At 34.5% G+C, this 72,089-nt stretch overlaps 3 protein-coding genes and 1 long non-coding RNA gene across 13 annotated transcripts; 2 read left to right on the plus strand and 2 right to left on the minus strand.

The window, feature by feature from the left end:
* Positions 1-3,663: 3,663 nt before the first annotated feature.
* Positions 3,664-7,326, minus strand: LOC139847678 (uncharacterized). Of its 10 annotated transcripts, none has more exons than XR_011759611.1 (7): positions 6,990-7,326; positions 6,806-6,859; positions 6,241-6,344; positions 5,912-6,013; positions 5,635-5,713; positions 5,199-5,544; positions 4,349-4,741 (listed from the first exon to the last, which is right to left on the minus strand). It is a non-coding gene; the product is annotated as an uncharacterized lncRNA (long non-coding RNA). The 10 variants fall into 10 exon arrangements; XR_011759612.1 differs by having other exon boundaries at positions 6,806-6,862; XR_011759614.1 differs by adding an exon at positions 3,664-4,236 and having other exon boundaries at positions 4,650-4,741; positions 6,241-7,326.
* A 13,928-nt stretch (positions 7,327-21,254) lies between these two features.
* On the plus strand, positions 21,255-23,855 carry LOC139848304 (F-box protein SKIP23-like). The gene is made up of 2 exons (XM_071838037.1): positions 21,255-21,314; positions 22,557-23,855. Exon 2 carries the CDS (start codon positions 22,585-22,587, stop codon positions 23,710-23,712), a length of 1,128 nt encoding a protein of 375 aa, XP_071694138.1. The 5' UTR covers positions 21,255-21,314; positions 22,557-22,584; the 3' UTR covers positions 23,713-23,855.
* A 6,747-nt stretch (positions 23,856-30,602) lies between these two features.
* LOC139850191 (secreted RxLR effector protein 78-like) lies at positions 30,603-30,992 on the minus strand. Its single transcript, XM_071839777.1, has one exon. The coding sequence runs from the start codon at positions 30,990-30,992 to the stop codon at positions 30,603-30,605; it is 390 nt and encodes a 129-aa protein (XP_071695878.1).
* A 476-nt stretch (positions 30,993-31,468) lies between these two features.
* LOC139850192 (putative F-box protein At5g60060) lies at positions 31,469-32,269 on the plus strand. The gene has a single exon (XM_071839779.1). The coding sequence runs from the start codon at positions 31,469-31,471 to the stop codon at positions 32,267-32,269; it is 801 nt and encodes a 266-aa protein (XP_071695880.1).
* Positions 32,270-72,089: the final 39,820 nt, after the last annotated feature.

The raw sequence follows: 72,089 nt of genomic DNA on the forward strand, positions 1-72,089 counted from the left end.
GGTCACCATTTTGAGTTTGGAAGTATGATAATGGAGTTTAAGTGGATATATGGTGTTAGATATGTGTTGATGAGTGTTGATGATGGAGTATAAGTAGGCAGATCGGACAATCGTCCCTAAAGACCTTTCAGGATGACATATCGTCCGGGAATAAAAAACGAGCGAAACTTTCCATTTTTTGGAGCCAATTTTCGCCAGGCAAGTCTGAACATAATTTATTATTATCTTTCCAGACGACAGTGGGTCATCCGAAAAAATCCGGTCAACATTTCAAAAAAAAAGCGGACTGAAAAATGAGATTTTTTGTCGAGTAGTGGCTTTTTGCGGACGACATTTGTCGTCCGGAAAAGTGATGTCTGGAAAAATCATTCTTCTAGTAGTGAAAATTAGTTGTGTGTTCATAACTAGGATGTTTGTGGTTTGGATTAAGTGATGTTAGCTTGATAAGAATATATAGTGTGTTTGTGATATTATAAAAATATATAGTGTGCTTGTGTTCATATATTATGTATTCGAAATGAACTTGATCTATTAATGATAAAATAGTTTGTGTCTTGATTGCTTCTATTTTATTTTTCTCTTGTGACCGTTGAAAATAAATTCGCTAAAAAAAAAAAAAAAAATTGGTTGCACCCTAAAGAGTCAAACACATGTTGTCGAGACTTTTGTGATCCCGTCAATTAACAAAAGTAATAAAATTAGCAATATACATTTTAAAATGGCTTATTAGGTTTTAAATAAATAATAAAATATTAAATAATTGATACACAAATTGATTGTTGATATCAATTGAAATCCATGTTTTCATGTGACCGACTTATGTAGTTTCATACGGAGTATATAATAATAAAACTTGGGCCAAACATTGTTTCTATGTAAAATAAATTGGGCCCCCAATAAGAAGTAATGGGTCAATCACAACTTATAAGTTTTACACTATGTGGGCTATTTTAGTGTGGACTTCATGAGATTTCATTGGGGTCACGGGCCCACCCTAGTATAGGTGTAGCTCCGCCCCTATAAGCAATCTAAGCTTTATGCCTTTTCATGTTCGTCCAATCCCTCAAACAAGTAGGCTCACAAGTCTTGCCGAAACAAGGGATCTGAATGAATCAGAATTTGAACCTGATCCGATGGACGTGGGAGTAGACTTCACAAACCCAGAATCCAAAGCATATACGCTATCGCCAGGGCTCCAAGTCTTCATCTTCATAATACTATATAGGTTAACTAGATTTTAAACCCGTGTTGAATTCAATTCGATTTTTATAAGTATGCAAATAATGTATACACTAACTACGACGCATATCTAAGATAAAGAATATTTATTGAGATTGAGAATAAAAATTATAACAGATAGATCTAGTATGCATATCATGCATTTATATGGATAAAATTATAAAGGTCTATACTTGTAAACCCTGCTCACAATATCTCATTTAATAGATAAGGTTAAAGTCACAAATTAGCTATATACTTTCTCAAATGTTCCGATGTCGCCCATATATCCATTTGCGTTCCACTGTCGTCTACAAACTTTCAAAAAATGTACCGATGTCACCCATTATACTTTTTTACCTGTAACGAAAACAATTGATGACATGGCTTTTAAGTAGTCATGATACGTCGGTGATACATCGGAACAGAAACTGAAAGTATATGGGCGACATCGGTTAACTAATGAAAGTATGTGGGCGACACCTGAACATAAAAAATGGAAAAAAAAGTTAAATAATTAACTTTACGGGTTCATCAGGTAACTGGTAACGAAATGTTGACATTGGTACATTTTTTTAAAGGTTGTAGACGACAATGGGACGCAAATGGGTATATGGGCGATATCGGGAAATTTGAGAAATTATATAGCCAATTTGTGGCTTTAACCCTCGTAGATCATACTGAGTACTAAAATGGTTAATTAAGGTCTTAGTATTAAGATTATTATGGACAGAAAAGGGCATCTTCTAAAAAGGATGTGACTGAAGAGGGCATCTTTTATGATAAACTATCGGATTGCAATTCTGTTAATGAGAATGTTGTTGTCTTTAACCGCTTTATGTTATAGTTAAGTTTCTCATGTTCCACAGAGCCGGTCCTCGTAGTTTTATTGTCCGGTGCGAGATGACAATATGATGCTCTTAATAAGATTTATAAACTTACTACATGGAGTGTTTGAAACCATAAGTTTATATTGCTCATTCTCATATTAATATCTTAATAAATACTTCGTACAGTATAGTGTAACACTTTGAAGAGACAAACTACATTTAAAAATTATAATGATAATGATAATTCATATTATAAGTCAAATCTGAGATTGATATATTTACAAATTAATTCTAATATCAAAACTAAGTTCTTTCCTAGTCGGAATAGTGTGACTTGATACTAGAAAAAGATTAGATTTCAAAAATATAATTTAATTTTTTATTAAATTATTACATATACTGTAGAATTTATTCAAGAGAGCATAATAATCATAACTTATTATATCAATAAAGTGAAATACTACTCCATAATCAAGAGTTATCTAAATAAAAACTACTACATATAATTCTTGTATTTAACAGATGCTGGAAACATCAAATTTGTATAGAAAAATTGTGTAGCTCGTTTAAAATAATAAAGAATCAAAATATAAGAGAAAAAAGAAATATGAAGATAAATAATTTTTAATGAGTTAAATATATGAAGTTTTGAAAGACGCTAGATGTTCCCCATCATTTCACAATTACCAATTAACTAGGTAGGAGGTCCGTGCGTTGCGGCGAATTTTGCAAAGTTTTTTGGGTGGGTATTTTGATGATGTTTTTGGTAGATATTTTACATATTTGAAACACTACATACATAGGTAAGTATAGGATTATTATACATATATTTTCACATATGATTCCTACATCGGTTGGTACATGACGTTGGCCTAAAGCTAGGTACATTTCGTTACAGACTATATTACAATGAAATGTCAGAGGTATATCAAAAGATCACCGAACGTTACATAGGAGATGGCATTTGAATAATATTGGTGCTTAGTCTTTCCTTTGTTTGTTGGGAACATTGTCTTCGTCACCTGCAATTACAAATATTATCATTAAAATTTTACAAAAAACATGGAATATAATAAACTCTTATTTGAATATTAAAAATTATTAAATTTGCACCCCCAATAAATAACATATAACATAATATAAAAAATAGGAATACAATGAAATTAAATTGCTTCAGGACATTTGATCGAGCACATTCAGTGCATTGTCTTCAATATAATGCATTGAAACATTACTCCTGAATGTGAACAGCGGCGCTACAATGAAAGGTTCATCAGATCGAAGATATTTCATGCAACATTCAGTTATAATTTGATTCTAAAACCGGGTTGACAATGTTTCACCGCTATATTCATCCTGATATAATTCCTCCAGATTCATAACAAATATGCTAAACATCCGTAATTGTAATCGTAATAGTTAAAAAGGGCAGCCGATGGTCCAAAGATACATGGATGCAGACTTGTTTAATTATTAGGGCTTATGAGTAATTGAGCCATTGCAGTAAAAGGGATTTGAAGCATTGTCAAGTGGGATACTAATAAAAATTAACAACCATTACCTAACATTAACTGCTTTGTTCAAATCATCATCATCCTTTTCAATCAAGCTACAAATTAAAAATTTACATTTCAATTTACAAACAATCACCCACAACCATAACAACCAAATCCACCACATCAGGTAAAAACCATAGCAAACAAATACGTGTAAAAATAGGGAAAAAAAGACGATACAAAGAACAAATCAATAACCAGAAATACATACCAACAAATATTCAGAGCTGTTAGAACATTAACGACGATGATTTCAGTTTTATCAGGTCGAACCCTAATTTGTGCCGGCAGAAACAAACGATTATAAACCTAAATCGACCTTTTAATAGTCTTTGGCGACCAAAATATCAAGGGAAAATGCTTCGATCGTTGTTCATCGATATTCGGGCTGAGCTGATGAATATGATGATGATATAGGAACTTTTTTCTTCTCAACAGCTTCCTCTCAACAATTTGATGTAAATAGTTGAAGTGATGAAGATGGGAGTGGATGAAGTTGAAGATGGTTTCAGCATTTTGATTTGGGAGTTGAGGGAAGAAGCTTCTGGAGAAATTGGGGCATAATGGAAGACATGTAATCTCAATCAAAAAGCTCCTCCATCATGAAAAAATGCAATCATATCCTTAATAATCTAAGTTCAATGTTCACATAGAATGTCAATGCAATCTGACAAAATACTAAACATCACAATTCAGTAATTAAATCAGACCAAAAAATAAAAATTTTCCAATTAAATAACAAATTACATGAAACAGATCATTAAAAATATTTCAAATATAAAAATAAATCGTAAGGATCCAACAATCAGTTGATTGTTAAGAAGCAGAAAATCTACATATGTATGTTTTCTTTCGGTACGGGTATTTGACCCAACACAAAAAAATATGAGACTCGATGTCAAAAAAATTGAAGCAACAAACCAAAGGTACTGTGTAAAACTACCCAATTTGGTACATGAATCATTTGCATCAATCTTAACCCCTTTTTGCACTAAACTTGTTGAAACACTCGACCATAGAGTAAAAAAATCAGAAGTGCTATCACCTGTGGGTAAATCATTCCTTCACTCTTGTTGAACGCCTTTTCAGCAATTCAATAAACGGGTCTTTCATTGTACCATCTTAAACACATGACATCTGTAATAAAAATATGAAATTCATGATTAAAAACTTAATCTTATTACTTTATTATAGAAGATTCGGATAAAAAGTATATGTAGACGAAATAATAAAACATACAGTTTTATTAGATATGTTACCATTGCCAATAAAGTTAAAATATGCATCCAAAAAAGTTTGTAGCTTTAAAAGTAAAGAAGCCAGCACTTCAATGACAAATATTCCAGCTCCAAGTTAGAATAAGACACTAAATTTAATATTTATAACAGAGAAGATTAGTTTGTTGCTTTGAAATCGGCCCTATAAAGCACTCATGCTTCACTGCTCAAAACAATCGACTTCTAATTATGACAGTGACCAATTTTTTATACTATTATACTACCAGCTTAAACTTACCATGTATGATAAAAGTTGTAATATCACATTAGAAACATCAAAAAATAATTAAATTAGTAATTGGGTATGTTACTATTACCTCTTGTGCCTGGATTTTCTTTTGATGCTTTTCCGGCTGCATTTTCTCCTTATGTTTGTTTCTGTGGTGGTGTAGGGAAGTAGCGGTGGAACACGAATTTTGGTTGCACGTATGTGCTTTTGCTGAAGTTGGACTGGATTATATGGCGTGTGTCTTCAAGCTGCTTAAGTTGAGGGGGTAACTCCTTGGATTTGTCGTAACCCATTGTTGTCACTGGGGTTTCGTGTTTCGCAGCTGACTCAATTTATCGGCAGCTGGTGAAAAGGAAGTGAACCTTGCTGTGGCAGAGTCGTCGGAGAAATTTGCCGTGTTGTCGTTCTAAAGAGTCAGTTGGATAGCCGTGTCGCTGTGGGAAAAGCAGATGATGGTTGGTTATTTGATTTAACTGTGGTTGGGTTCATAATATAGTGTAGTTTTGACCATTGAATATACTTACTTAAGGTTGATGATAACGATAGATCTTCGTAACTTTTGTTCTTTGTTAGCACCGACACTCTCTTGCACATCTCCAACGTCTTAAATACATCCATTATAGTCTTTTTTTTAGTATGTGGGATTATACCACAAAACTTGAAGTCAATACATATAATAGAGTGAAGGACATTATGTTAAGTGAGTGTGCAACGTACAACAATGGCTTATGCAACAATGGATTATGCAACAATTTCTTATAACTGACATATAAAAAGGAAGAAAAAAGAATGTGAGCTCACCGTTGATACCGCCAACTACGGAGAGCACCATGTCTTTGTCTTTTGCTCCATCATGATACACATGCCTTGTTGAGTAACCAAAACCACAAATCATGTCTACACCTAATTGAGCAACATAATAAAGTAGAACTAAATAACGTCTTCAGAATAACAAAATGTAACGCCCAAAACATAAAACGCATGATGAACGCCAATACTGAAACGATTGAGGCTAATTATCTAGCTCAAACTGTAAAAAACAAAAACCTAAAGTAGAACAGAATCTACATAAAACACACAAATAAATCAATCACTCTATCCTTAATTTATGATAAATTCAAGCTAAATACCTTGATTCCACGTTCATCTACTTCCGAAGGTTTGATCAATGATTCTCCAATTAAAAGATCCACAATAGTTCTCCAAATTGGGAATTGTAATCCGTTTCCTTGGACTCCAAAAAGATAAACGTTTTTGACAATAAAATATCGTTGCATAAACACACATATCATATCAACCGTCTACTGTCCAACCCAGATATCAGTTCTCAAATTTCATTTTTTTTACCGATTTGATGTTGTCATCAACAACCATTCTACTCATTCAATGTGTTTGTTAGTTAAAAGTGATGTTATGAGTAATGAATGTATATGAGAAAAATAAGGGCTTTAGAAGTTATTTTTTTTCAACATTTATCATTTATATCAGAAGTAATTTGGATCGAAATAACATAAAATTTTAAAGAATATCAATATTGTTTTGTGTAAAAGCAAATAGGTAACATTCATTATCCTTACTCGTAACAACAGTAACCAACTTATCAGTGAAAAAATTGATAAAAGAAAGTAAAGATTATTTAATGAGATATTAGAGGTATAAGTCTATTAAACAAAGTTTGAATCGTATAAAATTTACCTGTCTGACCATGGGCGAAAATGATTACTAAGATCATCATAACAACTGTTACCCCTGCTGTGAAAAAAATACAAAAAGACAAATACGTCACAAAAACTACCACAAAAGTTAAAACATATATATTCAGAACAACAAATAAGAATTGAAACACAAAACAACAGCTAGCATATCGAAGAACACGAACGATTAAGTTAAATCGGTGTGTATCCTCTTCCCAATCGATTCGAAAGCCTAATTAAGAGTCGGTGAATCTGAGTTGCGAATTGTGAAAGCCTAAATAAGGGTCGGTGTAGTCCCCCAAAACCGATTAACACTTCTGTCAATTTTGAAGACCCTAAAACTGAAAAAAGACGAAGGAAAAATATAATGGGGGAACCCTAATTTGAAATTCTGAATGAAACCCTTGTTGGTGGTGTGTGTTAAACTGATTTCATGGGTGATGGTTTAAGGAAGGGGGGAAAAAATTTAAAAACAGTGATTGGAGGTGGTTGTAACCAATGGGATTGCAGGATGGTACGTGAGTTAGTGTATAGTTAAATGTTATTTAATATATTCATATAGTTTAAATTTAAAGTTTAATATTTATATATTTTCAAAAGGTACATCTAAATGAATCACCTACTTTTACTATAAAATAATGTACACATTTTCTCCCTCCAAGTCACTCCACTCTTCCTTTCTTCCTTATTCTCATTATCTCTTTACTCATTCTCTACAACTTGTTTTTTTTCTTTAAGAAAAAAAATCCGAACGCCATATTTGATGCCCTTTCTAACTTGATGTCCGGTGCGATCGCACCTGCGACGATGTCAATGGATTGAATATGGATCGGATATGGATTAGGTAATGTCGTATCCATACTCATATCCATTTAGTTTTTGTTCATCCATATCCATATTCATATCTATTTAGTTTCAGGTCATCTGTCCATATCCATATCCGGTAGATTAAGCAGGTTAATGGATATCAAATGAATATTTAAAAATGTTATAATATTTTCTAATATGCAATTAAAGCAAAAACGTAGTATATTAAAAATGAATATAACATGACATAATTAAATTCTATCCATACAAAATGTGTAATCTTTGTTGAAGATATAACAAAATTTGTTAAATTGACTATAAAACATAGATTATGGAAAGTAAAATATGAAATTTGTAAGTTTATTTTGGTAAATATTCATGTTTTATCATAATATATTATAGTTATAGTATATTTTATTACTCCGTATATGATTAAAAGCACATGGTAATTGAACTTGTAATAGTAAATATGTCAGCATATATCTATATTTATGTATTTTTATATCTATTTCGGGTGGTAATGGATATATCCATGAATGAAAATTTACATCCATGTCCATATCCATTTAGGTTCATACATATATGTATCCATATCCATTTAGGTTCATCCATATTCATCATGAAGCGGGTGGATCAGGTGGTCATTGTCATCCCTACTTGCGGCCCTACCCCAGGTCCGGCTCTGTGTTCCACTAATCATTTGTGTCCCTCTTTCTGAATTTTGCCATCGCAACCACTTGCCCGAGTCACCTACTCGGCTTAGTAAAAAACAATGTTATCCATTTTTGAGACATTCGAGTCGAGTCTTGTAACTGCTCTCAAGTTCATGAAAGTTATAGTATGATTGCTTTAGACACCTAAAGTAATTTACTACTAAACGTAATTTAAACATGAAAATTATAATTTTCATTAAATTTAAAATTTAAACTACAATAAAAATAAAAAAGTACATTTTAATAAAAAAAATAGACTAGAAAATAAAATTACATCTCTTCTTCTATACATTAAAAGAATGTCTTAATTTATATATCCCAATTTCTAACTTCTAATCTCAACCATTAAATCAAAAAATTTACCGCAACCTACCCCTAATCTACACCATTAGATTTAATTATAAATTAGTAACTATGCACTAAACACAATTCTACCTACAATACCCCTAAGGCAGCATGCAATGGGCTGTTACCGGGCTCCGTTACCCATCGCCACTGCCTCACCACCATCACCAGCAATCCGCCAGTGGCTGCTGCAACGAGGGTAACAGCTTCTTTTATGGTGGTCCCCACAAGACTTTTTTGTCTTTTCATATATATTACCACTTCAAACAAACAAAATCACACCCTCATATCAAACCTTTCATTCACATTTCACAAACAAATACAAAAAAAAATTCAAATGGATATGGATGATTTATTGAATTCTCAAAGTGCGAGCGAGAGCGTGACGGATAGTGATAGCGCAATTTCGATGAAGATTTAATTCAAGACGGTTACAACACGCTTAACTTACTCGATTCGCTTGACACAATGGATGAAGAAGATGAAGCTCAAAATTCTCGTACAATTATTAGAAGGTGTAACAACCCAAACCAACCCTCGACCAAACCACGCGAAAATACAAAATAAAAAAAAAAAAAATTCCTGTGCAGCATACCCGCGCGGCGCGCCAAAGTGGACTGTCCGGAAAGTCTCAAAATGCGAAAAAGATTGACTAGTTCCCGACACATTTAGACGAAACGCTTTTTACCATACATCCAAATATGTAAAACTAACTTGTTTCAAATATAAAATCAACGTTTTACAGGCGGGGCCCACAACAGCCGTTTTACGAGTTTAATACAATTTACGAGTTTCGACCACCAAAAAGTTTAAGTTCCAAACTACACAATGAGCATGGCGTTTGGGATTAAACTACCCAACTATCGGTCAAACTCCAAGAGCTACTAAAGCCAAAAGCGTCCCCCTAGCATCAAGCGGGATCTCTAGTCCAAAACGATGCCCTTACCTTTGTCCAAAACCGAACCTATAAAATGGTAAACAACGAGAGGGTAAGCAAAGCTTGGTGAATGCAATAATTATACGAATACATATATAATTATACCTACTTGCATACACTTACACAACCGCAAACATGCTAGCAAACAACATTAGCCTATCGTCGCAATAACAAGCTATAAATCACCAATACCCCCAAGCAAGCATAACATCCGTATATAAATATAACTCGAATAATGTAATATGCTTACAACACAAATAACCATGGTCGACCAATAGTACAAGGGAACGGCGCTCGCGAAAACGCCATCGGTGTTCATAACATCCGTTAGGGCACTTAACACCTCGCACCACTAACCCCTAGGGTGGCACCTTAACACCTCGGCACTTCACCCCGAGTGGCATCTTAACACCTCGATGCTTCACTCATTATTTTACGGAGTGGTGTCTTAACACCTCGACACTACACTCCTAGGTGGCATCTTAACACCTCGATGCTACACCCGAGTGGCATCTTAACACCTCGATGCTACACTCTTCACGTGAAACATGGTGTCTTAGCACCTCGACACTACACATTTCACGCTACAACAAATAGATACATTATATACATACGCATATAATTATTCCACTCACCTCAAAGTCTTGTGAAAAGATACCCGAGCTTGCGAAACCTCAAAGTAACGTACCTATCACATTATACATATTATCAAACGCAAACTCAAGTCGGTCAACCAATTCTTTCACCATTCCTAAGTCATTTTGACCCAAAGTGCAATCCCGACCCATTTTGCACCATTAACCCTAATAATGGGTCAACTTCACCAAAAACCCTAACTCTAGTCAAATATGGTCTTATTACATTTTTAAATCACCAATTTAACTCATTTTCACACATGCAAGACCACTTAGGTCATTAAAGACCCATTTGACCCATTTCAAGGTCAACACACCCATTTGGGTCGTCCATGCCCAATTAACACCCATTTACATATCATTGAAGTGTTCTAGTACTTTAACTAACTAATTAGGTTCATAAACATAAATTAACACTTTGAAAACCCTAATTAGTTACCTTTGAGTCTACATGACCCAAATTCACCCAAAACCCCCAAATTACTAGCAAGTGGGTTTTGTGTGCATCACTAACCCAAACCCTAACCCTTAAACACATTAAACTAAGGTAATAAAGTTTAGGGCTTACCACAACAATCAAAACGTAGCTAAGGAGGAGATGAACAACTTTAACTCTCGAGTTCTAACCCGAAATGAGCTTCTTCTTCCCCGATTTAAGCTTTCTCACACTTAACCACCCCCTCTCTCTCTAAAATGAATGGATGATGTTTGGTGGTTGAAAAATGAAGTAATGAGCTCACCAAACTGATCCTAAGGCCTTTAATTCGGACCTCAAGGTGATTTTACCAAAATGCCCTCAAAATATCTAATTAAAAAGAAAAGGGGAATCTGTCGCAGACAGATGGCGCGGCGCGCCACCTAGCCGCGCGGCGCGCGACCTCCCAGTTCAGTATCTTTTGTCTTTTTAATTATGTGCATCAAAAACCCCAAACTTGAGTAACTCATATACACATATGTACACTACGAATATTCGGGTCTTACAACTCTCCCCCACTTATTCGGATTGCGTCCTCGCAATCCAAGCCGCATGACACGCGGGAAGATAAACCAACACGAACTCTTCGAGTTCCCAAGTGAACTCGGAACCTTTACTTCGTCGCCATTGAACCTTGAAAGTTCTCACCTCTTTATTTCTCAACAATTTCACCTTCTCGTCAAGGTGGCATCCCGATACTAGTATGATAACTATTATTGTACGAGAATTCCACCAAAGGCAAATGCTCATCCCAACTACCACCGAAGTCAATGATGCACGCTCGTAGCATATCTTCCAAAGTTTGATTCGTACGTTCGGTTTGACCGTCCGTTTGAGGATGATACACCGTGCTCAACTTCAATTGCGTACCCATATCTTCATGAAACTTTTCCCAAAACCGAGATGTAAAACGGGTATCTCGATCCGAAATAATAGATATAGGAACCCCATGTCGAGAGACCACTTCCTTGATAAACAACTTAGCCAAGGTCTCCGACGATATCGCTTCTTTAATGGGAAGAAACAAAGCGCTTTTTGTCAATCGGTCAACTATAACCCAAATCGAATCGAATTGGGTTCTCGCCGTTTTAGGTAACTTTGTAATGAAATCCATGGTAATGTGCTCCCATTTCCATTTCGGGATTTCTAATGGTTGCAACTTACCATACGGCTTTTGGTGTTCGGATTTTACTTGTAAACACGTGACACATTGCTCAACATACTTCACAACATCACGTTTCATGCCCGACCACCAATAATCTTTCTTCAAGTCAAGGTACATTTTCGTCGCACCCGGATGAATGGAGTATTTTGACTTATGTGCTTCATCAAGTAGCACTCGTCGGTAATCACCCATCTTAGGCACCCACACCCTTCCTTGAAAGGACAACAACCCACGCGGACCCATAGTAATAAACTCCGATTGGCCCACGATTCGCTCCGTATGCTTGTTGTGAACGTAAGCCTCTATTTGAATCTCACCAAGCTTTTCAAGAAAATCGTTGGTAATAATCAAACGTAACGACCCCACTTTTATCCCCGGATGTTGACTCTTTCGACTCAACGCATCCGCGACCACATTCGCCTTACCCGGATGATAAAGTATTTCACAATCGTAGTCTTTCACCACATCCATCCACCTACGTTGGCGATAATTCAAATCTCGTTGATTAAAGAGATGTTTCAAACTCTTATGATCCGAATAAATCGTACACTTGACACCATATAAGTAATGGCGCCAAATTTTCAACGCATGCACTACCGCCGCCAACTCAAGATCATGAGTCGGATACCTCGTTTCATGTTCCTTTAATTGTCGAGAGGCATAAGCGATAACCTTACCTCTCTGCATTAGAACACACCCGAGACCATTTAAGGAAGCATCACAATAAACCGTCATATCTTCGACACCTTCCGGTAATACTAACACCGGAGCTTGACACAACTTCTCTTTTAACAATTGAAAAGCAATTTCTTGCTCGTTCTCCCAATTAAACTTAGCATTCTTTCTCGTCAACTTCGTTATTGGAGAAGCAATCTTGGAAAAGTCTTGGATAAACCGACGATAATAACCGGCCAATCCGAGAAAACTTCGGATTTCCGTAGGCGTAGTCGGTTGTCCCCAACTCTTCACCGTTTCGATCTTCCCCGGATCTACTTGAATACCGTTTTCGTTCACGATATGACCAAGGAATTGAACTTCCCTTAGCCAAAATTCACATTTGGAGAACTTTGCATACAACTTCTCCTTTCGTAGCGTCTTCAATACTTCACGCAATTGAAGTTCATGTTCGTTCATACCTTTCGAGTAGACTAGTATGTCGTCGATGAACACTATTACCGACTTGTCCAACATAGGTTGGCACACTCGGTTCATAAGATCCATGAATGCCGCCGGTGCATTCGTAAGACCAAAGGGCATAACTACAAACTCATAATGCCCGTAACGCGTTCGAAAAGCCGTCTTCTCTATGTCTTCCTCACGGACCCGCATTTGGTGATAGCCGGACCGTAGGTCGATCTTAGAGAAATACGTTGCACCTTGAAGTTGATCAAATAAATCGTCAATCCTAGGTAATGGATAACGATTCTTGATTGTCACTTTATTCAACTCACGGTAATCAATGCACATACGCATACTACCATCTTTCTTCTTCACAAATAACACCGGAGCGCCCCATGGCAAAGCACTCGGTTTAATAAAACCCTTCTCGAGCAACTCTTGGGTTTGATTTAACAACTCTTGCATTTCCGTTGGTGCTAAACGATAAGGAGTTTTAGCAATGGGAGTAGCTCCCGGAACCAACTCAATATGAAACTCAACTTGTCTTTCCGCCGGAACACCCGGTAATTCGTCCGGAAAAACGTCTTCGAATTCACTAACAACCGGAATTTCACGAATAGGTGGTGGCTCATTGCGAGTATCAACAACATGAGCAAGGAAAGCCATGCCACCGGTAACAACAAAACGACGTGCCCGTGCAAAAGTGCATATCGGCACCGGTCTCCTTCGCTTATCACCATGAATAATTAACTCTCCCCCACTTGGGGCCTTCACACGAATAAACTTATCATGGCATGCAATATCGGCTCTATAACGATCGAGCCAATCCATACCAATGACAATATCAAAGTCGCCCAAGGTCATTGGAATAAGATCAATTTTAAAGGTTTTGGAACCAAAAACAACATCACAATTTTCACACACATCAACCACTAGCACCGTCTTGCCGTCCGCTATTTCGACTTCTATCGGACGACTTAACTTAGCTAACGGTCTATTAAGTTTAGGTACAAATTTAGGAGACACAAACGACAAATTTGCACCGCTATCGAAAAGAATCCTTGTCGGATTAGAATTAACCATGTAAGTACCTGAGACAACTTCGTGCGATTGTTTGGCTTCATCATTGGTCATCAAATAGTTGCGACCCCTAGCCGTACCCGCCGCCTTCTCTAAACGTTTCACATTGTCGTTTCGCAAGTCGGGACACTCCGGCTTCTTATGCCCTTCTTTGCCGCAATTAAAACTAGTGACTTTGTTCCCGGAACGTGGTTTCGGACACTCACGAGCCATATGACCCGGTTGCCCACAATTGTAGCACGTATAAGAAAACCCGTCGGTAGTGCCCTTCTTTGCACTATTGACACTTTCGTCCCCCCTCTTGCTCTTGCTCTTCTTGCTTGAGGCGTTAGAGTAACTAAAACCTTCAAATTTTCTTTTGGAAAACATGAAATCACTCTTTCTTGGAACCTCCGGCTCAAAACCCCGAGCCAACTCGAACAATTCATCAAAAGACTTAGCCATACCCCGACTAATCTTCCCCTTGTACTCATCATTCAAAGTACGGTAGAAATCCTTCATGAGCTTATGATAATCACCAACATATTCCGGGCAAAAACGAGTCTTTGCCAAGAATGTAGACTTAAGAGTAACTAAGTCCATTGAGCCTTGTTGCAAATGGTGCAACTCGTCCCGGATTCTATCGAGATCGGAAGAAGTTCGATATTCCTTGAAAAACTCCTTCTTAAACTCTTCCCATGTCAAGCCCATACATTGTTCCTCACCATACAAATTGATTTTATCATCCCAGCATAACTTAGCCTCTTCTCGTAGCATGCTAGAGCCATACCTCGCCTTCTTCTCGGGAGGACATTCCGAGGTACGGAAAGCTCCCTCGATGTCGGAGATCCAACATGTACTTTTTAAAGGATCTCGTACCCCATTAAACATCGGGGGTTGAGCGTCCTTGAAATTCTTGTAGTGGAAGTCCCGCCTTCCTTCACCTCCTTCACCACGAGGATAAATGTTTCTAGCATCAAGGGCCTCTTCGATAGTGGCCTTCATTCGTCCATTTATCAAATCGGTCACTTGCCCATCGACCGAATCTTGGAAGACCTTTCGGACGTCCGTAAGAAAATCCGCTTTTAACTTTTTAAAGACGGCCTCAACCTTGGCCGAAAACTCGGCGTCCTCACTTGTACTTCCGTTATCATGATCGGGTCCGTTTCTCGTCTTCATTCTATAAAACGAAGTAGGTTAAGCGGCGAAACAAAAAGACATAGCACGTATGTGTATACATATACACCACACTACCCCATCTTGCTCAACAATCGTCGTACATTGCTCGTTCGACACGATTTGCTCCCATAACAATGGTAGCTAATCATTGTTACCCGAGCACGTCGCATTAACTTACTAGTACAACGTCCATCTCGCTCGATGCTCGCTAAACATACATAACAAATAGCACATGATTAGTTTACATAAACCTATGCACAAACCAATCCCGATCCGACCCAAAGTCCTACAAGTCCCGCATAAACGCGCACACAAAAAGTCTAAGTCTAGGCGCCTATCTCAAGTCACCTAAATCCCTTAGACCATGCTCTGATACCACTTGTAACAACCCAAACCAACCCTCGACCAAACCACGCGAAAATACAAAAAAAAAAAAAAATTCATGTGCAGCATACCCGCGCGACGCGCCATATAGGGGCGCGGCACGCCAAAGTGGACTGTCCGGAAAGTCTCAAAATGCGAAAAAGATTGACTAGTTCCTGACACATTTAGACGAAACGCTTTTTACCATACATCCAAATATGTAAAACTAACTTGTTTCAAATATAAAATCAACGTTTTACAGGCGGGGCCCACAACGGCCGTTTTACGAGTTTAATACAATTTACGAGTTTCGACCACCAAAAAGTTTAAGTTCCAAACTACACAATGAGCATGGCGTTTGGGATTAAACTACCCAACTATCGGTCAAACTCCAAGAGCTACTAAAGCCAAAAGCGTCCCCCTAGCATCAAGCGGGATCTCTAGTCCAAAACGATGCCCTTACCTTTGTCCAAAACCGAACCTATAAAATGGTAAACAACGAGAGGGTAAGCAAAGCTTAGTGAATGCAATAATTATACGAATACATATATAATTATACCTACTTGCATACACTTACATAACCGCAAACATGCTAGCAAACAACAGTAGCCTATCGTCGCAATAACAAGCTATAAATCACCAATACCCCCAAGCTAGCATAACATCCGCATATAAATATAACTCGAATAATGTAATATTCTTACAACACAAATAACCATGGTCGACCAATAGTACAAGGGAACGGCGCTCGCGAAAACGCCATCGGTGTTCATAACATCCGTTAGGGCACTTAACACCTCGCACCACTAACCCCTAGGGTGGCACCTTAACACCTCGGCACTTCACCCCGAGTGGCATCTTAACACCTCGATGCTTCACTCATTATTTTACGGAGTGGTGTCTTAACACCTCGACACTACACTCCTAGGTGGCATCTTAACACCTCGATGCTACACCCGAGTGGCATCTTAACACCTCGATGCTACACTCTTCACGTGAAACATGGTGTCTTAGCACCTCGACACTACACATTTCACGCTACAACAAATAGATACATTATATACATACGCATATAATTATTCCACTCACCTCAAAGTCTTGTGAAAAGATACCCGAGCTTGCGAAACCTCAAAGTAACGTACCTATCACATTATACATATTATCAAACGCAAACTCAAGTCGGTCAACCAATTCTTTCACCATTCCTAAGTCATTTTGACCCAAAGTGCAATCCCGACCCATTTTGCACCATTAACCCTAATAATGGGTCAACTTCACCAAAAACCCTAACTCTAGTCAAATATTGTCTTATTACATTTTTAAATCACCAATTTAACTCATTTTCACACATGCAAGACCACTTAGGTCATTAAAGACCCATTTGACCCATTTCAAGGTCAACACACCCATTTGGGTCGTCCATGCCCAATTAACACCCATTTACATATCATTGAAGTGTTCTAGTACTTTAACTAACTAATTAGGTTCATAAACATAAATTAACACTTTGAAAACCCTAATTAGTTACCTTTGAGTCTACATGACCCAAATTCACCAAAAACCCCCAAATTACTAGCAAGTGGGTTTTGTGTGCATCACTAACCCAAACCCTAACCCTTAAACACATTAAACTAAGGTAATCAAGTTTAGGGCTTACCACAACAATCAAAACGTAGCTAAGGAGGAGATGAACAACTTTAACTCTCGAGTTCTAACCCGAAATGAGCTTCTTCTTCCCCGATTTAAGCTTTCTTACACTTAACCACCCCCTCTCTCTCTAAAATGAATGGATGATGTTTGGTGGTTGAAAAATGAAGTAATGAGCTCACCAAACTGATCCTAAGGCCTTTAATTCGGACCTCAAGGTGATTTTACCAAAATGCCCTCAAAATATCTAATTAAAAAGAAAAGGGGAATCTGTCGCAGACAGATGGCGCGGCGCGCCACCTAGCCGCGCGGCGCGCGACCTCCCAGTTCAGCATCTTTTGTCTTTTTAATTATGTGCATCAAAAACCCCAAACTTGAGTAACTCATATACACATATGTACACTACGAATATTCGGGTCTTACAGAAGGCGTCAGTTACAAAGAGATCAGATTGATACCGGTAATCGTTTGTACAACAACTATTTCTCGGATAATCTAACATTTTTGATTGATTATTTTCGAAGTCGATACCGAATGATTAAGCCATTGTTTATTCGTATGGGTCATGCTATTCTATCATATGATTCTCAACCGAGACCCGATTATTTTAAATACTTTAATCAACGTTACGATGCAACCGGTCAACTCGGTTTCAATATTTTTCAAAAGTGTACATCGGCCATACGTCAATTGGCGTATAGCATTGCGCCTGATGCATTCGAGAAAACATGTCGCGACGTACTTGGGCGGAGAGAGTTGAGCTCCAAGATCGGGTGGATCGAGAGATGCGAAATCGAAGAGCGCATCATGTCCTTCGCGACAATTTGATAACACATTTAAACACTCCCGAATGATTATATTGTTCGAAACAATTAGCGTTATTAATTGTGTTTTTATTTTTATTTATGTATTGTCTTTTATTTTTTTAATTATGTAATGTTTTTAATTTTTAGTAATGTAATGTTTTTATTTTATTTAATAAAATGTTATTTGTATTTATTTATTGTATTTAAATAATAATTTTAAATTGGTTAAAGTTTGAAATGGATTTTATGATAGATAGTGAGTATTTAGTGAAAGGAATGTGAAAGGAATTTTAAAGTGTTTGTGCTGATGTAGCGCTAATGTGACCGGTAAAAGTAGTGGAAAACTTGGTAACCATTGCAAGTGACCTAAGAAACACGGGCATAAACATAACAAGAAAATCACTCGCTAACATCCCTACCAGCGAAAGATTTTGAAAACCCTACCTTCGATTGACGCTCCAGAACCCAGCTTCCGAAATCAGTCCAAAAAATCAGTAGCTAACAACGTTTGCGGGTTAGTTTTTTTCATACTTTTGTTTCAATTTTCATGTTTTACGAATAACATCTTTGGGTTGTAAAATCTTGAACGGGTAAATCAATCGCCAAACGTCTCTAACATCAGGATCTAAAATCGTAAACGGGTATGTTTTGTATTGCATATCATGTTCGATTTAAGAATCATACTTATGTTATCATTTAGGTTTTAGAGCACTAGTGATATAATAATCTTCTGTTTTCAATACGGTTGGGTATAATCATTTTTTTGATATCTGTTGGGTATAACCCTAATATCTAATACGGTTTACATCGATGCATATTTTGTAACAGAAGATTTCAAATTAAGAACAGATCTGCTGTTCTCCTATTTGTTTGTTTTTTACGATTACTCTTATTCATAATTTAAGCATAGTTTTAATTTATATATAAATATAAATAAATTTACTTCTATTTTAAAGTCAAAAACAGCTATATCAGTGAATCCGACATTTACTTTACTGATTTGCAGGAATTTTTTGTTCACATAAGCATGTATATTAAGCTCGAGAACTAAACTGCAATTGCTTGATGATAAACTTATGGTACATCACTAATCTACTGATGCACTTTCTTAATTGTGCTTTTTACACCTTTTTAATTGTTTTCATTAAATGTGTTGTTCTCCATCTATTTTGTTATATATGCTTTACTCAGAACATGTTGTGGTTGAATTATGGTCGGTTTTATAGTCGAAATCAGGTCCTTGAATAAGAATTGGTGATTTTAGCTTGAACCCGTCAAGAAATTGCTCCCGCTGCAGATGAACTGCATACGCACGAATAGATAATGTATCCGTACGGATGGAGTGCAATTGTACGGATGGAGTGTATACATACGGATGTGGATCCTGTGGATCCTTACGGATGTGGCTTATATCCGTACGGATGTACCGTGTATCTGTGCGGATAGACCTGTATCCGCACGGATAGGATTGTATCTGTACGGATGTGGATCAAAAGTATGCAGATTAGTTTTGGTTGTTTAAGTGTCTTTTCCTAGTCGTTATGCTTCCTGTTTGTATATTTGTGATTTAGACTGTATGACTGACTTGTATGTATATCTTTATCAGGTGAAAAGGTCAGTGAGTTAAGATAACTGAGTGCCTTCTCAATTGCTGGTATTCGGTGAGTGTGACTAACCATTGATGTATAGTATAGAGTAGTTAGTTATCCTTGTGCCATGATAGATAGGATTGTGATGCTACTCTTATGTTTGAGACTGAATGCTAGCGTATGTGTTGATACGTGCTTGCTTTTTGTGTTGTAGCCCTAGTACGTCCCTCTCATGTTAGCGGTAGGTAGAGATCAACCAGGCTAGGGGTTGGGTTCCTTATGGCAGAAGAGTCAGTATAAGTTTGAATGATGCATTCGTTGCATTTATAGAACTTATACTATTCGTTATGCGGAAGGAACTTCCGGTAAACCCAATCCGATCAACTGCGGTCGAAGGCCCGACCAAGCTACCAGAGTCTCTTGTGACATCACTAGTGCTTCTGCGTGCTTTAGTTGTATGACATGTAGTATAACTGTGCTGTATACTATTGTTGATTATTAGTGTCACTCACTTAGCTTCGTGCTCCATGCAGGTGGTTAGCCTATTTTGTTTGGTGTTTTGAGGAGAAGACGGGCGTGATATGTTAGGTTTGCTATGCAGTCGACTCTGATGTGGATTTTATAATACAATGTAGTCTGTAAACTGCATTTAAGTGACACTTGGATTTATGTAATAACCTAATATCTTAAAAGGTTGCGTTTGTTAATAAATCGTGTTTATCCGTTCCGCTGTGTATTAAAAAAGTGGGTATGGTGTCACATCAATGAAAATAACGTGGAAGAGATAAAAGAAAATTAGAAATTTTGATCCGCGGACAGGGAATGCGAAAAAAAATGGTAAGAAAGGTGGCAGCCAATCGTTTCTAACGGACCGAGCACATCTATACAATTGGGTTGCATCAATCCTTTCTATTATTATAGTCTAATACCCTTTTATTTGCTGAGAAAATAGAAGACAGAGTTTCGCCAATTGCAATTACTTTCAAATGAGAGCATCCGCGAGATACGACCGCCAAAAGCATACGATATGTTTGTACATCCTCATGTGGGTGGCTCATAACAGCCGGAGATGATACGGCTACTACACTCATCAATCCATTATCATGTGAAATCATTAATCTTAATTAAAAAAAACTTAAAAGACAAAACATGATGTTATTACAAAGTTCATGGACTATTCTTGAAGTTTTTCCAATGACTATAAACTCCACTGTAATATATACTAAGATACTACTCCCTCCGTTCTCATTCTATTATCTATTATTTCATTTTAAGATGTTTCAAATTAATTATTTACTTTCATAAATGAATAAAACTTATGTGATAAAGGTTATTTGTGTCTTTACTTTATAAATGTAAAATAAAAATACAGATAAAATGTAAGAAGTAACACTTGAAAGTTAACAAAAAAAAAATACTAAGAATATGTTTAATGTTTGTGGATAGTATATATCGGACGGAGGGAGTGGTACCATCAAGTTAATTCGTACTCCGTAACATTGTTTTGTAAACTTTAATCATTACGGGTAACTAAAAGGCCTTGTAAGCCCAATAAACGTGACATGTTTGGTAGACATCATGGGGCCTTGCCTAGGTTATAAGTAAACACAAAAGGGCAATCTTTGCAAAAACACTTTCGAGTTTCAACTACTTCCGTTCCACGAGATACAGGTACGCTTCTGGGGATCAATATTTATTATTTTAATTGATATATAATAATAATAATAATAATAATAATAATAATAATATAATAATAATAATAATAATAATAATAATGTCAAAATTGATGATGATAACTGTTGTTTAGACATGGGATTAAGGTTTATTGCTGCTTGTTCGATTACAAAATAGAAATTCAAAGTTAAGTTTGGGATCTAATAAATCTAGCTCATAGTTTACATTAAATTTAGACGAGGAGAAGATTCGCTTCATCATGTCGTTACAATATTATATCAATGGTTATATAAATTTGTTGCCAAAAGTTACTTGTTAATTAAATAGCACAGAAACATCTTGGTTTGTACGAATCCAACTGTTGAAAGAGATTGGGTATGCTTTTGGTGTTCAATTACTCCGTATTAATTAATTAGTTATGGCCGGTTATGATAAAAATTGATATAGTATAGACAGTTGGGAAACTTAAAACCGGATACAGATGGGGCGAGTCTAAAGATTTAATAAATTTTTGATTGTGGTAAACACTAACAAAAATCTCATTTTTGATAAAAAAAAAAAAAAATTAGTTTAAATTTTCTTTCCCTGGGGCCGATACCCCTATCGGTATCACTATCTTCGGCCATTGAGTATAGATATAGATTATATAATGATAATGATAATGAATATATAATATATATGATGTAGAATACTTTTAGTTTAAGATTATGATATGATGTTTTATGTCATAAATTATAGTACTGTACTACAGTAGTATAGTAGTATATGAGTAATATATACTGTAAATTTTCGATGACGTAGAATACTTATAGTTTTAGATTATGACAGGTAGATGATATGATGTTTTATGTCATAAATGTACTTTTCTACATATTATAGTACTTTTAAAATAAATACTTCGTAGCTTATATCTAGAGCTTCCAAACACTTATTCCAATCCAGTTCTGATTGACTTTTTTTGTACGGAGTATATAGTAAACAAAAATCATAACTTTATGTATTTACCGAGTAATAATTTTGATAATGATAATGATTAAATTCATGATATTGCAAACATAATGTAGACTATTTTCAGCCTTTTAGGGGTTTGTAGTTGGTCGGATAGAAAGAAGAAAAAGAACTTTAGAAAGATTCAGTAAAACGACTTAATGCTTTAATTCTTATGATGAATGCTAGATGAATGGAGGAGTGGGTTAAATACCTTATTGATAAAACTTTGTTAATTTAATCTTGTTGCAGTTTTTGAAAAATACTTTATTCATTAACGATGGATTGGTCGGGTATGTTGACTGAATTACTTGATATAGTCGCACAGAAAAGTATCAAATCTTATGAAGATGATGTCTGTTTCTCTAGCGTGTGTAAATCTTGGCGTTCGGTTGCGGTAAAAGTTGCAATCAAAGTCCGATACCCCAATGGGCTTCCATCACGGTTGCCATCCCTTTTGCTTGCCGAGAGAATTGAAGACAAAGAGTTTCGCCGGCTGTATTTACTTTCAAATGAGAGCATCCGCGAGATACGATTGCCAGAAGCATATGGTAAGTTTTGTACATCCTCATGTGGGTGGCTCATAACAGTTGGAGATGATACGACTACTAAACTCATCAATCCATTATCGTGTGAAATCATCAATCTTCCAAAGATTGACACTTTCCCAGAATTCTTAGAATTATCAGTTTGGAATCTTGGAATTCGCAAGCTACTCTTTCATAGTCAATTACCTTTGGTGGTTGTGTTATGGGGATGTTTTAATAAGTTAGGGTTTTGTCGTATTGGAGATGACAAGTGGACATCTATCGAGACAGGTCGGGTTTGGCCGATACTCGATATAACTTGTTATGATGGACGGGTTTATTGTTTTGATAGTGCGTTTCACATACGATCATGTGATGTTTATGGGGAAGAAAATAAAATGGTCATAGTTCATGTTTCACGGTTGCCAAAAGAATATTATAATGAAGATCTGATAGGAGCTTATGTTATAGGAGTGGACGATGATGATGGAAGGAAGAGATTGTTAGTCGTTATCAGAGAAGTAATGTATGACGACGGCGATATATATGATTATGAGTTATGTTGTGAGACTTACAAGACGTACAATTTTCGAGTTTTTGATTTCGATTTAGAAAATAAAAAATGGTCAAAAGTGAATGATCTTGGTAAAAAAACTTTGTTTGTAGGATATAGTTCATCTTTTTGGATAGAGGACGCTTCAGGGGTGATCAAGAGCAATTGCATATACTACACAGATGATGTTGAGTTATATAGCGATCGTAAAAATGGAGGAGGGACGGATATGGGGATTTTTCATATGTGTGACGGAACCATTGAGCTTCACTTCACCGGTGAATCACTTAGCAAAGTTTCCCCACCAGTTTGGCTTCAGTCAATGTAAATCAGATCGAATATTATTGTGGTGACTATGTTTGTTAGTGAGAACTTTTAACAAGTCTCTAGTAGTGATTTATTATTGTTAAATTAGAGTGGATTGTCTACCATTGTTCATAGTTGATGCATACACCTAGCGTTTGTTTTTAAAATTTGTAGGCAGTCATTCTTTTTCTTCTCTAAATGCAAATCACACAAATATGTCCTTCCTTGATTGGACTTCACCCACCTTGAGTTATCTTATATAATAATAATAATTGTCTTAAGAAAAAAAAAAACTGCAAAATAAAAACGTAAGTGATACCAGTGAGGTCATAAGGCCCAAATAGTGTAACATGGTCGATCAAGGGGTCAATGTTTATAACTACACATCTTCTAATCCCTCCTTGCTAGTCTGGTTTTAGGTGAATACATTAAGTTCCCACAGGATCACATTGTTACGGTTGCATAGTGACCAAATCAAAAAATTTCACCATCGTCGTCTTCGGTTTTAGGTGTGGACCATCTACAGACAGTCAGATTTGGAAATCACAACCATTGCTCCAGATTTTTTTTTTTTTTTTTTTTAAAGCAAGAAGTATTATTATTAATGATATTAATCATTACAATACAAGGCTACGGCCAAAGGAAAGCCGAGCCAAAGAAAACACGAAATAATACACTAGGATGCAAAGGTTGCAACCCACACGAAATTTAAATATCTAAATACAAGGACGGATTTGTGAGCCAATTATGTCACTCGATACTTTTTCTTTTGATCCTACTCGATATCCACTCGAAAGACTTCATTTGAATTTCATTAACTAACACCGGAGCACTCCAACTTTTGTTATGCAGTACCAATAAATTCTGATTCTTCCATAGATAGTATGCACATACCCACTCCATGGCTTGCAATATTTTCAAGCCATGAGAGACCATATCATTAGGCAATTTTCCATGGAAGAAATCAGCAAAGTTAACACGAGAATAAGAACCAAAGCACCACCATTTATATATCCGAGACCACACGTCCGAAGAGAACTTACAATTAATCAATGAGTGATAACCGATTCGAGACTGCATCCAAACGGGGCAACGAACGCTATGAAATCGATGTCTCTTTTGTCAAGCTCGATTCGAACCGGGATTCTTTTCTTCAAAGTTCTCCACACGAAAATTTCTGACTTTTTTAGGACAAGATTGTTTCTCAATGTTGCATTCGAAGTATGATTATTAGAACTAAGAAGTTGAGCATCTATGATTTTTGATAACTTTTAAATCGTGAAAATATCATTACTTGCAAGTACCCACTTCCATGTTTCTTGAGTATCGAACGAGATTGACCGAACCAAATTGCTAATTTCTTGAAGCTCATCACTTATGCGACATGTTGGATCACGAGATCATTCTCACACAAAACGAATTGAACTAGACGCTGAAGATTGGACCTGAGTTGGCTTCATAGACCAGCGAACTGTTGCTGCTGCACCAACTGTATTCGAAGCTGACAAACCCCCTGACCTTGGACCACCTGCTGCTGTAAGAACTGAACTTGAACCACCTGCTGCTGTAGTAAAAGCTGTTGCGTGAGCTGCTGCAGTAGTAGAATCTGTTGCAAGAGCTGCTGCAGTAACAGAAGCTAATGTGTGAGCTGCTGTTGACTTTACACGATTGCTTATCATGGCCTCCTTGTTTGTTTCAAGCCTATATAACCTTGGGAATATATTCTTGAAACAATCGGAACCACACCACACCTCATTCCGAAAAGACGTAGATCTTCCATAGCCAATTGATTTCCTGAAAGAGTTTTTGAAAGGCAATGTAACTCTACGATTTGATTTCCTGCAACAATGATGTTGTTCCAAATTCCCGAGGTCGAAAGATGAGCAAGCCCATCACTCGACCTCAAGCCACCGTCAATTCCATAAATGCTACGAATAATTTTGGAACAAAAACAATTGGTTTAGGTATTAAACCTCCACCACCACTTGCCCAAAAGAGCAAGGTTTTTGCTTTTTAAAGATCTCACATTTAAACCCCTCCCCATAAGGTAAACAAGTGATATCCCATTTGACCCAAGACATTTTGGAACCCGAAAGATCCCCACCCCAAAAAACGTTGCGTGTCACACTCTCAAGAAGCTTAAGCACACAAGGCGGGGCACGATAAAGCGCGAAATAATACAACGGAAGGCTATTAAGAATCGATTTTAGAAGAACCAATCTTCCACCAAAGGAAAGCGTTCTCATTTTCCATTCCGAAAGCCGTTTATTAAATTTATCAATCACCGGTGACCAATCATTAATTTTCTTCATTTTTGCACCAATCGGAAGGCCGAGATAAATGAATGGGATCTTACTGGCTTGGCATCCCATACGCCTAGCTAATGAAAGGACCCGTTCATATACATTTTAAACGATTCACAATAGTTGATTACATCGCGAGGTGTTTGACCTCTATATGATACATTTTACAAATATTGCATTCGTTTTTAAAAGACAAACTTTCTTTACATCGAAAGTTGACGGCATGCATACCATTTCATAATACATCCAACTATAATTGACTTAATAATAATCTTGATGAACTCAACTACTCGAATGCAACGTCTTTCAAAATATGCCATGATTGACTCTAAGTAATATCCTTAAAATGAGCTAATGCACAGCGGAAGATTTCTTTAATACCTGAGAATAAACATGCTTTAAAGTGTCAACCAAAAGGTTGGTGAGTTCATTAGTTTATCATAAATAATCATTTTCAATAATATAATAGACCACAAGATACTTATATTTCGAAAACAATCTGTACAGGTCTACTCACTGCTGTAAAAATCATTCATATGAAGAACACCGGAACCTTTCAAAACAAAGTCACTAACGGTAGCTAATGCGTCGTGCAATGCAAAATCATCTCACCGTAAATAATCTTACAACGGTAGCTAATGCATCATGCAATGCAAAAATTTCTCACCGAGGATAGCTAAAACGGTAGCTAATGCGTCGTGCAATGCAAAATCATCTCACCGTTACTAACTACTAAATCGAACCATTTCGGTAGCTAATGCGTCGTGCAATGAAAAATCATCTCACCGATTGTCGATAATACAATCTTATAGAAATCGAACCTCTGAATCCAAATAATTCTATCATATAATGCAGTTTTTAGTACTTGTGTCTATTTCGTCAAACATTTATAAAAGCAGTTCATGTATTCTCAGTTCAAAAATATATCTCAAAAACATTTAATAAAACAGTTATCAAAACAGCGCATGTATTCTCAGTCCCAAAAATGTAAAGAATAAAAGGGAATCAAATGAACTCACAATACGATATTTTGCAGTAAAAATATGCATACGACGGAATTGAACAATGCAGAGTTGGCATCGGATTCACGAACCTATATCATTTATATATATATTAACACATATAATGGTAATCAAACAAATTTATATATTATTAGAAATTTAATTGTTATTTTAATCATGTGTTTCATTAATAACTTATTTAATTATATTTATTTTATATACATTAAATTAAATAAATAATTATAACATAGTTTTATTAAGTATGTTTTTATATGATTAATTTTTATTGTAATAACAATAATGATAATAATAATATGTTAAAAATAATGATACTTGTAATAATGATAATACTAGTAATAAAAATAATGATCATAATAATAATAATAATAATAATAATGATATTACTAATATTAGCAATAATGATAATAATATTAATTATATGAATGATACTAATAATTATATTTTTATTATTTGTAATAACCTAATAACAATAATAATTAATAATAATAATAATAATAATAATAATAATAATAATAATAATAATAATAATAATAATAATAATAATAATAATAATAATAATAATAAATAAATAATAAGTAAACTACCTCAAAGAAGTAGCCCTTAAAAATATGCCCAAGTCCGGGTTTTGAACCAGCGACCTCACGCTAACCCGACAACTCCCTTAATCATCCAAGCCAATCCATTTTTCTGATTTATTCCTATCTTAATTCTATATAACCCAAGTTGCAAGTCCACAAACAAACTAGTTGGCCCAAGTTTCAATTCGGCTCAACAGAAAACATAGCCCAAACTTTCAACACAGCCAGCAGCTTCTATTGTTAAATAATAATAAAAAAAATATTGCAGTGACCCAGATTCGAACACAGGACCTCCTGTTTCAATAGCACACGCCCAACCAACTAACTGTACGATACATTCTTGTAGTATATCGATTGATTAATTAATTAACATATAGGAAACTGTTATCCTCTTCATTCTATAAACCGATTATCATTTTAACATCATCCTCATCATCAACAATACCATCGATCATTATCCTACATAAAATCACAATTATCTTCATCTAATTTCATCATATCCTAATAATCATCATCATTTTATCCTAATCCTTATCATCATCATAACGTTATTATATCATCATCACAGTATCATCGTCGACACCACATCATCTAACCTCATTAACATAAAATCATCAAAATATATCATTATCGAGTATCATCATCAACCTTTATAACCTCACGATCATCATTATCATTTTCACACATCAACTTTATCATAAAAACATCATCTACTTCGCTGTAACCTTATATAACAACAACAGTCGACGGTAGTAGTAAGTAAGAAATAACTAACCCAAATGATTTTAGCCCGTTTCCTAATGATTAAGTGGCCCAATCTATAAACTGGAATATAGCGGCCTCATTTGCTAAAGTAGGTTCTTGGCAAAAAAGAAAATCATGGTGGCCAAATAAAATCTTTGTAACCAATTTATTCCATTTTCTCTAATAACAAGTGGTTACGTGAATGGGGCATGTCGGCCAATAAGTAAAAGGAAAAGAACACTTCAAATATAAAACAGCTCGCTCATATTCCTCATCATCTCCTTTATCTTTTCATTATTTATATCATATTTAAAACCTCCTAACCAAATTTGTAATTATTGTTGTCGCTGCTATAACATCACAGAAGCATACCTAGCAGGTTTCATGAGTTTTATTTGGGTCTCGAAAAGAAAATAATAGCGGTTTAGTTGATGGTGAGAGGTGTTCAACAAAACAATATTAATAAGAAAGTAAAAGTTGCAGTGGTGGCGATTGATTATAGGATTTTTTTTGTTGATGATTCTTGGTCCTAAAACAACAAGTGGGTTTACAGTGGTTTCGTATGAAAATAGAAGAATGATAATAGTTAGCCATATAGCAGTCGAATAGTGGAAGAACAAGTGGGTTGTTGGTGGTATTTTCGAACAGAAAGTGGACAGAAACAAATACAATAGCAGCGTAGCAGAGTGATGAATTACAATTGTAAAATAAAGGTTAGTTGCTGTTTGGGTTGGTATTCGAAACAGGTAGCAAACAGGAGGTGTAGCAGCATAAAAGTATTATCATCTTTATTACTAGGATTTCGAGTATAACAGCGAGCAATGGTAAAACTTCGATTTATATCCAATGGGTGTCTCCAAATTATTGATCCAGTACACAAAAGAATTATAAATAAATAAAAGTAGAAAAGGATTTCTAACAGAATTTGAAGTCTTGTAATTATTTTGGAATCAAATCGTACTGGTTTCAGACAGAAAGCTAAATCACCTATTGCTTGAAATGATTGAAAACTGAATACGTACATTATCTGTATTTATATTTATACAGACCGACCTTATTTATATATTCATCTATCTGTTTACCTGTATTTATCTATATGTATATAACTGTAATTCGTATATGTGTATGTATTTTTGTATATCTGAATATATACATCAGTATTTATATATCTGCATTTGTATTTATCTTATATTCATATATTTATATTTAAAGATTATAATTAATCTTTTAATAAATATAATAATAATATTCTTAATATTTTAACTAATAGTGATACAAGTATAATAATAATATTATCACTAATGATAATAATAAATGTATATAAAGTGTTTATATATTTATATATATATGTATATAGGTAATCTGTATCTACATATATAAGATATCTGTATATCTGTTTATTTGATTATGTCTGTATTTTTACATATTAAGGAAACATGATATTATTACAAACATTAATATTTACATTAATATTAGTAATAATAACAAAACTAGTAATAATAATAATAGAGATAATATTACCGATATTAATATCATAATAATACTAATACGAAATAAAATAATAACAATTTTTAATAAAATGATAATTTTAGTAATCAAGTTAATAATAATACTTTTAATAATCCTAACATATATTAAATTTATAATTTTACTAATAACAATGATACTTATAATGATAACAATAATGTTAATATTAACATTTATCTTTAATCCGAATGTAAGTAATAATAATATTAATAACTGTATTTTAACTTGTATTTACTTCTACAAGTTATTAATTGTATCATATTTACTTGTTACATAATATTTTAAATCTTTAATATTTATTAGTTATATATGTATATTATAATTTTTATAGTATTACTTATGTATAGAATTTATTTATATATATATTTTAATAGTAACTTAATTATTCTGTATATTATTTTACATTTTTAATTCCGATATTATACTTCATAATTTCAAATTATTATATTTACTAACATATATATATACATACATATTTATTTACAAACATTTGTTCGTGAATCGTCGAAAATAGTCTGAGGTTAAATGAATATATTGAAATAGTTCAGAAATTTCGTGGCTCAATATTATAAACTTTGCTTATCTTGTCGATATCATATAAAGATTTAAGTTTAAATTTGGTCGGAAATTTCCGGGTCGTCACAGCTAATGCCTCAATATCAACCGAGCTAACACCCACCCCATAAAGACAACTTTTATGAAAATTTACTTTTAATCCCGATACTAGTTCGTAACACTTTAAAATGATGATGAGATTACGGGCGTTCGATCTAGATCATTCACCAACGAACAAAGTATCATCCTCATATCGTAAGTAGACAACATGATCTTATCTCTTCCAATTTCAACACCATTAAAAAGACCTCGCTCAACCGTGCCCTTGGTGAGAATATTGAGTCCTTCCGCGGCTAAGATGAATAAAAAGGGGGAAAGAGGATCGCCTTGCCTAACGCCTCTACTAATAGAAAATTCACGTGTAGGTGAGCCATTAATTAAGATGGAGATGCTAGTCGATTTTAGGCAAGCAAGAATCCACTTATGCCATTTTTCATCAAATCCCATGCAAGACATAACTTCCATGAGAAAAACCCAATTTAAGCTATCAAACGCTTTTTCAAAATCGGCCATGAAGATGATGCCTTTTTTTCTTATGATTTTTCATTCCTTTTTTTCTTATGATTTTTCATGTAGTCAATCGATTCGTTGGCAATGAGAACTCCATCTAATATGTATCTCTCTTTCAAGAAGACACTTTGTTCTGAGCCAATAAGTCTTGGGATCACCTTTCTAAGTCTACTGGAAATGATTTTTGCAACAATCTTATAGAAACTTCCAATAAGACTTATGAGATGATAATTGATATGCCCGAATCGGACGGTTTACTTATGCGGCGTCGTTAGGTCGCAAAACGCAGTCAAAGTCCGATACCCCAATGGGATTCCATCGCGGTTGCCATCGCTTTTGCTTGCTGAGAGAATTGAAGACAAAGATTTCGCCAACTGTATTTACTTTCAAATGAGAGCATCTGCGAGATACGACTGCCAGAAGCATATGGTTAGTTTTGTACATCCTCATGTGGGTGTCTCATAACAGTTGGAGATGATATGACTACGCCACTCATCAATCCATTATCACGTGAAATTATCAATCTTCCAAAGATTGACACTTTCCCAAGATTCTTGAAATCTTCTTCAGGATGGGATCTTGGGATTCGCAAGCTACTCTTTCATAGTCATTCACATTTGGTGGTTGTGTTATGGGGATGTTTTCGTAAGTTAGGGTTTTGTCATATTGGAGATGACAAGTGGACATCTATTGAGACAGGTTGGGGTGGGTCGATACTCGATATAACTTGTTATGATGGACGAGTTTATTGTTTGGATTGGGCGTGTCATATAAGATCATGTGATGTTTATGGGGAAGAAAATAAAATGGTAATAGTTGATGTTTCACATCTACCAAAAGAATATTATAATAAAGAAGCGATAGAAGCTTATGCTATGGGAGTGGACGTTGATGACGGAAGGAAGAGATTGTTGGTCGTTATCAGAGAAGTAATGTATGACGACGAGGATTTTGAGTTACGTAGTGAGACTTACAAGACATACAATTTTCGAGTTTTTGAGTTCGATTTAGAAAATAAAAAATGGTCAAAAGTGAATGATCTTGGTAAAAAAACTCTATTTGTGGGGCATGGTTCATCTTTTTGGATAGAGGACGATTCAGGGGTGATCAAGGGCAATTGCATATACTACACAGATGATGTTGTGTCATATAACAGTAGTAAAAATGGAGGAGGGAGGGATATGGGGATTTTTCATATGTGTGACGGAACCATTGAGCTTCACTTTACCGGTGAATCACTTAGCAAAGTTTCCCCACCATTCTGGCTTCAGTCAATGTAAATCAGATTGAATTGTATTATTGTGTTGACTGGGTTTGTTAGTGAGAACTTTCAACTAGTCATTAGTAGTGATATGTTTATAAAATTAAATTGGATTGTCTACCATAATTGATGCATAAAGGTAGCGTTTGTTTGTTTGTTTTTTTTTTTTTTTTTTTTTTTCTCTTATCCAAATGCACATCACATATATATGTCCTTATGGGGGACTTGTACCCACTTATCTTACATAATGGTCTTAAATAAGGCTGCAAAATAAAAACATAAGTGATAACAGTGAGGTCAAATACTTACATCTTCTCTGATGAGAAACGAACATTGTCGCCCAACCATCTCCGGTTATTATTCTGGCGAGAAGGAAATAACCTGGCGAGAAGGTGACGGAGAACACAATCTGTAGTCCATTCACATAATGCGGATCAGTAGTCTATTCAATAACATCAGTTAAGTAAAATTAGTCTTACTAATTCTCGCTTCTATTTTTAACTTTTAAACGTCTATTCTTTACTGTCCAATATTACAAAATCCGTAGTAATAAATAGTAATATTTGACCCTGCACTATGGATTTACTCACATGATAACTAATCTTGAAATTCGTCTTTTACCTCTAAACTTTTGCTAGAAACAGTGGCGAAGCCAGGATTTCGAATTGTTGGTGTCAAAAAAAAAAATTATAATATTAAAATGTATAAAGTCGCGAAAATTTATTTATAAAATACGATTCACTAAATATATATAAAAAAAAAAAAGTTATCATCTAACACAAAATGTCCTTTAAGACTACTAAACCCTAAATTTTCAACTTGAATCATCAAACTAAATTAAGCATATAACTTAAAGACTAGTAGACCCTAAATTTTTAAGCAAATTAATAGATAACCAAAAAATAATATATTAATAATTACCTCAAGTGAAATTAACAATTTTAACTGTGATTCACGCTTCACGACTCCACTTCGACTTCTACTTCGATGGAAAGATGTATGAAAACTATCTTGTAAAATATAAACTGTAATGATCCAGAATTTTCCGACCAAATTTTACTTATGAGATTAATATTTACATAAATTAAACCATACCAACATGATAAGCAATCCAAATTGTTGAGACTTGTGTTTTTGAAAAGAGTTTTACACAACGTTTGACCGTCCAATATGACCGATGATATCACGAACTATATAACATACGATAATTATACGTTTGTGTATATATATGTATTTATATATATTTAACATGATTTAAGGATAGTTTAACATCTCATTGTGTACTAATGACAATGAGTTATAAGTATATTTTGAAACTACTATCTTAAGTTTTCAAAACGATAACTATACGTAACATTCTTTGATATATATACTTATAATATATAATGATTATACACGTATCGTATATATAAAGTATTTAATCACTTTTTAAGGACTTAAATACATAAAACAATATAAGTATATTCACAAAAGATAACTATATTTGAATTCTCGTTCCGTTTCCTCAAGATTTCTATACGTATATCTAGGGTATATGTACCCATATCATACCCAGCTTCTATACGTATTTACCATTGGTATATACACATCAAATCAACATCCTAATCAACATTATTAATGCCCTAGATATGAGGTAACTAGGATTTGTCAAGTAGTATGAATTATTAGTAAGAAAACAAAATTAGGTATCCTTTTCTTTATTTATAAACTAAAAACGTTTTTATAAATGAACACCATTTCTTCACTCCATTTTCTCATACCTACACCCTCATTTCTCTCTCAAAATACTCCTAACTTCATACTTGATCATCTCCAAGCATTTTCCCCATCATTTAGCTTCAATTACAAGCCTTAAACACCATAAGAAAACTCTTTCAAGAACATATCAAAATAACCACCCATTTGAAGAAGTTTACTTCCAACCTTTTGATCTAACTCCACCACTCTTTGATTCCAAGATTATTTCTTATCTTTTGCAGTAAATTTGTCCAAGTAACTTGAGGTAGTAACCTTGTTCATAATCTTATTCAATTCATATTCATATAGCTATCTTATTTTGTGGTATAAAATTTTAACAACAAGAACATAGTTTGAATGATTTCATACTTGTTCGCAAACTAAATAGATCCTTCTAACTTGACTTTTAAAATACTTCAAGACCTGTAATATATCATAACGATATGCTAACCTAACAAGATATAACTTGGTTTTACAAAGAACATCTTAAAAACTGAATCTACGTCGTCAGAGTGCAACCGGGGGCTGTTTTGGGTTGGATAATTAAAAACCATCTTGAACTTTGAATTGGAAGTTCATGTTCTGGAAAAATGATATTTCTTATGAATATGTTAACACATAAAAATTTCATGGTTTAACTCAAAGCGTAAGTATTTTTAGAAAAATGATCATTAAATGTTGTTTTTATGATGGAAAATGATCACTTTCATAAGTTTCACCAAAGTTTGACCTATAACCTATAATTTTGAATACAAACTAAGGTATTTTCAGTTCATATTCTTAAAATTTGACTCGATCCAAGGAAGTGGCAAGTTGAACCAACAAAAACGGAGTTGTAATGAAGAAACTACGACTAAAACAAGATTGGGTATCCGAAGCTAGTTTAGCTGCAAAAATATTTGGAGAAAAAGTAAATTAATCATATCTTTTCTAATTAATATGATATTTTATATATAATTACTTATGATTTGATTTTATATATTTCAGGACCACCCGTAAACAATACGAGAAGATTAATCATAAGACCTCATGATTGTACGCAACACGTCATTTGACAACACGGTACTTTATGTACGCAACACGTCATTTGACAACATGGTACCATGGGTTGAGATTAATTCTGATCAATACGAATACGATGGGGTCTTTATTTATTTTATTTAAGCAACTAATTGTGGACCACTAACATCGGACTGCTAACTACGGACTAAGAAAATATTAAAAGTATTAATAGTATATATATATGTAACGATTACTTAAAAAAGAAAATATGTTGATATATTATATATATGGTTAGGTTCGTGATATCTATCGGAGACCAAGTCGAATTAAATACCTTCAAGGCAAAAGTGAGTTTCATTTGCTCCCTTTTATATATATTTTTGGAACTGAGAATACATGCGCTGTTTTTACAAATGTTTTACGAAATAGGCACAAGTACTAAAACTAATTCTACGTGGGTTTAAACCAGAAATATACCCTTAGCTTGGTAACATTAAACTACTTGTCTATGTACGGTAGGCGCGAATCCTAAAGATAGATATATTGGGCCTGACAAACCCCATCCTAACTATGGGATGCTTTAGTACTTTGAGGTTATTTTAAACACACCTGATCTGGTGTACTTCAGAGGGTAAAACATGAACGTTAAGGCTTGTTACCGGGTGCCTACAACTTATAGAATACTTTTATACACTTGCGAGTGTACATATATTTATAAACGGAAATCTTGTGGTCTATTAATATATTGAAATGATTGTTATGATAAACCTATGAACTCACCAACCTTTTGGTTGACACTTTAAAGCATGTTTATTCTCAGGTATTAAAGAAATCTTCCGCTGTGCATTAGCTCACTTTAAGGATATTACTTGGAGTCATTCATGGCATATTTTGAAAGACGTTGCATTCGAGTCATTGAGTTCATCAAGATTATTATTAAGTCAATTATAGTTGGATATATTATGAAATGGTGTGCATACCGTCAATTTTCGTTGTAAAGAAAGTTTGTCTTTTAAAAACGAATGCAATGTTTGTAAAATGTATCATATAGAGGTCAAATACCTCGCGATGTAATCAACTATTATGAATTGTTTATAATGTATATGAACGGGTCCTTTCAGTTGGTATCAGAGCGGTGGTCGTAGCGAACCAGGTCTTGCATTAGTGTGTCTAACTAGTAGTTGTTAGGATGCATTAATGAGTCTGGACTTCGACCGTGTCTACATGTCAAAAGTTTTGCTTATCATTTCTAGTCGGAAATCATCTGCTTATCATCCTTAGAAAATTACCTGCTTATCATTCATAAGTCTAGACACGTTTTACTGCATTTACTGCATTGATAATGTATAGACGAATTCTTATCTTAGCATATTTGTTATTGCGAACTTTGACTGATATCTTTTCAAAGATTCTCCGTAATTTACGGGATTTTGGTATTATATATACATATGTAAATTATGTATTGAAGAGTACCAAATCTAACTCCTATAATCTATTCCATACCAAAAATTCATTTTCCCCATTATACAAGATGGATTCCGCATCTAGTTCGAATTCTTCAGATTCCGACAGTTATGCCGATATGGATTTCCATTCGGGCTTCGAAAGGAGCGTCACCGGAATGGATCAACCAATTTCTCATCATCTATTCTGGATGAATTGGGGATGGGTTCATAATATAATAAATCACTGGAGACAAGAAGAAGGTGATCCATTCCATCCACCAAATTGCCCTCTTGGCGATGAACCTGAAGCACTTACCGGCGAACCTATTCGAAACACCATTTTCTCTCTCATTTCTAGAGTATCTCGTCACGATTATATACTATCCCATATTAAAAATCTTGTTCATTCGCTCGCTCCAACCGCCAATCATCCCGGTGTACTAGCAGAAGTTAACGAACTTCGCGCTCGCATGACGGCTTTGGAGAACATGGTGCGAAGGTTGCAAACACCAGCAGCAGCACCAGCAGCATAATCAGCACCACCATCAATAACATCAACAATACCATCATCACCACTAACAAACAACATCCGCATCACACGTCTCGACATCATAATCTGTCCCACAAACATCAACATCATACGCACCATAGATACCAAGGAGCACCAACAATAATGAACGATGAAGTATTGATCCATAACTTCATTGATGTTGTAACGACCCTGGAATTTCCAACGTTTATTTATTAATAATTATTATTATTAATACGTGTGATAAAACGGATGTACGTTATTACATTTACATGTTGCCATGATTGCCCGAACTTGACTTTAATTGCCCGAAACGTCTTTGTGACACCCGGAACTTGCACGAATAATATTTTCAAGTATTATTTACATTCATGATTAGTTTTATTAATCATTTTAATTAACTAAGGTTGTTAATTAGTTACTTGGGCTTTAATTGAGTTTACTTGTTATTTTTGGAACTTGGGCTTGTTTTAAGTTAATGGACACTTGACTTTAGGCTTACAAGCCGACCCTACATTATTAATGGACCTTTAGCTCATGTCTTGAAAGTGTAAGTATCAAATTATATGTGAACTAGTTAGTTTGAACCATTAAGAATCTAGTTAGCAACTTATCCCCATGTAAACCCATTCAATAACCAACTTTTGTAAGCTTTACAAGCTAGTGACCAAGAAACAAATCCCTCACCCCTCCCACCCCTTGATGCCGTCGGTTTTAGGCTCCCATGAGGAGTGTTTTAGTTTCAAATTTCATTACTTCTTTCACTTGATTCTTTCACACTTCTCACACACACTCATTTGCTCTCAAACTTTTCCTCTCTTTTTCTCTCATACTTGTAAGAATTATGAACTTTTCTCCTCTTCTTTTTCTTTGTAAAACCGAACCTGAACACCCCTAAATCATCATCATCTTTTGTTGTTTGTTACTTGATCTTGTTGTAGCTTACTTACTTATAGTTTATTGTTACTTACTTTGTTGTTGTTACTTACTTTCATGATTACAAGAATAAACTTACTAGTTTGATTCTTCATTTTATCTTGTTATAACAAGAACAACAAGAACATAATCTATCTAGTTATGTTCTACCTTACTTGTTTCAAAAGATTATAAAGTTCATGGTTGAAAGACATACTTGAAGTTCATGAAGTAAACTTTAAAGCTTACTTTCTAAAGATCAAACTTTGGTTTGAATCTTTAAAGTATGAACAACCATGAATAATTTACTTGTTTACTTAGTTTACTACTTCATTCTTGCACTTTAATTTCATGATTTATGTTCTTGTTGGTCAAATGTTACAAGTTAACTTTGATCTCATTAATCTTGAACTTAAGGTTAACTTTAAAGTTCAAGAACATATAAAGGAAACTTTTTAATTATAACTTTGTATACTTATGCTTGATCTAGACTTTTGAGTCTTGGATCTTCAAGATCTAACTAAGAACTATGTTCTACATTTTAAGATCTTGATTTCATAAGTTCATTTTCAAGTTTGTAACTTATTATTAGTCTTATAGTTCATGTAAGTGTCAAACCTAAGACTTTGATGTAACTTTGGTTCATCAAACTACATGCAACTCTTAAGTGAGTTGTGCTTCATGTCTTAGACTTGCACTAGGGTTATGATGGTCAAGACTTGGTTAAGATGATGTAGATACATCAATGAGTTGTACACTTGAAGCTATATGCATCAACGATGAGAACCATGATGAACATCAAGCACCAAGACCACCGAAACCCTTTTAAACTTACTGTTTCTGTCCAAAAGCTACTGATCTGATGTTTCTGTAACAGACCAGTAGACCTGGGCTGTTCTAACCTTGATTTTTAGATAGAACTTTTCGAGTAGATAACTTTTCATATAGGACTCGTCTTAATCTGAGTTACGGTTTAGGATTTATGGCCCTCCGATCGTCACTATGTCCTTTAACGTTGTGCAGAAATTTCTGACCTACTCGCACTTAGACCGTCGCCACGGTCAAACGAAGATGAGTTTGCTTCTGGAATTTTTACCACACTTAAGGGACTCATAGACGGAGCCATGGCCACTGGTCTCACCTTAATTCAGTAAGGGTAGAGGTCGTGGTGACTGACTGAAATCAGACTTTGTTTTAAACTACTTTCATAAACGAAACCTACTTTACGCCTTGTGTTTAATGATGAATGATGATGACCCTTAAGACCTTAATTACATACTTTTAAACCTATTAAGACGATTTACTTACTTAGTACTATTTGACTTAGGTTGAGGACTTCAGACCGTTTACTTGCACACCTTTCCCGACTACTACTTTACCGCTACATATCATTGTGAGTTATAGCATTCCCTTTTTACTTTAAACTTATTTTGGGAACTGAGAATACATGCGGATTTTATATTTTACATACTAGGCACGAGTACTTAAACTTATATATGTGTGGGTTATACAACGGCATAAACATTCCCTTTAGCTCGGTAACGTTTAATCATTGGTTTTTGAACCGTGAACGCGAATCTTAGATATGGATCCATAGGGTTTGACATCCCCACTCGGGCTAGTAGCGCTAGCATTTAACGAGTGTTTAATACTTCGTAGACATATACACTTGCCAAGTGTACTTTCAGGGGGTATAAACGTTAAGTTAGTTACCAAGTGCCCACGGTTAGCATATACTTTTACATACTTTCGAAACGCTCGTTGTAGCACTAAAATCTCGTGGCCTACTTACATTACTGTTATACTTAAACTATAGCTCACCAACCTTTGTGTTGATATTTTTAAGCATGTATTTCTCAGGTGCTTGAGGTTGCTTCCTGATGTGGTAGCGGAGTGGTATATAAAATAGCTTATATTTTTACAGAAAATACTATTAAATACGGTACAATTTTACACAAGATATTTATTTATTTATAGAATGGATATACTTAAACCTTGCTACAACACTTATAGGCAGTGTACCTAATCGTACAGTAGTGTAGTTTTTAGTAAGTCCGGTTCGTTCCACAGGGAATCTTTTTAAACAAAGCTTAACGCTATATTAGTTTACTTTTATAAAAATACAAATATATATATATAAGTAATATTATTATTATAAAGGGGGGTTTTTACCGTTTAATGACCGGTTTGTCGATTTTAAAACTTTAGTCGCAATTAAAACCAAATGTAAAATATTAAAAATAAATACAAGACTTAAATTAAAGCATAAAGTAAATAACGATAATGAAATTGCGAATAATAAAAGTGCGATAAAATAAACTTGCGATAATTAAAAAGTACGATAATTAAAAGTGCAATTAAATACAATAACAATAAAAATGCGATAATTAGAAGTGCAATTAAATAAAAAATAAAGGAAATTAAATATGAAATAAAAGAATTATGCTTATTTAAACTTCCGTAATCATGATGTTTGACGTGTTGATTTTAGTTTTATGCCCATGGGTTAATTGTCCTTTGTCCTGGATTATTTAATATGTCCGTCTGGTTTTTGTCCATAACAGTCCATCAGTCATAAATATAAAGTGCGAGTGTCCTCGTCAAATTATCCTTATACCCGAAGTTAAATATTCCAACTAATTGGGGACTTAAACTGTAACAAGATTTTAATACTTTGTTTAATAATTACACCAGGATGTCGACTGAGTGTAACCCAAGGTTTTAATATTTTGTTATCAATTATACCAAGTGTCCTTGTACATAATTTTACCCCTGTTTTAATTATTCTAGTGGCTATTAATCCATTCCCGTGTCCGGTTAAATGAACGATTATTCGTACATATAAATACCCCGCCCATCGTGTCCGATTGAGTGTATATGGTAATTTATAGGGACGCCCAATTGTAAATCTTTATATTAACATTAACAAACTATCATTTAGTTAAACAAATATAAAGCCCATTAATAGCCCATAGTCTAATTTCCACAAGTGTCGTTCTTTTGTCCAAACCCCAATTATGGTACAAAGCCCAATTACCCAATTTTAGTAATTAGCCCAACATCATGATTACTTCGTTTTAAATAAGCATAATAATAACTTAGCTATGAGACATTAAATTAAAAAGGTTGAACATAACTTACAATGATTAAAAATAGCGTAGCGTTACACGGACAGAATTTCGACTTACACCCTTACAACATTCGCTAACATACCCTTATTTTTAGAATTATAATTAAAATTAAAATATAAATTATAAATATATATATATATTTTACGTATGAATGAGGAGAAGAAAAAGATGATTTTTTACGATCAGAATGCGCGAGCTTTATAGGGAGTTTCTGAAATTGGGGTTCCGCGACTCGCGGCCATTTTGGCCTTCAAACTCCGCGAGTCGCGGAGATTGAAATTACAGCTCAGTCCAGTTTGGAGTCTTTCTTGCCGACGGTTTTTATTATTTATTATAATATATAAATAATTATAAGAATTATTTAAATATTATATTATATTTATGTGCATAGTTGACTTGTAATTTTTAGTCCGTTGCGTCGAGCGTTGAGAGTTGACTCTGGTCCCGGTTCCGGATTTTCGAACGTCCTTGCGTACAATTTAATATCTTGTACTTTGCATTTTGAATCTTGTACTTTTGTAATTTCGAGACGTTTCTTATCAATAATTGAAACCTCTTTGATTGTATTTTGTACTTTTGAGCTTTTTGGTCGTTTGCGTCTTCAATTCGTCGAATCTGTCTTTTGTCTTCACCTTTTATTATTTAAACGAATATCACTTGTAAATAGAACAATTGCAACTAAAAACTTGTCTTTCTTGAGGAATAATGCTATGAAATATATGTTCGTTTTTAGCATTATCAAATATTCCCACACTTAAGCGTTGCTTGTCCTCAAGCAATATCGTCTTGAAATACAAGAATCACTTCTTTATTCTTCACACTTTGTACATCAGTGATTTCTATACGGTGGTATAAACAATGGTAGTAACGATATGGTTTACAGTCCCACATGACTATAAAAATTTAGATCCATTAAGGAAATTGGATCTTTATGAAAACATTTGATCTTTTGAAAATTAAATCTAGTTTTTACCCTAGATAAGTTTTCCGGAATAACCCTTTACCGGTGTTTCCAAAATATTTTTGTGGGTTTGGTGGGTTTCAGATTTGAAAATTTTAGCTCAAAACTTGCGGTTTTGTGTCACCCACTTGCTAACCTTGTATTTGGAAAGCAACACGTCCAGTTTACTTGTCCCGTATATTACATTCCGGCAAACTACCGTCCGGTTGTAAAGGAAAGCGTTGAACAAGCAACTGTTAAGGCAATGTCTAATGACATGTATTTGATTATGGTCTATAACGTGTCGGACGCAATTACTATCCTTGGTAGGAGCAATAGTAAAGCTCACCCTTATAATTTTTCGGTCTGGCACAAGGTCTTGTCTTTGACCATGCTATGCAACCACCGTTCTTACGGTTGACACCCGATTTGGTTCAGGTGACATAATGAATTCCAGGTGAATTCCTAGGATTTTACGTTCAATGTGAAATGTCCCGTTCTTATTGATTAAAAACGTTCCATATTAATTGATTTCGTTGCGAGGTTTTGACCTCTATATGAGACGTTTTTCAAAGACTGCATTCATTTTTAAAACAAACCATAACCTTTATTTCATAAATAAAGGTTTAAAAAGCTTTACGTAGATTATCAAATAATGATAATCTAAAATATCCTGTTTACACACGACCATTACATAATGGTTTATAATACAAATATGTTACAACAAAATAAGTTTCTTGAATGCAGTTTTTACACAATATCATACAAGCATGGACTCCAAATCTTGTCCTTATTTAAGTATGCAATAGCGGAAGCTCTTAATAATCACCTGAGAATAAACATGCTTAAAACGTCAACAAAAATGTTGGTGAGTTATAGGTTTAACCTATATATATCAAATCGTAACAATAGACCACAAGATTTCATATTTCAATACACATCCCATACATAGAGATAAAAATCATTCATATGGTGAACACCTGGTAACCGACATTAACAAGATGCATATATATAAGAATATCCCCATCATTCCGGGACACCCTTCGGATATGATATAAATTTCGAAGTACTAAAGCATCCGGTACTTTGGATGGGGTTTGTTAGGCCCAATAGATCTATCTTTAGGATTCGCGTCAATTAGGGTGTCTGTTCCCTAATTCTTAGATTACCAGACTTAATAAAAAGGGGCATATTCGATTTCGATAATTCAACCATAGAATGTAGTTTCACGTACTTGTGTCTATTTTGTAAATCATTTATAAAACCTGCATGTATTCTCATCCCAAAAATATTAGATTTTAAAAGTGGGACTATAACTCACTTTCACAGATTTTTACTTCGTCGGGAAGTAAGACTTGGCCACTGGTTGATTCACGAACCTATAACAATATATACATATATATCAAAGTATGTTCAAAATATATTTACAACACTTTTAATATATTTTGATGTTTTAAGTTTATTAAGTCAGCTGTCCTCGTTAGTAACCTATAACTAGTTGTCCACAGTTAGATATACAGAAATAAATCGATAAATATTATCTTGAATCAATCCACTACCCAGTGTATACGTATCTCAGTATTGATCACAACTCAAACTATACATATTTTGGAATCAACCTCAACCCTGTATAGCTAACTCCAACATTCACATATAGAGTGTCTATGGTTGTTCCGAAATATATATAGATGTGTCGACATGATAGGTCGAAACATTGTATACGTGTCTATGGTATCTCAAGATTACATAATATACAATACAAGTTGATTAAGTTATGGTTGGAATATATTTGTTACCAATTTTCACGTAGCTAAAATGAGAAAAATTATCCAATCTTGTTTTACCCATAACTTCTTCATTTTAAATCCGTTTTGAGTGAATCAAATTGCTATGGTTTCATATTGAACTCTATTTTATGAATCTAAACAGAAAAATTATAGGTTTATAGTCGGAAAAATAAGTTACAAGTCATTTTTGTAAAGGTAGTCATTTCAGTCGAAAGAACGACGTCTAGATGACCATTTTAGAAAACATACTTCCACTTTGAGTTTAACCATAATTTTTGGATATAGTTTCATGTTCATAATAAAAATCATTTTCTCAGAATAACAACTTTTAAATCAAAGTTTATCATAGTTTTTAATTAACTAACCCAAAACAGCCCGCGGTGTTACTACGACGGCGTAAATCCGGTTTTACGGTGTTTTTCGTGTTTCCAGGTTTTAAATCATTAAGTTAGCATATCATATAGATATAGAACATGTGTTTAGTTGATTTTAAAAGTCAAGTTAGAAGGATTAACTTTTGTTTGCGAACAAGTTTAGAATTAACTAAACTATGTTCTAGTGATTACAAGTTTAAACCTTCGAATAAGATAGCTTTATATGTATGAATCGAATGATGTTATGAACATCATTACTACCTTAAGTTCCTTGGATAAACCTACTGGAAAATAGAAAAATGGATCTAGCTTCAATGGATCCTTGGATGGCTCGAAGTTCTTGAAGCAGAATCATGACACGAAAACAAGTTCAAGTAAGATCATCACTTGAAATAAGATTGTTATAGTTATAGAAATTGAACCAAAGTTTGAATATGATTATTACCTTGTATTAGAATGATAACCTACTGTAAGAAACAAAGATTTCTTGAGGTTGGATGATCACCTTACAAGATTGGAAGTGAGCTAGCAAACTTGAAAGTATTCTTGATTTTATGAAACTAGAACTTTTGGAATTTATGAAGAACACTTAGAACTTGAAGATAGAACTTGAGAGAGATCAATTAGATGAAGAAAATTGAAGAATGAAAGTGTTTGTAGGTGTTTTTGGTCGTTGGTGTATGGATTAGATATAAAGGATATGTAATTTTGTTTTCATGTAAATAAGTCATGAATGATTACTCATATTTTTGTAATTTTATGAGATATTTCATTCTAGTTGCCAAATGATGGTTCCCACATGTGTTAGGTGACTCACATGGGCTGCTAAGAGCTGATCATTGGAGCGTATATACCAATAGTACATACATCTAAAAGCTGTGTATTGTACGAGTACGAATACGGGTGCATACGAGTAGAATTGTTGATGAAACTGAACGAGGATGTAATTGTAAGCATTTTTGTTAAGTAGAAGTATTTTGATAAGTGTATTGAAGTCTTTCAAAAGTGTATAAATACATATTAAAACACTACATGTATATACATTTTAACTGAGTCGTTAAGTCATCGTTAGTCGTTACATGTAAGTGTTGTTTTGAAACCTTTAGGTTAATGATCTTGTTAAATGTTGTTAACCCAATGTTTATAATATCAAATGAGATTTTAAATTATTATATTATCATGATATTATCATGTATGAATATCTCTTAATATGATATATATACATTAAATGTCTTTACAACGATAATCGTTACATATATGTCTCGTTTAAAAATCATTAAGTTAGTAGTCTTGTTTTTACATATGTAGTTCATTATTAATATACTTACTGATATATTTACTTATCATAGTATCATATTAACTATATATATATATATATATCCATATATATGTCATCATATAGTTTTTACAAGTTTTAACATTCGTGAATCACCGGTCAACTTGGGTGGTCAATTGTCTATATGAAACAAATTTCAATTAATCAAGTCTTAACAAGTTTGATTGCTTAACATGTTGGAAACATTTAATCATGTAAATATCAATCTCAATTAATATATATAAACATGGAAAAGTTCGGGTCACTACAGTACCTACCCGTTAAATAAATTTCGTCCCGAAATTTTAAGCTGTTGAAGGTGTTGATGAATCTTCTGGAAATAGATGCGGGTATTTCTTCTTCATCTGATCTTCACGCTCCCAGGTGAACTCGGGTCCTCTACGAGCATTCCATCGAACCTTAACAATTGGTATCTTGTTTTGCTTAAGTCTTTTAACCTCACGATCCATTATTTCGACGGGTTCTTCGATGAATTGAAGTTTTTCGTTGATTTGGATTTCATCTAACGGAATAGTGAGATCTTCTTTAGCAAAACATTTCTTCAAATTCGAGACGTGGAAAGTGTTATGTACAGCCGCGAGTTGTTGAGGTAACTCAAGTCGGTAAGCTACTGGTCCGACACGATCAATAATCTTGAATGGTCCAATATACCTTGGATTCAATTTCCCTCGTTTACCAAATCGAACAACGCCTTTCCAAGGTGCAACTTTAAGCATGACCATCTCTCCAACTTCAAATTCTATATCTTTTCTTTTAATGTCAGCGTAGCTCTTTTGTCGACTTTGGGCGGTTTTCAACCGTTGTTGAATTTGGATGATCTTCTCGGTAGTTTCTTGTATAATCTCCGGACCCGTAATCTGTCTATCCCCCACCTCACTCCAACAAATCGGAGACCTGCACTTTCTACCATAAAGTGCTTCAAACGGCGCCATCTCAATGCTTGAATGGTAGCTGTTGTTGTAGGAAAATTCTGCTAACGGTAGATGTCGATCCCAACAGTTTTCGAAATCAATAACACATGCTCGTAGCATGTCTTCAAGCGTTTGTATCGTCCTTTCGCTCTGCCCATCAGTTTGTGGATGATAGGCAGTACTCATGTCTAGACGAGTTCCTAATGCTTGCTGTAATGTCTGCCAGAATCTTGAAATAAATCTGCCATCCCTATCAGAGATAATAGAGATTGGTATTCCATGTCTGGAGATGACTTCCTTCAAATACAGTCGTGCTAACTTCTCCATCTTGTCATCTTCTCTTATTGGTAGGAAGTGTGCGGATTTGGTGAGACGATCAACTATTACCCAAATAGTATCAAAACCACTTGCAGTCCTTGGCAATTTAGTGATGAAATCCATGGTAATGTTTTCCCATTTCCATTCCGGGATTTTGGGTTGTTGAAGTAGACCTGATGGTTTCTGATGCTCAGCTTTGACCTTAGAACATGTCAAACATTCTCCTACGTATTTAGCAACATCGGCTTTCATACCCGGCCACCAAAAATGTTTCTTGAGATCCTTGTACATCTTCCCCGTTCCAGGATGTATTGAGTATCTGGTTTTATGAGCTTCTCTAAGTACCATTTCTCTCATATCTCCAAATTTTGGTACCCAAATCCTTTCAGCCCTATACCGGGTTCCGTCTTCCCAAATATTAAGATGCTTCTCCGATCCTTTGGGTATTTCATCCTTTAAATTTCCCTCTTTTAAAACTCCTTGTTGCGCCTCCTTTATTTGAGTAGTAAGGTTATTATGAATCATTATATTCATAGATTTTACTCGAATGGGTTCTCTGTCCTTCCTGCTCAAGGCATCGGCTACCACATTTGCCTTCCCCGGGTGGTAACGAATCTCAAAGTCGTAATCATTCAATAATTCAATCCACCTACGCTGCCTCATATTCAGTTGTTTCTGATTAAATATGTGTTGAAGACTTTTGTGGTCGGTATATATAATACTTTTGACCCCATATAAGTAGTGCCTCCAAGTCTTTAATGCAAAAACAACCGCGCCTAATTCCAAATCATGCGTCGTATAATTTTGTTCATGAATCTTCAATTGTCTAGACGCATAAGCAATCACCTTCGTTCGTTGCATTAATACACAACCGAGACCTTGCTTTGATGCATCACAATAAATCACAAAATCATCATTCCCTTCAGGCAATGACAATATAGGTGCCGTAGTTAGCTTTTTCTTCAATAACTGAAACGCTTTCTCTTGTTCATCATTCCATTCAAATTTCTTCCCTTTATGCGTTAATGCAGTCAAGGGTTTTGCTATTCTGGAAAAGTCTTGGATGAACCTTCTGTAGTAACCAGCTAGTCCTAAAAACTGGCGTATGTGTTTCGGAGTTTTCGGGGTTTCCCACTTTTCAACAGTTTCTATCTTTGCCGGATCCACCTTAATACCTTCTTTGTTCACTATGTGACCGAGGAATTGAACTTCTTCCAACCAAAATGCACACTTTGAAAACTTAGCGTACAATTCTTCCTTTCTCAATACTTCTAACACCTTTCTCAAATGTTCACCGTGTTCTTGGTCATTATTTGAGTAAATAAGTATGTCATCAATGAAAACAATGACAAACTTGTCAAGGTATGGTCCACACACTCGGTTCATAAGGTCCATGAACACAGCTGGTGCATTAGTTAAACCAAACGGCATGACCATAAACTCGTAATGACCGTAACGTGTTCTGAAAGTAGTCTTTGGAATATCATCTTCTTTCACCCGCATTTGATGATACCCGGAACGTAAGTCAATCTTTGAATAAACAGACGAGCCTTGTAGTTGATCAAATAAGTCGTCGATTCTCGGTAGTGGGTAGCGGTTCTTGATGGTAAGTTTGTTCAACTCTCGGTAGTCGATACACAACCTGAATGTACCATCTTTCTTCTTGACAAACAAAACAGGAGCTCCCCACGGTGATGTGCTTGGTCGAATGAAACCACGCTCTAAAAGTTCTTGTAATTGGCTTTGCAGTTCTTTCATCTCGCTGGGTGCGAGTCTGTAAGGAGCACGAGCTATTGGTGCAGCTCCTGGTACAAGATCTATTTGAAATTCAACGGATCGATGTGGGGGTAATCCCGGTAATTCTTTCGGAAATACATCGGGAAATTCTTTTGCAATGGAAACATCATTGATGCTCTTTTCTTCAGTTTGTACTTTCTCGACGTGTGCTAGAACAGCATAGCAACCTTTTCTTATTAGTTTTTGTGCCTTCAAATTACTAATAAGATGTAGCTTCGTGTTGCCCTTTTCTCCGTACACCATTAAGGGTTTTCCTTTTTCTCGTATAATGCGAATTGCATTTTTGTAACAGACGATCTCTGCTTTCACTTCTTTCAACCAGTCCATACCGATTATCACATCAAAACTTCCTAACTCTACTGGTATCAAATCAATCTTAAATATTTCGCTAACCAGTTTAATTTCTCGATTCCGACAAATATTATCTGCTGAAATTAATTTACCATTTGCTAATTCGAGTAAAAATTTACTATCCAAAGGCGTCAATGGACAACTTAATTTAGCACAAAAATCTCTACTCATATAGCTTCTATCCGCACCCGAATCAAATAAAACGTAAGCAGATTTATTGTCAATAAGAAACGTACCCGTAACAAGCTCCGGGTCTTCCTGTGCCTCTGCCGCATTAATATTGAAAACTCTTCCGCGGCCTTGTCCATTCGTGTTCTCCTGGTTCGGGCAATTTCTAATAATGTGGCCCGGTTTTCCACATTTATAACAAACTACATTGGCATAGCTTGCTCCGACACTACTTGCTCCGCCATTACTCGTTCCGACACCATTTGTTCCTTTCGTTCTATTAACCCCTGGTCCGTAGACCTCACACTTCGCCGCGCTATGACCATTTCTTTTACACTTGTTGCAAAATTTGGTGCAGAACCCCGAGTGATACTTTTCACACCTTTGGCATAGCTGCTTCTGATTGTTGTTGTTGTTGCGGTTATTATTGTTGTTGGGATGATTGTTGTAGTTGCTGTTGTTGTTGTTGTTGTTGTTGGGCCGTTTGTTGTAGTTGCGATTGATGTTGCGATTGTTGGGATAATTGTTGCGATTGCTGTTGTTGTTGTATTGGTGATTCTTATCACCATTTTCCTCCCACTTTCTTTTGACTTGCTTCACATTGGCCTCTTCAGCAGTCTGTTCTTTAATTCTTTCTTCAATCTGGTTTACTAGTTTGTGAGCCATTCTACATGCCTGTTGTATGGAGGCGGGCTCGTGTGAACTTATATCTTCTTGGATTCTTTCCGGTAATCCTTTCACAAACGAGTCGATCTTCTCTTCCTCATCTTCGAATGCTCCCGGACACAATAGGCACAATTCTGTGAATCGTCTTTCATACGTGGTAATATCAAATCCTTGGGTTCGTAACCCTCTTAGTTCTGTCTTGAGCTTATTGACCTCGGTTCTGGGACGGTACTTCTCGTTCATCAAGTGCTTGAATGCTGACCACGGTAGTGCGTACGCATCGTCTTGTCCCACTTGCTCTAGATAGGTATTCCACCATGTTAACGCAGAACCTGTGAAGGTATGCGTAGCGTACTTCACTTTGTCCTCTTCAGTACACTTACTTATGGCAAACACCGATTCGACCTTCTCGGTCCACCGTTTCAATCCAATCGGTCCTTCGGTTCCATCAAATTCCAAAGGTTTGCAGGCAGTGAATTCTTTGTAGGTGCATCCTACACGATTTCCTGTACTGCTAGATCCAAGGTTATTGTTGGTATGTAGCGCAGCCTGTACTGCGGCTATGTTTGAAGCTAGAAAAGTACGGAATTCCTCTTCATTCATATTCACTGTGTGTCGAGTAGTCGGTGCCATTTCCTTCAAAATAGTTAAATGGAACAAGTTAATCATACAGAATATTAAGAGTAGTTAATAGTATTTCGTAGCATAATATGAACTCATTTATAAAAGCTTTTTCTTCATATTAGCGTTTTATAAGTTTAAATTCGGGTAGTACCTACCCGTTAAGTTCATACTTAGTAGCTAATATACAATTCAACTACTACAATTCTATATGAAAAACTGATTATAATAATATTTCGCGTTCAAACTTTTATACAATATTTTACAAACTTACAATACCGCTTATTTTACATAAAGCATGAAATATAGCACACAATAACTTTGATACAAGATAGTTGTGAAGATAATTCTAGCTAGTACACAAGTCGTTCAGCAAAGGCAATAAAGACACGTAATTCATACGTCCAGAAACAAGTCATGCATTCTGGTTTTACTAGGACTACTTCCCATCCTTGGTCTTGTGCAACATAACCGTTATGGCCGTTGATAAGACAGCGTGTTGTAACGTCGTCAAAGGGACGAGGGTTACGTAATGTCCAACAGTCTCGTAATAATCTAAAAACCTCATTTCTTACCCCAATTACCGACTCCGTCACTTGTGGAAACGTTTTGTTTAATAGTTGTAGCCCGATGTTCTTGTTCTCACTTTGGTGAGAAGCGAACATTACTAATCCGTAAGCATAACATGCTTCTTTATGTTGCATGTTAGCCGCTTTTTCTAAATCACGAAGTCCAATATTCGGATATATTGAGTCAAAATAATTTCTTAACCCGTTGCGTAAAATAGCATTTGGGTTCCCCGCAATATATGCGTCAAAGTAAACACATCGTAACTTATGGGTTTCCCAATGTGATATCCCCCATCTTTCAAACGAAAGTCTCTTATAAACCAAGACATTCTTGGAACGTTCTTCGAATGTCTTACAAACTGATCTCGCCTTAAATAGTTGTGCCAAGGAATTCTGGCCGACTCTAGACAAGATTTCATCAATCATGTCTCCGGGTAGGTCTCTTAAAATATTGGGTTGTCTATCCATTTTGTGTTTTTAAACTGTAAAATAGACAAGAGTTAGATTCATAAAAAAATACTTATTAATACAAGCAATTTTTACATATATCATAAAGCATAAGAACACTATATTACATATATTACACCACACGAATACAACTATCTTATTCCGACTCGCTCGTTTCTTCTTCTTCGGTTTTGGTTCGTTTTGCCAAGTTTCTAGGGATATATGATGTTCCCCTAATACGAGCCGTAATTTTCCACATTGGTTTAGAAAAACCTGGTGGTTTAGAGGTTCCCGGGTCATTGTTACAACTTAAGGACTTCGGGGGTTGACGATACATATAAAGTTCATCGGGGTTGGAATTAGATTTCTCTATTTTTATGCCCTTTCCCTTATTATTTTCTTTTGCCTTTTTAAATTCAGTTGGGGTAATTTCTATAACATCATCGGAATTCTCGTCGGAATCCGATTCATCGGAGAATTGGTAATCCTCCCAATATTTTGCTTCCTTGGCGGAAACACCATTGACCATAATTAACTTTGGTCGGTTGGTTGAGGATTTTCTTTTACTTAACCGTTTTATTATTTCCCCCACCGGTTCTATTTCTTCATCCGGTTCCGATTCTTCTTCCGGTTCCGATTCTTCTTCCGGTTCCGACTCTTCTTCCGGTTCCTCTTCGGGAACTTGTGAATCAGTTCACGAATCATTCCAATTTACATTTGACTCTTCATTATTATTAGGTGAGTCAATGGGACTTGTTCTAGAGGTAGACATCTATCACATAATATCAAACACGTTAAGAGATTAATATATCACATAATATTCATATGTTAAAAATATATAGTTTCCAACAAAAATGTTAAGCAATCATTTTTAAAGAAAACACGGTCGAAGTCCAGACTCACTAATGCATCCTAACAAACTCGATAAGACACACTAATGCAAATTTTCTGGTTCTCTAAGACCAACGCTCGGATACCAACTGAAATGTCCCGTTCTTATTGATTAAAAACGTTCCATATTAATTGATTTCGTTGCGAGGTTTTGACCTCTATATGAGACGTTTTTCAAAGACTGCATTCATTTTTAAAACAAACCATAACCTTTATTTCATAAATAAAGGTTTAAAAAGCTTTACGTAGATTATCAAATAATGATAATCTAAAATATCCTGTTTACACACGACCATTACATAATGGTTTATAATACAAATATGTTACAACAAAATAAGTTTCTTGAATGCAGTTTTTACACAATATCATACAAGCATGGACTCCAAATCTTGTCCTTATTTAAGTATGCAATAGCGGAAGCTCTTAATAATCACCTGAGAATAAACATGCTTAAAACGTCAACAAAAATGTTGGTGAGTTATAGGTTTAACCTATATATATCAAATCGTAACAATAGACCACAAGATTTCATATTTCAATACACATCCCATACATAGAGATAAAAATCATTCATATGGTGAACACCTGGTAACCGACATTAACAAGATGCATATATATAAGAATATCCCCATCATTCCGGGACACCCTTCGGATATGATATAAATTTCGAAGTACTAAAGCATCCGGTACTTTGGATGGGGTTTGTTAGGCCCAATAGATCTATCTTTAGGATTCGCGTCAATTAGGGTGTCTGTTCCCTAATTCTTAGATTACCAGACTTAATAAAAAGGGGCATATTCGATTTCGATAATTCAACCATAGAATGTAGTTTCACGTACTTGTGTCTATTTTGTAAATCATTTATAAAACCTGCATGTATTCTCATCCCAAAAATATTAGATTTTAAAAGTGGGACTATAACTCACTTTCACAGATTTTTACTTCGTCGGGAAGTAAGACTTGGCCACTGGTTGATTCACGAACCTATAACAATATATACATATATATCAAAGTATGTTCAAAATATATTTACAACACTTTTAATATATTTTGATGTTTTAAGTTTATTAAGTCAGCTGTCCTCGTTAGTAACCTATAACTAGTTGTCCACAGTTAGATATACAGAAATAAATCGATAAATATTATCTTGAATCAATCCACGACCCAGTGTATACGTATCTCAGTATTGATCACAACTCAAACTATACATATTTTGGAATCAACCTCAACCCTGTATAGCTAACTCCAACATTCACATATAGAGTGTCTATGGTTGTTCCGAAATATATATAGATGTGTCGACATGATAGGTCGAAACATTGTATACGTGTCTATGGTATCTCAAGATTACATAATATACAATACAAGTTGATTAAGTTATGGTTGGAATATATTTGTTACCAATTTTCACGTAGCTAAAATGAGAAAAATTATCCAATCTTGTTTTACCCATAACTTCTTCATTTTAAATCCGTTTTGAGTGAATCAAATTGCTATGGTTTCATATTGAACTCTATTTTATGAATCTAAACAGAAAAAGTATAGGTTTATAGTCGGAAAAATAAGTTACAAGTCATTTTTGTAAAGGTAGTCATTTCAGTCGAAAGAACGACGTCTAGATGACCATTTTAGAAAACATACTTCCACTTTGAGTTTAACCATAATTTTTGGATATAGTTTCATGTTCATAATAAAAATCATTTTCTCAGAATAACAACTTTTAAATCAAAGTTTATCATAGTTTTTAATTAACTAACCCAAAACAGCCCGCGGTGTTACTACGACGGCGTAAATCCGGTTTTACGGTGTTTTTCGTGTTTCCAGGTTTTAAATCATTAAGTTAGCATATCATATAGATATAGAACATGTGTTTAGTTGATTTTAAAAGTCAAGTTAGAAGGATTAACTTTTGTTTGCGAACAAGTTTAGAATTAACTAAACTATGTTCTAGTGATTACAAGTTTAAACCTTCGAATAAGATAGCTTTATATGTATGAATCGAATGATGTTATGAACATCATTACTACCTTAAGTTCCTTGGATAAACCTACTGGAAAATAGAAAAATGGATCTAGCTTCAATGGATCCTTGGATGGCTCGAAGTTCTTGAAGCAGAATCATGACACGAAAACAAGTTCAAGTAAGATCATCACTTGAAATAAGATTGTTATAGTTATAGAAATTGAACCAAAGTTTGAATATGATTATTACCTTGTATTAGAATGATAACCTACTGTAAGAAACAAAGATTTCTTGAGGTTGGATGATCACCTTACAAGATTGGAAGTGAGCTAGCAAACTTGAAAGTATTCTTGATTTTATGAAACTAGAACTTTTGGAATTTATGAAGAACACTTAGAACTTGAAGATAGAACTTGAGAGAGATCAATTAGATGAAGAAAATTGAAGAATGAAAGTGTTTGTAGGTGTTTTTGGTCGTTGGTGTATGGATTAGATATAAAGGATATGTAATTTTGTTTTCATGTAAATAAGTCATGAATGATTACTCATATTTTTGTAATTTTATGAGATATTTCATTCTAGTTGCCAAATGATGGTTCCCACATGTGTTAGGTGACTCACATGGGCTGCTAAGAGCTGATCATTGGAGCGTATATACCAATAGTACATACATCTAAAAGCTGTGTATTGTACGAGTACGAATACGGGTGCATACGAGTAGAATTGTTGATGAAACTGAACGAGGATGTAATTGTAAGCATTTTTGTTAAGTAGAAGTATTTTGATAAGTGTATTGAAGTCTTTCAAAAGTGTATAAATACATATTAAAACACTACATGTATATACATTTTAACTGAGTCGTTAAGTCATCGTTAGTCGTTACATGTAAGTGTTGTTTTGAAACCTTTAGGTTAATGATCTTGTTAAATGTTGTTAACCCAATGTTTATAATATCAAATGAGATTTTAAATTATTATATTATCATGATATTATCATGTATGAATATCTCTTAATATGATATATATACATTAAATGTCTTTACAACGATAATCGTTACATATATGTCTCGTTTAAAAATCATTAAGTTAGTAGTCTTGTTTTTACATATGTAGTTCATTATTAATATACTTACTGATATATTTACTTATCATAGTATCATATTAACTATATATATATATATATATCCATATATATGTCATCATATAGTTTTTACAAGTTTTAACATTCGTGAATCACCGGTCAACTTGGGTGGTCAATTGTCTATATGAAACAAATTTCAATTAATCAAGTCTTAACAAGTTTGATTGCTTAACATGTTGGAAACATTTAATCATGTAAATATCAATCTCAATTAATATATATAAACATGGAAAAGTTCGGGTCACTACACAATGGTAATGAACGCTTTGAAAATAGGGTTTTCAGAAAACAAATCGGTTTGTAATTTTGATCAAAATATTTTCTCGTTCAAGCTCGAGTTTAGATATCATTGAATTCCATGAGTTTGAATTCTCAATCTTTAAGGTCAATCTCTAGGATTGAGTAATATCAGGCTTAAAAGCTGATTTTTAATCTTTAAGGAGATTATCCTTTCTGGGGATCTGATTCATTAGTCTTATCCAGCTAATTTGCATGGTGCCCCCCCATTTTATGAGATAAATCCTTCTCATGGTTAGGATAAATCTGACCACTTGGCGACCCTGTTTAATGCTGAGGTCCGTGGATTTCCTGCTGATTTTAGTGATGACTTTTCAAGATTTTTCGTCAACCTACAGCTGGTCTGGACGACAACTTCATGACCTAAATCAAGAAGGGCGTTTCTTTTTCGGAAGACTTTACTTCCTTTTAATGATGGAATTGATTCATCGTGTAGATCCATCTCTTCTTTTCTTTCATCGGGTAAAACAGTTTAGTTTAGTCCAAAGCAAAAGTATTTTCAGTTATTTGTTACAGATATATGTGACATATGTTTAAGATAACTTGGTAAATTTTCCCACACTTGGCTTTTATTTTCCTTTTTATCGTCCTTTATTTCATTTTAAATGAATTTTAACATTTTGGTTTGTTTCTCAATTTATGTCCTTTTTGAGGTAACAATAATTTCGGTGTTAAAACCTAGTTTTATCGTTCATAAATATGTATAAACATGATTTTGAGTTTATTTAATTGAAAATTTTGAAAAATTTTACTAGATTTGGGTAGTCAGTATATAAGACTAGGGCTGTTCTTTATTATCAGAGAGCACTAGATTCTAATACAACTACTGCTTTACTAGTATTTTTAATGGTAACCAAGTGTATAAAGTAAAAATTTTAAAATCCGAAAGAATTTAACCCCTTCCCACACTTAAGATCTTGCAATGCCCTCATTTGCAAGAAATCAGTAACAATTTAAATTATTGAGGGTGATTTGTGTGAAAATGATTAAATTTTACCAAAGTTTCCAAATATTTTGGCATTTGTTTGCTGAATGATAAATGGTGCACATCATTTGTTCATTCCGTCTTGTTGTTATTTCACATATATTTTGCATCTTGTCGTCAAAATTAGTTGCTTTTGCTGAACTTAATGCCAGTCTTTGAAAATGCGTTGTTTTACCCTGTTGTGTACATAAGATAAACTGCAAACATATATACATATTTTTGAAGTTTGGTATATTACCCCACATTCAAAAATTATTAGAATCTAAGAATAAAAGTTAGACAATTATAAAAATGATTACAATATTAACAAAAGTATTAAACGTATCAATCATTACAAATTACAAAATAAAAAAAAAATATAATAAGTAGACTAGGGATGATATTGATACCAATAGGGGTTCCAGGCATAACCATAGGTGCTATAGAATGCTTCGGCAGGGTTATACATAGGATACGGTGGCTGCATCTCTATAGACCAGGGAGGGAAGATGGGTTTCGGTGTAGGAATATAGTTTCTACCTATATGTTGGCAATGAGCTATGATTTGGTTCTGATGAACTTGCCAATCTTCAAATGCTCTCTGTCTAGCATTTTCGTACTCCTGAGAAGCTATAAACCTTTGCATTTCTTGCATCTCATTCCCCCCTCCTACGTTACCTTGCTGTTGGTTTCTCTCAACCTGTGGATGTCTACCATGGTATGGTACTGCGGCGTTATTTCGCCTCTTCAAAACTTTCGCACCATGGTATACATTTAAACCTATAGTATCGCGGGGTTCTGGTTCTTTCACTAATGATCCCCCCCGACTTATATCCACACCGAGATATTCAGCAATCAAAGTAATAAAAATACCACCTCCTATTATGCTATGCGGTCTCATCCCCTAAACCATAGCTGATAAATAATAACCCACACAATACGGTATACTTACAGCGCTTTGTGGGTCTCGAATACACATATGGTAAAACAAATCCTGTTCATTTACTTTTTCCTTGTTCTTACCCCTTTGTGTAATCGAATTAGCTAAAAACCTATGAATTACTCTTAATTCAGCTCTATCTATGTCCAAATAAGAGTAATTTCCCCCTTTGAAATGGTGATGGCTTGTCATTTGACTCCACACACCGTGTGTATCAAAATTTTCATCTATCTTTCTACCGTTTAGTATCAACCCTCTACAATCGGCAGATGCTAACTCCTCAGGCGTATATATACGTAAAGCCTGAGCCATGTCTAGTAAAGACATGTGGCGCATCGAACCGCCTAACAAAAATCTAATAAAAGATCGATCGGTTAAACTAGCTACCCGATCATTCAACTCTATACTACACAACAATTCTTCACACCATACTTTATATACAGGTCTACGCATGGTGAATAAACGTACCCAGTCATTAAAAGTAGAATTACCATACCTCTGTACAAGTAATTCCCTAATTGGCCCGGCCAATTCTACAGCTTCTAAGGGTCCCCATTCTATGACCCTCGGTACCTCAACAACCTTAGAATGAAGAGTATGCAAACCCCTTTGGTATTTTGGATAATCTATCCAAAGTCTGTCAAATCTCAGGTTCGGGTGCAACTCTTCCAAGTGCATATCAGAAAATGTCATGACCGGATGAGGTATATCCTGCTTGTAGTAGTTATCCACCTCCTGTTGTTCCGCATTCTCAGCAGGAGCATTGCGAGCTTGGGATGAAGATTCACCTCTTTCAGTCTGCAAAACACATCAAACACAATTTTTGTGCATCCAAATATGCATTAGTGTCAGCAAAATCATCAATCAAAATAATTACAATGACATGATCAATTTATATCAAACTTAAGCTTATTTTCATATTTTCATCAAATCTACACTTTTTCAAATAAGCATATACGAAAATGTTCGCCAAGTTCATAAGCATTCAACTCAAATAATATGTCAAAATAATCATTACTAGCAATTAAACAAGTTTCAAATGGCATTATCTCTCAAAAATCAAGTTCATGAATTTTTAGACTTGAAAAATTCTACTTTAATTCTCAAAATCATGTTTAGGCTCAAAGTTTGGATCATTTAACTACCTAGACATGTTACACTACTTAATTTAACAACAATTCATGACAAAAATCGGCCATAACCTGTTTATATCAAAAAGCCCCAAATTTGCTCAAGAACACAAACCCTAGATTATTCAAAATTTGAAGTTTAAGGCTTCTAATCATGTTAAATAGCATCAATCTAGGTTATACAAGTATAATACATAAACAATTTAAGCATAATTACACTAAAAAGCATCAAAATCAAATTGGGGAAAAAATTGCTCAAGAACACAAATTTCGGATTAAATGGTGTTTAGGTGTAGAAATTTACCGTTTTTCTTGAGTAATTCCTAGATAGCATCCTTCTCAACATGATTTTAGTAAAAGATTTGGTGATTAACGGTTAAAAATTGTGATTTTTGGGGGTGTTTTTCGTGTATTTTCGAGCAGTTTGTTCGCAGTTTTTTTCTGTGGGTTTTGTGTGGAATGAGCTGTTTCAGCTCTTATTTTTTTTCTGTAATCCGACCCCTCCTCGACTCGCGGCATTTAAGCCTTCAAACTCCGCGAGTCGCGGAGTTTGGTTTTTTATTTATTTTATATAATCATTAACTTATAAAATAATTAAGTAATTAATTTTTAAAATTTTGTTTCCCTTGTTATTTAGGACGAGGTCGTTTCGGATCGATGTCCTAGTCTGTCCCTCGACAAAATTTTAAAATTTGTCTTTTTGTAGCGATTGTTTTAAAAGCTAAGATTTTTGGGTTTTTTTTAATGTTTTTGGCATACTTTAATTCAATAAGATTAAAAATAATGATAATAAAAGTTCTCGTCCCTCCCTCGGGTAAAGCAATTTCGGTTCAAAGACCTAGTCTTCAACTTACGACGAATTTTAAAAATCATATTTTTAACTTAATGAGATAAAGTAAATTTTTGTTTTTAAATTCACACAACTTTAATATGAAATTCAAAATTAATATTAAAAATTCACACCAAACTTAAAATTTAAAATGCATAAAATTAAAAATTCATATTATAAATTCACACCAAACTTAATTTAAAAATTCATATTATAAATTCACACCAAACTTATATTATGGTTCAAATATTAACAATTTTAAAAATATTGTTTTTACAAAGTTTATAATATTAATTTAAGATTTATATATTAATTTTAAAAACATGGTAAAAATAAAATTAAAAATCTTTTTGGCTTTTTATCCCACTTTAATCAATCAAATATTATCAAAAATATGCGCCCCTCTTTTCGGTAAAGTAATTTCGGTTCCAAAACCTAATTTAACTCATGACGAATTTTTGAAATATTTTGGGTTGATTGATTAAAGATATTTATACCTTAAGAATAAACGTTAAATTTCGCAGTGATGTAATAAATTTTTGAATGATATCAATAATTTCGGTCGCCAAACCTAATTTTATTCAATCCCAATTTAATACTTTTTATTGAACAAATTAACGTTTATTATCAAAAGGTTAAAAAAAATAAAAAATAAAAATAAAAACTGTACAAACATACCTGTGAAATAGATTTCTTAGTTATATGATCTATCCCATTCATAAGATAGTCGGTTTAATTGGTTTTCCATAGCTACATAGGCGTAACCTCGAGCATTCAGTGTCTTTTCTTCTAAACATATGAACGGTCCGTCTCTGCATAAAGTAACAAATTCGGTATTTGAATAGGTTTGATTATTTGAACATTTACCTCCATGTGACCATTTTCCGAATTTGTGACATCTTTCTAGGTGTCGTGCTCTTCTTTTCGCTGCGGATTTTGATTTTCCTTTACCAAATTGTAACTTATTATCTTCGCATCTGGATTCTTTTCTAACTCCGTCCATTCTTTCTCTGATTACTGATACTAATTCACTCGGTAGCATGTCATTATTACGTTTAGTGATCAAAGCGTGAAGCATTAGACCATGGTTTAGTTCACAGGCAGTCTTCATTTTGTAAAAACCTAAAAAAAATAAAAATTCAGAATGGGGGGAGAAGACTAGTTCTTTAGGGTCTGCTAGGGAAAGACCATTCGGGTTCCATTTTCGAGAACTACACGAAAACAGACAATCTAACTCTAACAAAAATACATATTATCCTTTAAAGACTTGATTCTCCCCACACTTAGTTAGCTGTGGTGTCGAAATTGTGATTAACTTCGTTGTCGACTTCCATCGGACCATGTATGTAATGTTTAACTCTGTGACCATTAACTTTAAATTCAATCCCATTTGAATTTATTAATTCTATCGTTCCGTATGGGAAAACTCGTTTGACTATGAATGGTCCAGACCATCTTGATTTCAATTTTCCAGGAAATAGCTTGAATCGTGAATTGAAAAGAAGAACTCTGTCTCCTTTTTTAAATTCTTTTGAACTTCTGATTCTTTTATCATGCCATTTCTTCGTTCTTTCCTTATAGATTAACGAATTTTCGTATGCTTCATGTCTTAATTCTTCTAATTCGTTTAGTTGACTTAATCGTAGACGTCCAGCTTCATGTAAATCAAGATTACATGTCTTCAAAGCCCAAAATGCTTTGTGTTCAATTTCTACTGGAAGATGACATGCTTTTCCATAAACAAGTCTAAAAGGTGTGGTTCCAATTGGAGTTTTGTAGGCTGTTCTAAAAGCCCAGAGTGCATCCTCCAATTTAATGGACCATTCCTTCGGATTTGATCCTACGGTTTTCTCTAGAATACGTTTTAAGGCTCGGTTGGTATTTTCAACTTGTCCACTTGTTTGTTGATGATATGCGGTGGAGATTTTATGAGTTACTCCATATCTTTTAAGAACTTTCTCAAGTTGATTATTACAGAAATGAGTACCCCGATCACTTATCAAAGCTTTCGGTGTTCCAAACCTTGCAAAAAGACGTTTTAAAAAGTTGACTACAATTCGTGCATCGTTAGTTGGGAGAGCTTGTGCTTCCGCCCATTTAGATACATAATCAATGGCTACGAGTATATATAGATTATTATGAGATTTTGGAAATGGACCTATAAAGTCAATACCCCAAATGTCAAATACTTCACATACTTGGATGACATTTTGTGGCATTTCATCACGTTGACTTATTTTTCCAGCCCTTTGACATGCATCACAGGATTTGCAAAGAAGGTGTGCGTCTTTGTAAATTGTAGGTCAATAGAATCCAGCATCATAAACTTTTCTTGCTGTTAGTTGAGGCCCATAATGCCCTCCTGTTGGTCCTGTGTGACAATGGTTTAAAATTTTACTAGCTTCATCTCCAAATACACATCGGCGTATTATTCCATCGGGACAACTTTTAAACAGATGTGGATCTTCCCAAAAATAGTGTTTTATATCACTGAAGAATTTCTTTCGTCTTTGGTACGATAATCCCTTTTCAAGGAATCCACATACTAAATAGTTTGCATAGTCTGCAAACCATGGTATTTCTTTATAATCTATAGTCAATAGATATTCATCAGGAAAGTTGTCTTGTATGGCCGATTCATTTAGAACTTCTAATTCGGGATTTTCAAGACGAGAAAGATGATCAGCGGCGAGATTTTCTGCTCCTCTTTTATCTCGGATTTCAATATCAAATTCTTGTAAGTGTAAGATCCAACGGATTAATCTTGGTTAAGCATCTTGTTTTGAAAATAGGTATCTAAGAGCAGAATGTTCGGTATAGACCACCGTTTTTGCTAGAACGAGATATGATCGAAATTTGTCAAAAGCAAAGACAATAGCAAGGAGTTCTTTTTCAGTAGTTGTATAGTTCGTTTGTACTCCTTGTAACGTCTTACTAGCATAATATATAGGTTGAAATCGTTTTTCAATCCTTTGTCCTAAAACGGCTCCCATTGCAAAATCACTTGCATCGCACATTAGTTCAAATGGTAGATTCCAATTTGGTGTTATCATGATCGGTGCATTAGTGAGTTTTTCTTTAAGAATATTAAAAGATTTGATACATTCATCTGAAAAGATGAATGGAGCATCCTTTTCTAGGAGTTTATTCATAGGAGTGGCAATTTTAGAAAAATCTTTTATGAAACGTCGGTAAAAACCGGCATGCCCTAGAAAACTCCTAACTCCTCTAACATTGGTGGGATGTGGAAGTTTAGCAATTACATCTACTTTAGCTCTATCCACTTCAATTCCTTCTTTTGAAATTTTATGTTCAAGAACGATGCCTTCTTTAACCATGAAATGGCATTTCTCCCAATTAAGTACTAGATTTGATTGTTCGCATCTAAGAAGCATTCGTTCCAGATTAACTAGACATGATTCAAATGTATCACCGAAGACTGAAAAGTCATCCATGAATACTTCCATGCATTCTTCGATCATGTCGTGAAAAATTGCCATCATACACCTTTGAAAGGTTGCAGGGGCGTTGCAAAGTCCAAATGGCATGCGTTTGTAAGCAAAAGTACCATAAGGGCACGTGAATGTGGTTTTCTCTTGGTCCTCGGGTGCTATTGGAATTTGAAAATATCCAGAAAATCCATCTAGAAAACAATAATAACTATTTCCGGCTAATCTTTCCAACATTTGATCTATGAAAGGTAAGGGAAAGTGATCTTTTCTGGTGGCGTCATTTAATTTTCTATAATCAATACATACACGCCATCCTGTTACAGTCCTAGTAGGAATAAGCTCATTTTTCTCATTTGTAATGACAGTCATGCCACCCTTCTTAGGTACGCATTGAACTGGGCTTACCCATGGACTATCAGAGATTGGATAAATTAAACCTGCATCTAGCAGTTTAATAATCTCTTTCTTAACTACATCTTGCATATTAGGATTTAGTCTTCGTTGGCGTTGCACATACGTTTTATGACCTTCTTCCATAAGGATTTTATGTGTGCAATACGAAGGACTTATTCCTTTAATATCATGAATCTTCCTTGCAATGGCTGGTTTATGAGCTTTCAACACAGAAATGAGTTGTGATTTCTCATTTTCAGTAAGAGAAGACGATATTATTACAGGTAATTCAGATTCACCATGTAAATAAGCGTATTCCAAATGGTTTGGAAGTGGCTTTAACTCTAATTTCGGAGGTTCTTCTATCGATGATTTGTATCGATATCTGTCTTCTTCTTTTAGCATTTGAATTTCTTCTGTTGTTGGTTCATATCCATTAGCTATAAGTGTAGCTAACATTTCAGCTTCATCAATTGGTTCATTACCTTCTCCTAAAGAACATTCTCCTGTTCCTTGTAATTCTGGAAATTCTTCTAATAATTCTGCATTTGCATCTATAGTTTGAATATAATAACATGTATCATCTGCAGATTGTGGTTGTTGCATTGCTCTATCAACTGAAAAGGTAACACTCTCATCCTCTATACTTAGGGTCAATTTCTTACCGAACACGTCTATCATTGCTTTAGCCGTGTTTAAGAATGGTCTTCCTAATATGAGAGGAACTTGAGAATCTTCTTCCATGTCCAGAACAACAAAATCTACTGGAAATACTAAAGTACCAACTTTAACTAGCATGTTCTCCATTATTCCTCTAGGATATTTTACTGATCTATCGGCTAGTTGTATGCTTATTCTGGTTGGTTTCAATTCTCCAAGGTCTAGTTTAGCGTATAGTGAATACGGCATTAGATTTATACTAGCACCTAAGTCTGCCAATGCTTCTATTGAACTAAGACTACCCAAAAAACATGGAATTGTGAAACTTCCTGGATCAGATAGTTTTTCTGGTATCTTATTCAACAGCACTGCTGAACAATTAGCATTCATAGTAACAGCCGAGAGTTCTTCCATTTTCTTTCTATTTGAAATTAGATCTTTCAAGAATTTAGCATATCTAGGCATTCCTGAAATCACATCAATGAAAGGAAGATTTACATTTATCTGTTTAAACATATCCAAGAATTTGGATTGCTCGGCTTCAAGTTTCTCTTTCTTCATTTTACTCGGGTAAGGAAGTGGTGGTTGGTATGGTTTAACATAAGGTTTAGCCTTAACTGTGTTATCTTCATTAACCTTTTCAACTACCGGTTCTTTTTCCTTATCTTGATCAGGTTGTGGTTCTTGTGGAGTAAGAATAGCTTTATCAGAAGTTACAGGTATTTCAGGTGGTTTAAGTGTTGTACCACTTCTTGTGGTAATGGCTTTAGCTGTTTCATTCCGGGGGTTAGCATTTGTATCACTAGGTAGACTTCCTGGTTTTCTTTCACCTATTAACCTTGCTAGGTTACTTACTTCTTGTTCTAGATTTTGAATAGAAGCTTGTTGATTTCTAAATGCTTGAGCATTTTGTTCATTGGTTTGTTTCTGAGATGTGAAAAACTGCGTTTGAGTTTCAACTAGCTTCGTCATCATATCTTCTAAATTCGGCTTTTTATCATTGGTTTGTTGTGGTGGTTTGTTTTGAAAATTAGGTCTTTGCTGGTTGTAAGTATTATTGGATACTTGTTGATTGCTAGGACCTTGATGGTTGTTGTATGGAATATTTCTGTTATAATTCTGGTTTTGATTGTAAATCGGTCTTGGCGGTTGATAATTATTCTGATAATTATTTCCAGGCCTTTGGTTTATGTATGAAATATTCTCTCTTTGTTCCATTGTTAATTCAATACTGAGACAATCTTTTGTCAAATGTGGTCCTCCACACTGCTCACAACTAATTCGTATTGAGTGAATATCTTTAGTCATCTTTTCCATTCGTCTCTCCACAGCATCTATCTTTGCGGAAATGGAATCTAAGTCATGGCTAGAATCGGCTCTAGCTGCTTTAGATGATCTAACGATATCTTTTTCTTGGTTCCACTCATGTGAGTGGGAAGCAGTGTTATCAATAATTTTGTAAGCATCAGTTTCGGTTTTCTTCATAATAGAACCACCAGCTGCTATATCTATGTCTTTCCTTGTAGTGATGTCGCATCCTTGGTAGAATATTTGTACTATTTGACAGGTATCTAAACCATGTTGCGGACATCCTCTTAACAACTTTCCATATCTAGTCCATGCCTCATATAGAGTTTCATTTGGCTTCTGTGTGAACGTAACAATTTCTGCTTGAAGTCTTACGGCTTTAGATGCCGGAAAGAATTGTTTAAGAAATTTGTCAACTAAAACATCCCATGTATCGATCGCCCCTTCAGGTAACGATTCCAACCAATCTTTGGCTTCTCCCTTTAAAGTCCAGGGAAATAACATGAGATATATCTGTTCATCCTCCACTTCTCGGATTTTAAATAGTGTGCAGATTCTATTAAAGGTACGTAGATGTTCATTTGGATCTTCCTTCGGCGCACCACTAAATTGGCATTGATTAGTCACCATGTATAGAATTTGTCCTTTGATTTCATAATCTGGCGCATTAATGTCTGGATGAGTAATTGCGTGACCTTGGCCAGTGCGTTTAGCTCTCATTCGGTCTTCCATACTTAAAGGTTCCAGATTCTCCATAATTGAATTTGTTGAATCGGAATCACTAGAGGATTCTGATTTAATGGTTCGTTCCTCAACAATCTCCGTTTGAATGATTGGTGGTTCCGGAGAAAAGTTTAGTGGTTCAGGATCTACGAACCGTTCCTGAATATTCTCCGGATTCTCAATTGTGAGGTCGGGTTCAAAAAATGGATTATCGGAAATTTGAACTGAAGTACTTGGTCGACTGGATGACGATTCTAAAGAAAAATCAATGGCGGTCATATTTGCTAAATGTCTTGATCTAGTTACAGGTGGTGAACGTACAAAAGGTGGTGATCGTCTTGCTCGGTGCATTCACTGAATATCCTATTAGTTTTAAAAGAAAAGAAAAATTATAATAAGTTATCCAATTAATAGACTTTTCTGATTTTGCCCACGTTTCGAATAGCCAAAAGATGCAGCAGAGGGGCAGGATTCGTTTGGTCTCAATATAATTAAGGACTGTTTGGCTCCAATAACCCGGTCCACGTACAAATCCAACTATTACTACGAACCAGAAAATTTTGATGTCTATCAATTTAACCACTTAAAATAAATTTTCGTAATTTTAAGAAATTAAGATAAGAAGTAGAATAAAAATCTATGTCCTAAAACTAGAATAGCGAGAAATAAGAAAGAAAAAGAGTTCGTCGGAAAAGGTCGAAAAAGAAAAATGGTTGAAAAATAAAAGGTGACGGAAAAATAAAAGAAACTTATAAAACTTAAAAATACTTGACTAACCTAACCTTATTACTACAACTAACTTAAAATTATAATCGCAAATTGAGATAACTAATTGGAATGATAATTGGTACATAGTAAAAGGTGTCTAAAAATATTAAAGCTTACAGGAAAAACTATATCCCAAATGGAAATAACTTAAAAAGAAACTAAAACTAAAAAAATGCGTCGCAAAATTCTAAAGCACCTAAATCTTAGTCTAAATAAAAAGCACTTAAGGGATTTTACGGCAAAGCCTAAAAATCTAGAAGTAAAAATAACTATGGCAAAAACTAAGTTTAAAACTAAATATGAGCTAAAATACAAATATTACGTTAAAACGATTGAAAAGGGACAAAATATAAAAATATACAAAAAGTTGTAAAAAGTACAATTTTTATAAAAATATTATTTTTATATTATTTATTTATTAAAACTACCAATTTTACAAATTAATTAAACTAATTAAACAAAATATTAATAAAAACTAAAATAATTATTTAATTAAAACCTAATTAGGGTTTTATATTAATAATTATAATAATTATTCGTAATTAATGCCTGATTAGGGTTCTGTCGGCGTGTCAGGTTATCTCCGCGACTTGCGGTATTCAAAGCATCAAACCCCGCGACTCGCGGGGTTCCAAATTTCAACTGACAGGTTTAAAATTCGATGCGTTTTTTTTTTTAATTTTCTGTTTTTATATTTTTCTGTTTATATAAAAAAAAAATATGTGTATAATAAAAACTTATATTTAAAACAAAACTAGAATAAAAAAATAGACTACTTTATAATTTTATAAATAAAAATCTTAAAGCTAGATATATATATATATATATTTTTTTTCGGTTTTTTATATTTATAAAATATATTTATAAAATAAATTAAATAAAACTTATATTTTTACAAACTAAAGAAACTTTATATAAAACTTAAATATTTATCAAAATCTTAAAAATACCCATATTTTTGTTTTTCTTTTTATATTTTCGAATATTTAAAACGTATTTTTATAAAAAATGAATTTTAATAAAAGTAAACTAAAATTTTTTTTTTTATATTAGCGTTGCGCTTCCGGCTTTTAAGAGTAGTTCCCCGGCAGCGGCGCCAAAAATACTTGATGTGGTAGCGGAGTGGTATATAAAATAGCTTATATTTTTACAGAAAATACTATTAAATACGGTACAATTTTACACAAGATATTTATTTTTTTATAGAATGGATATACTTAAACCTTGCTACAACACTTATAGGCAGTGTACCTAATCGTACAGCAGTGTAGTTTTTAGTAAGTCCGGTTCGTTCTACAGGGAATCTTTTTAAACAAAGCTTAACGCTATATTAGTTTACTTTTATAAAAATACAATATATATATATATATATATATATATATATATATATATATATATATATATATATATATATATATATATATATATATATATATATATATATATATATAAGTAATATTATTATTATAAAGGGGGATTTTTACCGTTTAATGACCGGTTTGTCGATTTTAAAACTTTAGTCGCAATTAAAACCAAATGTAAAATATTAAAAATAAATACAAGACTTAAATTAAAGCATAAAGTAAATAACGATAATGAAATTGCGAATAATAAAAGTGCGATAAAATAAACTTGCGATAATTAAAAAGTACGATAATTAAAAGTGCAATTAAATACAATAACAATAAAAATGCGATAATTAGAAGTGCAATTAAATAAAAAATAAAGGAAATTAAATATGAAATAAAAGAATTATGCTTATTTAAACTTCCGTAATCATGATGTTTGACGTGTTGATTTTAGTTTTATGCCCATGGGTTAATTGTCCTTTGTCCTGGATTATTTAATATGTCCGTCTGGTTTTTGTCCATAACAGTCCATCAGTCATAAGTATAAAGTGCGAGTGTCCTCGTCAAATTATCCTTATACCCGAAGTTAAATATTCCAACTAATTGGGGACTTAAACTGTAACAAGATTTTAATACTTTATTTAATAATTACACCAGGATGTCGACTGAGTGTAACCCAAGGTTTTAATATTTTGTTATCAATTATACCAAGTGTCCTTGTACATAATTTTACCCCTGTTTTAATTATTCTAGTGGCTATTAATCCATTCCCGTGTCCGGTTAAATGAACGATTATTCGTACATATAAATACCCCGCCCATCGTGTCCGATTGAGTGTATATGGTAATTTATAGGGACGCCCAATTGTAAATCTTTATATTAACATTAACAAACTATCATTTAGTTAAACAAATATAAAGCCCATTAATAGCCCATAGTCTAATTTTCACAAGTGTCGTTCTTTTGTCCAAACCCCAATTATGGTACAAAGTCCAATTACCCAATTTTAGTAATTAGCCCAACATCATGATTACTTCGTTTTAAATAAGCATAATAATAACTTAGCTATGAGACATTAAATTAAAAAGGTTGAACATAACTTACAATGATTAAAAATAGCGTAGCGTTACACGGACAGAATTTCGACTTACACCCTTACAACATTCGCTAACATACCCTTATTATTAGAATTATAATTAAAATTAAAATATAAATTATAAATATATATATATATATTTTACGTATGAATGAGGAGAAGAAAAAGATGATTTTTTACGATCAGAATGCGCGAGCTTTATAGGGAGTTTCTGAAATTGGGGTTCCGCGACTCGCGGCCATTTTGGCCTTCAAACTCCGCGAGTCGCGGAGATTGAAATTACAGCTCAGTCCAGTTTGGAGTCTTTCTTGCCGACGGTTTTTATTATTTATTATAATATATAAATAATTATAAGAATTATTTAAATATTATATTATATTTATGTGCATAGTTGACTTGTAATTTTTAGTCCGTTGCGTCGAGCGTTGAGAGTTGACTCTGGTCCCGGTTCCGGATTTTCGAACGTCCTTGCGTACAATTTAATATCTTGTACTTTGCGTTTTGAATCTTGTACTTTTGTAATTTCGAGACGTTTCTTATCAATAATTGGAACCTCTTTGATTGTATTTTGTACTTTTGAGCTTTTTGGTCGTTTGCGTCTTCAATTCATCGAATCTGTCTTTTGTCTTCACCTTTTATTATTTAAACGAATGTCACTTGTAAATAGAACAATTGCAACTAAAAGCTTGTCTTTCTTGAGGAATAATGCTATGAAATATATGTTCGTTTTTAGCATTATCACTTCCGCCGTGTACTAGTTTGTGCTGTAGACACCCGCTGCTTAGAGTTGTCAACGCATGAACTACTTTACTTTGCATTCAAACATTTGTACTTTTGAATTATGACTTGTAACGAACTTTGTGGTCACATACACTTATTTATTGCTTCTACTTAGTGAAGCATACTTTTGGATTGTAAAACTTTCGATGTTAGTTTGACATCACTTTTAATTATGAATGCAAACTCTTTTTGAAAACGCATATAGTACTTAACCTTGTAATGATCCTGTTGTTGATGGTCCGTACATGATGATTTGGTACGGGGCGTCACATTTGGTATCAGAGCATTGGTTGTAGGGAATTAGGTTGCATTAGTGAGTCTAAGACCGACCCGAGTAGGATTCACTAATAGGACTAATCTACAACTTGCTAGTTTACTTGTTTCCGCAGAGCTTACTACATGCTAATGCTTACTTTTTCTGCTATATGCCGTATGCTACTACATGATATCACTACTGCATGATGCTACTTGCTTTTGATTGCATGCTACTTTCATACGAGTTGCTGTTATTGCCATGCTAGTTACTGTTATACATGATTTAAACTGTTGGCCTATTAATTGCTTGCTTTATGACATACTGACATGGAAAATTTATTTTTCCTTGTTCAGATGTCGGATGTTCCACCTACCGGCATTTCTCTTTGGTTGCACGTCCTCTAACCGCATTGACTCACAAGGGAAAGAAATTCATTTGGGCGACCGAACATGAATCCGCATTCCAAATCTTGAAAACGAAGCTAACCACCGCTCCTATCTTGTCACTTCCCGAAGGCAATGATGACTTTGTTGTATATTGCGATGCCTCAAAACATGGTTTTGGGTGTGTATTGATGCAACGAACGAAAGTCATTGCTTATGCTTCTCGACAACTCAAAATTCATGAACGAAACTATACGACACATGATCTCGAACTCGGAGCCGTTGTCTTTGCACTTAAAATGTGGAGACACTATCTTTATGGAACCAAGAGTACTATCTTCACCGATCACAAAAGCCTTCAACACATTTTCGATCAAAAACAACTAAACATGAGACAACGAAGGTGGATTGAAACCTTAAACGATTACGATTGCGAGCTTCGTTACCATCCCGGGAAGGCAAATGTAGTAGCCGATGCCTTAAGTCGAAAAGAAAGAGCGGTGCCTCTCCGTGTCCGAGCTTTAAACATCACCATTCACACCAACCTTAATAGCCAAATTCGGGTAGCCCAAGATGAGGCTCTCAAGGATGAAAACATCTCTCTCGAACACTTGAACGTCCTCACCTCTCGATTCGAAGTTAAAGAAACCGGACTCCGATATTTCGCCGGAAGAATTTGGGTGCCTAGTTATGGGGATCTACGAAGCCTTATTTTAGATGAAGCCCATAAGTCACGATACTCGATTCACCCCGGTGCCAATAAGATGTACCACGACCTTAAACAATTATATTGGTGGCCGAACATCAAAAGGGACGTAGCTACTTATGTTTCCAAGTGTTTGACATGTTCCAAGGTCAAAGCCGAACACCAAAGACCGTCCGGACTACTTCAACAACCCGAGATCCCGCAATGGAAGTGGGAAAGAATAACGATGGATTTTATCACCAAACTACCAAAAACGACGGGCGGTTATGATACCATTTGGGTTATTGTTGACCGTCTCACCAAATCCGCACACTTCCTTGCCATGAAAGAAACGGACAAAATGGAGAAACTTGCACAACTTTACATTAAGGAGATCGTAGCCCGACACGGTGTACCATTATCGATTATCTCCGACCGAGATGGCCGTTTCGTTTCTAGATTTTGGCGTACATTGCAAGAAGCGTTGGGAACGCGTTTAGACATGAGCACCGCATATCATCCTCAAACCGATGGACAAAGCGAACGTACAATTCAAACCTTAGAGGACATGTTACGAGCTTGCGTGGTTGATTTCGGAAAAGCTTGGGACAAGCACTTACCTCTCGCCGAGTTCTCTTACAACAATAGTTATCACGCGAGTATTAAAGCCGCACCTTTTGAAGCGCTATATGGCCGCAGATGTCGTTCACCTCTTTGTTGGGCCGAGGTAGGCGACGTGCAAATCACCGGACCCGAACTCATTCACGAAACCACCAAGAAAGTCGTTCA

This window comes from Rutidosis leptorrhynchoides, chromosome 5 (genome assembly GCF_046630445.1).
Source record: "Rutidosis leptorrhynchoides isolate AG116_Rl617_1_P2 chromosome 5, CSIRO_AGI_Rlap_v1, whole genome shotgun sequence".
Taxonomy (NCBI): Eukaryota; Viridiplantae; Streptophyta; class Magnoliopsida; order Asterales; family Asteraceae; genus Rutidosis; species Rutidosis leptorrhynchoides.

Excerpts from the sequence above, each read along its gene's own strand:
- LOC139848304 (XM_071838037.1), top strand. The coding sequence starts at position 22,585 with ATGGATTGGTCGGGTATGTTGACTGAATTACTTGATATAGTCGCACAG.
- LOC139850191 (XM_071839777.1), bottom strand. The coding sequence starts at position 30,992 with ATGGCCGATTTTGAAAAAGCGTTTGATAGCTTAAATTGGGTTTTTCTC.
- LOC139850192 (XM_071839779.1), top strand. The coding sequence starts at position 31,469 with ATGACTACGCCACTCATCAATCCATTATCACGTGAAATTATCAATCTT.